Source organism: Anas platyrhynchos, chromosome 2 (genome assembly GCF_047663525.1).
Source record: "Anas platyrhynchos isolate ZD024472 breed Pekin duck chromosome 2, IASCAAS_PekinDuck_T2T, whole genome shotgun sequence".
In the NCBI taxonomy this organism is placed as follows: domain Eukaryota; kingdom Metazoa; phylum Chordata; class Aves; order Anseriformes; family Anatidae; genus Anas; species Anas platyrhynchos.
Window position 1 is genome coordinate 44,411,031 of NC_092588.1, and position 72,089 is coordinate 44,483,119.

The 72,089-nt window shown below is 36.2% G+C and overlaps 1 protein-coding gene across 1 annotated transcript; it reads right to left on the bottom strand.

Moving 5' to 3' along the window:
* Positions 1-491: 491 nt before the first annotated feature.
* B4GALT6 (beta-1,4-galactosyltransferase 6) lies at positions 492-24,847 on the bottom strand. Its single transcript, XM_072034636.1, has 9 exons — positions 24,338-24,847; positions 13,575-13,691; positions 13,097-13,210; positions 9,102-9,226; positions 8,517-8,633; positions 7,074-7,261; positions 6,320-6,442; positions 5,301-5,402; positions 492-4,127 (listed from the first exon to the last, which is right to left on the bottom strand). Exons 1-9 carry the CDS (start codon positions 24,450-24,452, stop codon positions 3,980-3,982), a joined length of 1,149 nt encoding a protein of 382 aa, XP_071890737.1. The 5' UTR covers positions 24,453-24,847; the 3' UTR covers positions 492-3,979.
* Between the last annotated feature and the right edge of the window lie 47,242 nt (positions 24,848-72,089).

The following is a 72,089-nucleotide window of genomic DNA, read 5'->3' on the forward strand; positions in this document are numbered from 1 at the left end:
TGCATACCTCTAACTTTCAGACACTTTTCTTATAACTGTAAGATAAAAAAGAAAAGGTATGAATGAAAATTGCAGGTTCCAGAGAAAATCGTGTCTCTCTTTAATGCCAAGAGAAATATTGATGAATCCTATTTCACATTCTTGTAATCCATATATAAGGAAAATTACTCCTATACAAGAGAAAAGTCATTACGAAATTGAACAAAATAGCAATGCTTTCTTGGAAAAGTATGTAAAAATGCTGAGTCATTTAGCCCAGGAAAACAAAAACAAAATCTGAAAGCTTATGAATACCAATAAAGGGAAAACAATCGGTTAGCCTAGGGCTCAATCCCACCACAGCCTGATTTATTTGATGGCCAAACTCCCTTTCATTTTGTTGTCCTTTTGAGTAATTATGTACAATTATGTACTAGAAAAACGAGCCCTTTGTCTGCAAAGAAATCACAAAAGATACCTTTCCACGGAACCTCAGAATAAACAAGCCAACACAATCTTTAGAACATTATATTTCATAAAAGACAATGATAAAAAAGTACAAACATTTTCATGAACAACAACAACAAAAAAATATGATAGTACACAGGAAATTCCCAGCATTTGTTTCAGTGCATTTTTCATTAAGCCTAGCTTACATACCTCTACAAATAAAATAATCTTAAGTACACTTCCTCTTGCTGATAAGCAATGGGTGCTTTTAATATTTTTAAGTAACTGTCTCATTAGTAACTCATTACAACATAGTCATTAGTAAACATAATAGAAAAATAGACTGGCAAGATCCAAGAAAAAGGACATTTTGCACTTTCTTTTCAATATATTCTCTAGTTTGAAATGGATTTTATATTTTATATTCTCCTATTTAAATTTAAAATACAGAAATGGGCTTAAGAGTATCATGTATATTGACCAGATTCCAGTGTTAATAGTTTTGTAATATTTTTACTTTTTAATTTGCAAAACTTTCAGAATCTTGTAAAAATACTTTCTCTTTCTTCTCCCTCTAACTCCTTGAAGAGAATACATCCTTAATTTGCCTGGTCAGCAAAACCATTAGCGAAAGCCAATGTGACCGGCTTCTCTCTATGTTTTACAAGAATTATGAAAATACTAAAAGGAATGTGCACAACTCTTAGTTCTGCACCACTTTTTTTTTTTTTTGAAGGCACTGTCTATGTTAAAATTCACTGAAGAATACTACTGAGTTCAAGCAGGTAGCATACAAACACTATTCTGATGTAATTTAAGATAGTGACTTTTAAAGTTTCCCAACAAAGTGATCAAAGTTATTTAGAGAGGAGTGTTAGTATTAATATTTCATAATATAACATCCATCACTTTGGGGCATCAAAATGTAAACATTTTAAGAACTCAGCTATATGTCATAATCCATTCACATCCTGGTTTAAAATCAAATTTTTCTTAAGACCAGACATGATTAACCACTTGTAGCTGCAAAGTTATATTAGTTTAGCCACAGCATATGTGTAATATAGTATGTATATATATATGTATCTATACATATATATGCATTAGAATTTTTTCAAAATTGCACATTAATTTCACAGAATGCCTAACAAATGGGCACCAAAACATGCTTCAGAAAATGGTAAAGACCTACAGTACCAAAGGATGTTTAATAATCACAATTGTTAAACTGTAAGTGAACTTGTACTGAAAAACAGATATCACTTCAAAATTATATGAAGGATTAAAAAATTTATTCAACAGTTCTTGAAGAATTGTGTTACTGTTATGAAATAAGACCAATTTTATTTTGAAGATGTAGTTGTTCATACATTATATTATCTCTAACCTTATCCATATTCTTCAGAATATTCTGTACACCCAGTTATAGAAAAATATACCAGGAGGTGATCAAAACACTTAAGCATGCTTCTGAAGGATGTTCTGTTCACTTTATACTTTTTGTTATTTTCATTACATCATTGCTAAATGATGCTATATTAACTGGCAGATTTTAGGGTAATTCCCATAAGGTTTAAAATATCCCTTTTCAATTGTTCTCAACTACTTCCATTATATCTTATATTTCTATAAAATATTTGGGATGTCTACAACTAAGATTGTAACTTTACTTAAAAATGACTAAGGGCAAAATTTGCTGCTGGGACATCAAAGAGATAAAAGATGTTTATGGCAAACAAATTCAAATATACACAGCACCACACTATCTGTGGCAGCAACACATAGAAATGAGTTAGCATTCTTTGTCAACGCTATTACAGAACACTCTATGGATAAACAATCCTTATTATATACTGCTTTCCATTTTTCATGGGAGCAGGAGTCAGTCTTTGGTTCCTAAAGAGTTGAATAACTGTCACAAACAAAACGGTTTAGGAGATCTTGGTCAGTATTCTTTGTATTAACATAAAAAATAAATGATTCAGTCCTTTTCCTTAGTATTAACAAGGAATGTAAAAAAAAAAAAAGAAATAGGAAAAGATAATACTTAGAAGTGAGATAGTTATAGGTAGCTTAACATTACAAGCAAACAGAAAATAAGAAGATATGTTTCTTGTTTCAAGCTAAGGAGAGGCTAGTTACTCATACATTTAACACCACAAAAATAGAGAAACAGACAGGACCAATCCTTACTGGGACTGTGCAACCTCAATCTCATTCGAAGTCATAGACTTGAGGATACTTAGTGCATCATAAAAGCATTCAGCACTGTACCAGAATAGGCCCTTAAATAGCTATATTGATATATTATGGGTGGAATTTTAAAAAGCACTTGGGACTGGCCTACTTTCAGTTCCACTTATGCCATTGTAAGTGGAACAATTTGGCCCACACTGTGCTTCTGAAAATCCCACACAGCAAGCATTAGAACTATGTTTTATTATTTTCTTAAGAATCTAACTTTAATATTCTTCCAATGAAGATACATTTTTGGCTCTTCTGATTTTGGAGGAATAAAAGTGCTGTTTACTAGGATTAAAAAAAAAAAAAAAAATACCAAAATACTGTATGCACCCAGACACATTGTTTTAGGCATTAAAATCCTTGACATTGACACTAGTGGCACACACGGAAACAGTTAAGAGTTCGTGTAGATCATAATACGCAACAACTGCAACATTTTCCATAATACACATGCAATATGTATATAAATATGATTTAGATGGCAGGCAGGGTATCATATAGTTTTGCTGGCAATAAATAAAATTAAAAGCTTTCTTTCAAGCAGGTTTATATATGAAATTGATTCTTCTATATAGATATGCAGGAGGCCTAGAGCTCAAAACTAGTATAACAGTTTACAGTCATAGCTGGCCAACAATTAATATTTCCTTCATTTCACATAAGGTATAACCTTTTTTTTAAGCATACTTACATTTTACACTTGTTCTTTCATGCTAATAAAAACATTCCAATAGAATTCAAACGAGAACGCACTCAAATACATAGTGAAGCATATTGAGCAATTTAAAAGCAATATACACACATTAATTTACATCACATATTTACAAAACACATTTTAAAAAGGAACAAAAGCATTCATTTAAATATGGAGAGGGAGGAGGGAAGAAGGGAGCGATTTAGTATTTTAAAAAAAAAAAAAAAAAAAAAAACTTGGAAGAAGGATCTGTCTTACTTCCAGTGAAGCTATAAGTCTATTTTCTGCAATTTATTTAGTTGTGTGGCTATTATAGAGAATATGAAGGAGGAAGGCTTGAACAGTTGTCTCATGCTGTAAACATCTGAGTGGTGGCTGCTGGCTTTTCTTTCAGAACAAAATGCAATAATTTTATTTCTCATCCCAAATATGCATCATATCATCCAATGGTCAAAATCCCTAATTCTAAGCTGCTGTTTGTTGTGAGGGTTTTTTTTGTTGTTGTTCTTGTTGTTTTTGTTTTGTTTTGTTTTACAATGTCTATACTGTCTATTAGTATCTTCCAGTGTTAAAAGTTTGCTCCAGTAGGGTTGCTTTGTCATTCCATTTCCATCAATAGTCTCTAACAGGAGCAAGTTCTGGTATGAGATTAACAGTTATATTTTTATACAATCTACTGACAAGTATTTTAGGAGTATATATTAAATTGTTCAACCCATCAATATACTGACGTTCTCTGGAATACCTCAGAAGTTTATATCTGTAGAGGGAGTTGGAAGAAGAAAACATGAGAAAGATTTGCAAGAAACCATTCCATTGATGTTAGGCATGACACTGTAACAGTTCATCTTGAAACGCTACATTTTTTAAACCCTGAAAGTACCTCTCAGTCACTTGAAATTACTAAATTACCTACCTTAACTTTAAAAGCCACCCACTTTCACCAGGTTTTTTAATACAATTACATACAATACAATTACATTGTATGTACATGTACCTAAGTTCATCTTAAGACTAGACAACAAGCTGGACAATTTATATATATTCTTCTTGTGGACCCAATTTTTAAAGAACATTCAATTTCTTCTTTTTTTTTTTTTTTTTTTTTTTTTTTTTCTTTTTCCCTATAAAACTCACTATAGAGATAAAAGATCTAGGTGCTTTTGCAGTGTATCACCACACATGCAAAATGTCTGGAATTCATTTCATCCTTGAGATAACTGCATTTGCGAACATCCAAATTGGACTTGATTAAAAAGCAGTTTTCCCTCATGGGTTACTAATATATATATTAGTTTCATATCACATATTTACTACTGTCTACAGTGCACATCAATTTTCTGCTTTATTCTTAACTGTTAAATAATGATGTTCTTCGCATTACATTACAACAGCAGCTCATCTGCTGCATTCTGGTTGCTATTCTACTCTAGGGCAATCAACATGTTTTGCATTTTTGTAGCAAAAGAAAGGCACCACAAAACTAAAATTTAGCTTAATATAACCAGGAAACAAGAAGACCTGTTTTCTCAGAAAATAATGAAATATGATGGAAGAATCAATCCTTGAGTAGTTCTAAAGTTGGTTTTCACAAAGGAGTCATTTTCCTCAGCTGTACTGCTTCCTTTTGCAAAATATTTAAGACTAGTGAAGCCCTCCCAGTGCTAATGCCCAAACTATTAAAGAATAGTAACTTTCTTCACCAAAGAGACCAAAGAGAATGACAACAATATCTTTTGACATACAAACCCTATCACTTTCATAATTAAAAAAAAAAATAAAGTATGTTTAAGAAAATACAGAGTTTAGCCCTAAAGAGGGAGTAACACTTAGAAGCACTGACAGCTCATTTTATGTGCAGAAGATATACATATAAATGAAAAATCTTTACATCTTTAGCTGTAGTGTTCGATTAGTTTTCAATTTTTCTTACCGTCCTAAAAACTGGACTTCACCTCTGTGATGATGAGGAATGGATTTGTACTTCCCTAAATCTCCCTCTGGTCTTGTTACATTGTATCCAGCATAATGAACCCTACAGTACAATAAACAAACAGTTTTATAAAGAATATAATAGAATTATAGAATCACTCATGTTGGAAAAGACCTTCAGGATCATCAAGCCCAATTGTTAAAATATGTTTTTATACGTTACAACAAAAATTAAAATTACACGGTAGATCTCTTAAAGCTAAATCTTTGCATTTACTGACATTATCTCCATTAAAAACAAAACTTCTAGCCTAATAACTAATAAAGCTGACAAAACCAATAAAATGGGAAATATAAATTGTTATTTATTTAGTATTTCCTGCTTTATTGCACAACGGGATAAAAAGAAAAACAATGAAAATAGCAAGGAAAACAAATAACTACTTTAAAACATCTCTATTTTTGAAGTCATGCAGAGATCTGTTTTAAGAACTCTACTGGAATGTTTTACAATTGTTTACTGTGTGCAGTTAGTAATACAACAAACATTGCCATCCGTTATCCAATTTGTGACTATCACTACAGTTACAAATCAAACTATCACTCAGACACTGCTCCTGTGATATTAAAGATTAAATAAATATATGCTTGCTCTACAATCTGTAAAATGCTGTTCTGTAATGCTAGCAGCAACAGAAATATAAATTAAAATTAAAAAGCAGCATACAGAGGACTAGAGGAATTAGACTAAATATGCTTAATACTGTTATCTGTTGTTATATCTGTTATTTTGTTAAGAGACCTCTCTCTTAAAAGACTGTTAACTCTCCCCAGGCCAAAAGAGGTGAAGGAAGAATGAATGTCGTACTTACTCTTTTACACAGCATTTTCTGATACTACTAAATTGAATTCTTTAGAAATGACAGAATTTGTTCATTTAAAACAAAAAACACCCAATTGCTCTCAAATGGTGGATATAAGAGAACAATAAGAAAGACATAATAAGCATTGAACACTCACCTGTTCCAAAGATCATCATCTTCTCCACCCCATCCCCAAAAGGCATTAGGAAATCCATTGATCTTCTTGAATTGTTCCACTGTCAGTCCACTTACCCCACCAAAGAACTCATTGTATGGAAGACTGAAAACAAAAGACAAATTTTGTATTATCTGGACTTAAGAAAGTAGCCTTCTCATTGAGCAACACCTTTCACTAAAACATAAAGAACTCTAAATGAAGGACAGATGTGGAATGTATCCATTAAGGGAAACTGGTTCGCAGATAACAGGCATTAAGTAATACAAATGGAAGTTGAATAAAATATTTGCAGTAGTGTCTCATTTGCATGAAAGGTACTCTTTAGACTGTAGCTCATGTTAGTATCATCGCATGAAACACGTCTACCACATATTTAAGATGGCTGATTTAGACTCAAAGCTGAAATAACTGTGAAGCAAAGCCTTCAAACTATTGTACTTTGACACTATTCAACTGGAAAATTTGCCCTTTATCCATTTGTAAAAAAAAAAAAAAAAAAAAAAAAAAAAAATCAACAATTAGTAATGCATCAATTAATGTATATATTTTTAAATACATCTAAAATCCTGAAAATTTTGACAGCTAATTGGTTGCCAACCTGAAGCACAAACACACAGTTGTGCTTTCAATGCATTGCTATTGATCTGTCCAGCAAAACTGCTAGAAAGTTATAAGCTGTTCAAGAATGTTTCTGAGTCTTTAAGAAACAATGTGGATAAAGTGAGTTACTTACATGTACATGTATTTGTCCAGCTTTGCTGCAAAATGACGTGGCATTTCTCCACACCCATAATAATTACGGTCATTTTCAGGTAAGTGATCTACATCATGAAATATAATACAGTCCCAGACAACATCCTTCATAGCCTCCTTGAAGCCAACATTAAAGAGCATTGCACGATTAAAAGGTTGTGTACCTGTCTTCAAACACAAAACAAAAAAGAAATTGTAAGAGTCAAGAAGAAAGAGACATAATTTCAACACTATGAGAAATACATCATCCTCCACATTAAAAAAGTATTGGCAAAGACGTCTGTTATTCCTCTAGTTAAGCAGAGCAATAGTTCTGATTAACACCAACCACATCAATTCTTATTTTGTGATTTAAAAGTCTAGGCAACCTTCTACCTTGCACAAAACTTAACAGCACTAGTAACTTACAGCACTAGATCAATACAGCATTATATTACCAGTTAAAGAAATACTGATACAAACTAAAAAGAAATATTTTGTTTCTTAAAACAGTTGACTGTTTAGTCAAGCTGTAATTGTTATGTTTTCATAACATTTACATATATACATTAATGACAACCATATATAAGAATTTCCAATTTCTTAGAAACTTTTATGAAGTTAAATTCAAATTATTTTTATTTCTAGCACAATTTAAATCTCCACATTTCAATTTTGAACAAACAAGACAGTACAACTTACAAGACCTTTTGATATAGCAAATGCAATTTAAATGACTTTTTCATGACAATTTAGTTGATCTTTTTATTTGTTTTCTGGTATTTTTCACTTATGTGAAAATATCATATAAGATAAACCATGAAAAGTAAGTCCAGCAATTTCTTTGGGAGGTTATCTACTACAGCCAACAATAGTGCAAATTCCTCTGTTAATCCGAACTATTTTGTTCCTTCACTGTGACTTGCAGACATTTCTGGTTAGCTGTTTTTGTGTTTTATGTTGTTTGGTTGGTTGCTTTTGTTTTTTGTTTTTGTTTTTCCTACATAATCATTCCTCTCTGTTTATGTAGAGTCTCTTAGTCTCTAGCTGGTACTGGTATTTTTTTAGGATCAACACCACCACTATATTTCATATATATTAACTGGATAGCACACACTTTAAAGTTATTGTCTTTGATTGGATTCCAGTGAACATGTGCTGTAAAATGTTTTTGCCTAAACAACCATTCCCAATTCTTATCCTTAAAATGTGTATTTGTTGTTGTTGTTGTTGTTTTACCTTGAAAACTTATAGACAACAGATTCAAAGAGGCCATGTTATCACCCATAAAATACCAGCCTGCATTTGGAAAAAGGCCATAGCGTAATCCTGGAAATGGAGCTGAACTTTCCTTTTTCGCTCAAAGGATTAGAAGAGCAGTGAAACAATTTTTAAATTTAAATTATAAATCCCAAAGAATCACTTTTCAAATAAGTGTTGTTACCTGTTCAACAACATAGAAGGCAAATTCCAGCCGCTGCTTCTGCAACATAGGTATCAGATGCCGGAAAAAAATTGGAAGATGCTCATGGCGATTCCGAAAAGGAATGAGGATTGCCACCTTCAAAAAATTATTTATAGCAAGCTATTATATTAACATTTTTAAATTGTAATGTTTTAATACAAATTAAGTCTTCTGTGGCTTATACAATCTTTTTAATTTTTACTTTAAAATTGGCTCAGTGTTCTACAACATGTCATTTTCACTGAGAAAGCAGCTTGGAATTTTGCTCAAGTAATTAAAAAAAAAGAAGAAAAAGTTCTTACGTAAAAGTTAAATATGATTTTCCTTTTATGATCATTTGTGTTGCATTAAGCAATACAAACATTGGAAAAGTTTATGTCTGCAAGGAAACCATTTCATGCTTTTCTACAAGCTCTAGTGTCTTCCTGAACACAGCACAATAGATACAATATAGTATACAAGATGTTATATAAATCTATAGCAGTAAAAGGTTGAATGCTTACAATTGTTAACTACTGTTGAATACAAATAGGGAAAAAAAAAAAAGGCAAAGAAATATCTCACCTTCCATCGTGGCTTACAGTCTTTTGGTTTCCAGTGTCCTCCTGGTTTAATGTCTAAGTCTTTTGAAAATAGCTGCTGAATTTCATCAAAACTAATTTCACTCATGTTGACATCAATAAGGCCTCCTAAATAGAGGAAAATTTTATATTGATTAATTCCAATTAAGATCTAACTCTGAAAGACTTATCACAGGCAAATAGAATCAGGAAATTTGATTTACATTACAATATAGATTAAAAAAAAAAAAGAGAGAAAAAAAAAAAACACAATTCATAGAATCCTTTAGGGTCACGTCCAAGTATCTCTTGAATACCTCCTGGGAAGGAGACTCCACCACTTCCCTGGACAGTTCATTTAAATGCTTGACCACCTCCTCTATGAAAAAATTCTTCCTAATATCGAACCCAAACCTCCCCTGGCACAACTGGAGACCATTTCCTTGCATCATATAACCTGTCACCTGAGAAAAGAGACCTCTCTTTGCACCCTCCTTGCTGCAATTTCCTTTCAGGTAGTTGTAGAGAGCAATGAGGTCTCCCCTCAGTCTCCTCTTCTCCAGACTAAATAACCCCAATTCCTCAGTCACTCTTCATAATTCTTGTTTTCTAGTCCTTTCACCAGCTTCATTGCTCTTCTCTGCACACACTGGAGCAACTCACCACACTTCTTCTAGTGAGGGGCCCAAAACTGAGCACACTGTCCAAGGCGTGTTCTCACCATTGCCACGAACAAGAGCACAATCACTTGCTGGTAGCCAGTTTATTTCTGATGCAGGTCAGGATGCCATTGGCCTTCCTGGCCCACTGGGCACACTGCCGGCTCATGTTCAGTCAGCTGTTGACCAGCAGCCCCCCTGGTCCTTTGCTGTTGGGCAACTCTCCAGCCACTCCTTCCCAAGCCTATACTACTCCTCTCCTTCCCTGCCTGTGTCTCCTGTAGAGCCTGTGACCATCTATCCCTGCACTCCAGGCATGCAGGTCATCTCACCATGTCTCACTAAGGCCAATGATATCATAGCCCTGATATTTAACCAGAATTTCCAGTTCCCCTTGTTTATTTCCCATGCTGCCTGCATTTGTGTAGAGGCGCTTAAGTTGAGACCCTAATGAAAGCGTTTTATTGGATGATATGGTTCAAATTTCTTTGTACTGTTCTTCAGGTGCTCTTCAACTGACCTCTGATCCTCTGGGTATAAAAATACCGCAGAACAAGCTAAACCTAAGTCTAAAAAAAAAAAAAAAAAGCCTAGATAATCATTAATTATCATTAATTATGGTTGTAACTGAAACTGTTCAATAAAAAGAAAAAGAAAGAAAAAGAGCAAGTAACAAAGGACCGATACAGAGTATAAACATGTACAAATTAAATATTAGAAAGATTAATAAATCAATTTTGATTATCAAGAGACAGCAAAGCATCAAGAACCATGCAACTGAGTTAAAGAATCTAACAGAAAAAATAAAAATAAATATCAATTGTTACACCACAAAAGGAATCAAACAATACACAAAATACACAATGTAAAGTATGAAGATGTGAAGTACTAAGATCTTAGTCTTAGATGTGACTACTGGATGATGAGAAATATTTAAATGTTAAAAAAAAATTAAAAATATAGGAGCCAGGACCAGTTAAATAATATTTAGATAAGGCAGACACTTTTAATTTTATGGAACATGACTAAATTCTCTCCAGATTACTTAAAAAGTATAGTAAACTATAGTAGATCCTGAAACACTGGTACTATCAAAGTACGCAGGAGAAGGGTGAACAGGTATCTGTTCATTTCATTGTCATTGTCATTGGTGGGGAGTGCAGAAGAAGGAAATATCTGCATTTAGTATTCACTACTTCCATTACTGCCAAGCTACAATAAAAAACAGATTTATTGATAAAACCTGAAAAGAAACAAAAAGAGAAAGCAAAGGAAGCAGAAAGCATTATGAAGAACAGAATCAGGAAAAAAAAATCAACAAATTAGGGATACGTATTGAAACCGAGTGAAATTAAATATATACATGTATATATGGATTGTTACTTTAGGAGAAATGAAACATGCACATACAAAATAGGATATACTTGGCCATGCTACAGTATGCATAAAGAGATTTTGAGGGTTTCTAATGGATTGCATATTAATATGAGACAATAAACTGTAATGCAATTGCACAAAAATGGCAAATCTCATTCTGGAATACATTAACAGCTGTTGTATGAAAGACAGAAAAGGTAATTACTGGTTTGTTTTGTTTCCTTAGTCCTACCAGGGCTTTAGCTGGGTATGATGTTTCAAAAGGAAATCAAATTAGAGAAAGTCTATGGTACAAAATCAAGAATTACAAGAGTTTTCGAACTACACAGTCTAGAAAGGCTGAAAGAATTGGTTTATCTACCAACAAGAAGATTGACAAAAACCTTGTCTCTTCCTAAACACAGTATTTTGTTATACAGACAGCAACCAACTCTTGTCCAAGCATCACGGAGAAGCCCAAGGAAAAATCCAACGATTTTTTTGGAGGTGGGGGGGTAGGTAGAAGGAGGCAGAGGGGAGTAAATGCAGATTGAATATTAAGGAAATCTCAACCATTCACCTGATGGAACACTAGAATCTATAAGTTCTGGAGAACTTCCACTGAAAATTATTTGTTAAATACTAATAGATTTTTCTAATATTTATTATAATGGTTAAGGTATATTTAATCCCAGGGTATTGAGGTGATCATACTAAAGATCTGTAAATTTCTTATAGCTCACTAAGAGCCACTACTTCTACTTGCAGTGACCTTTGCAAACTAGTATAAAATTGAGATGACCTTAATATAAGAGTTTTATTTCATATAGCTGAAGCATCTCATCCGCATTCCATTTACATGTCAAACCAGTATTAAAATTATGCTGATTCTGAATTACAGAAGATATGAAAAATTCTTTCATACTGCTTTTATGTTGAAGTAGAAGTATCTTGCTCCAGTTATGAAGTAGCGTAACAGTGCTCAACCACTGCATTGTAACCTGAAAGACTGAGTCATACAGAAGCCACTAGCTACTCATATTTTAAGAGCACATGTACTTGGGACAAAATATGATTTTACCATTCTCATTCCAGGATACAAATTTTGCAAATTGAATTTAGTCATGTGAAGAAATATAGTTGACTTCTGTAACAACCATAGATGACTGGGTAGGTCAAAATATATGTGATTCAAGAAGCTGTTTTCTTTGACCATCTCAGGACCATCTGCAACATTTCATTATATTAGATAACCTTGAAAGAAGTTCTATTTATAGAACTATACACAGATAGATATTAAAAAGTGACGCATGAAAACCAAAGGGTGGGATATATATCTCCTTGCTGAATGGTAACTTATCTAGTGAATTATTTTCTATTAAAACTATGATTTTTAATTAAATTCATCACAACACGGTAAGTACAAATGAAGAGATCACTCAAAAAAGATGAAAAAGAGAGCAGTAATATGAAGGCAAATTCTGGTAGATTTCCGTACAGCCAATGAGGTTTATAGGAAGGATGGCAAAGTAGAATGGATTCTGGCAACTCCAAATACACTTCAGTGCAAACACATTTGCATTAGCGATTTAAGATTATGTGATAAAATTAGACTCATCAACAACTGACTTGCCACTTCTGGACAGTAAACTAACACACAAGAGGAACAGTTTAGCAGAAGCCAGTACAGTTTTGAATTAACTAATTTGGCAGAATTCATCTGCCAGATTCCTTGAAAGTATCCCAAGAAATACTAATTTATACACATTTTTCAACTGGTACAATAACCATCCCTTTTCTTCAGTTACTGAGTTGATATTGTCAGAACTTTTTATTTGATTCCCAAAGCTGGGTAACTAAAATTCTTACTATTGAAATGATTTAGTTTTGTTACATACTTTTATTACTTTTTTAAAGTAATTACATTTTGTTTTAAGTACAATCCAATTTACCAGATAAACATTAAGGTCAATTTAAAACTTACTCATGTAAGGCAGCTTCTCTGGACAAGCCTGGTAAGGAGAGTAAGTGAAGTTTTCTGGAAGATACATTGTTGTTTGAGCAACACAGTCACTAGAATTGTTTCCTTCAGGATAATCTTAAAAAGAAGAATTGACTTTTGTAAAAAACAAAGTTATCCACTGATTTTGTAACATATCATCAGACAGGTGACAACGCTGAATTTGTAAGTAGCCAATTCCATGCAGCATGATTAAATAACTTTTTACCACATTAACAGTAATTCAATTAAGTGATCTTTGTTACAGCTATGACATTTTTCCTACTAAAGTGAACTGATATACAGTAACTCTTTGGTCTTCTCTCCAGTTACTGAAAAGTAGTGCTTGTGTCTAGGCTTTCATGATCAAGCTATGTCTTTAAGGTTTGTTTTGTGTATGTTTTCCCCCTGCACCCCAAAAAGCTCTTCTAAAATGAAATTAAAAAAATATATATATTCTTACCTGTTCCATTCAACGTAGTGTTTTTGTTTGTGTACAATCTGATCATGTGTCCTATTGTTTTTACATTTTCTTTCAACATGATACCACGAGCTTGCACCATAAAGAGATATGTGTTTGCTGATAAAACAAAAAGCAATTTAAAATTTGAATTAAAATAAGGTATTTCCAAATTATTCTAACATCCATTTATAACATGTTCAGTATTTACTACTTGGTCTGAATTCATGGCTAGTGAGCATTAATCCTCCAGGATGAAGAACCACAAAGAGTGAAATGTAACAGCAACAAAACGAGAATACTATAAGCTCAGACACAGGTCTATATAAAACTATAAAAAGTCAATATAAATTTTATATGACACCTTCATTTCTCTTTAGCTTACCAAAAGCATTTACCAGTACAGGGAATCAACTGAATTTACCAATAAAAATGTTCTCATATGGAGACGCTTATGCATCCATCTCTCGTACATGCATAAATACATACATCAGAGAAATACTGGATAGAAAAAAAAAATCCAGAAATTCCTTAGACCCAGAGAACTGTCTCCAAAGAACTGTTAACTCACTAGTTAACACAACTTTCAATCAAAATGCACTGCTTTTTATTCACCCCCCAACAGCTGTTTCCGTATACAACTGCTACAAATCACTGCCAGTCTTAAAGTATTAATGCTTTATAATGATGTGAAATATTTATTATAGGCATCAAGCGTGAGTAAATCAACATTCTGAGTAATTACAATACTCATAGCAACATTATGAAATATTCCTCTCTCTCAGCCCTTTATTCAAAGCTCCAAATCTGATCTCAAGACAACTCTCAGTCCTAAACAGAAAGAAAGTTGGAAGACTTTCTAACACTACAGAATAGCAGGTTTACAGAGACATAACATTAACTCCCATTTATCAGGTGTGGTGTGTTGACCTTGGTTGGCAGATAAGCCCCTACCAGGGGCTTGCTCATTAACCCCCAGTGGGATGGGGAAAAAAAATGGAAGGAGAAAAGCAAGGAAGGGGGAAAGCAAAACCTCATGGGTTAAGATTAAGACAGTTTAATAAAGTGAAGGGATTAAAAATAAAAAAATAAAAATAAAAAGTGATGCAAAACCAGTAACTCACCAATGTTCTGTCAGCAACCACTACTTCAGGGTGAGGGGGACACAATTTTGTTGCTGAGCATGACATCATATAGTATGGAACCTCTCTATGGTCACTAAGGGTTCTCTGTCCCAGCTACATCCCCTCCCAACTTTTTACCCATTCCAAACTCACTTGCCTGGCTAAAACACTGGTGTTCAGCAACATCGTTTTGGTCACAAATCCAAAAGACAGCACCATATGAGCTGCTATGAAACAAACTAACTCCACCCAAGCCAGACCCAGAACATCAGGATACATCCCACTTTGTTCTTTGCACAGTCTTAACCTGAATTAGAGTACAACCTGACCCACATCAGGGTGTATTTCTGCTATTAAGACACCAACGCTTCTAGACAAACCGCTTTTTGTTGCAAGTAGGAAACTATTCACTTAAATATATTTTGGGCAACAGGAAATTAAAATAAAACAAAACAAAATTAAAAAAAAAAAAAAAAAAAAATCAATATAAGCTAGATCTACACCTCTGATAGATACAAGAATAGACAAGTCAATACTCTTCAAGAGTTCAAGACATTCAAACTTTTATTGAGCTCTGCCTTCAGAAGTGTCCATTCCCAGAATTACTCCCCAAAGTCAAACTACAGTTTTTTTCCACAGCAGTTATTGTGCAACCTTATACATCTTTATACAATGAAACAGAGATTATGATTTTACAAGAGAAAAGATGTTTTCATACACCTATGACCACTGTCTGCATGGCAATGTAGCATTAACTGTGACACCCATTTACTAAGCTGTGACAAAATTAAGAGCCTTTTTATAGGTATATATTAGACTATTAGACTCCATATTTTGTGTCCCCAGAGTTCTATGCTTAGACCTCTTTCAGAGAGCCCATAAGTCATTTCACTAGCTTCTTCTTGACTTTTTTTTTTTTTTATTAGCACCACAATCTCTATCTTCAAACTTCCTAAGAATATCACCTTTCCTAACAGTAAGACTTCTACTTACATGTTCATTAGCCTTGGGATTTTTTTTTTTTTTTTTCTGGCTGCTATCAAACCCATCAAGCGCATGCACTTCAGCTGTTATACAGACAGATGTCACTTATTAGACACACAGTGACAGAAATTATGGACAATTTGTAGTCAGCAAGCATATTCTCCAGCATTGCTCCTGTTTGAAAGAAATATTTGCTCCAGAAGTCAATGGAAGGAATATTTTCCTAACAGACTACTGCTGTAGTTTTAGGAACCTGACACAGTACTAAGGACAGAACTAAGACTAAGACCTCAAAACAAGTCCACAGAAAAGTTAAGAAGGCTAATACTTGCCCTTAGTTCCTATAGAAACTTTATGCTAGACCAGATGAGAAGGCAGACATAAACCTTGACAAAACAGATTTTCTGCAAAATCACCTACATCTCCCCTTTTTGAAAGCCCTTTTGAAAGAAAACTTGCTGCTTCTGAGGAAAAGGAGAAAAATGAGAACAAACACATCAGACCTTTGTGACAGACAAAGCTAGAAAAGACATTTCTCTAAAAAATAGGCGTCACAAAAAAATAGGATCCAAAAAACAACCAGGCAAAGCCTGCTGCCACCTTGTCCTAAACTGCACTTGCTAATAGGAAGATCTAACCTTGCCATGTTTGACTCAAGCTATTCTTGGAGCCTATGCCAATTCAACACCTCATCTTCCTGGCCAATCCGTTTGCCAAATCACCATAAACTTCTACCCAAATACATAAACACAATGCAGTATCTTCTTTTCTATGCACTTACTCTACACATTTTGTAGTAGCTGCTTGAGAGACTACCGCAAATAAAGATAACACTTTACTTGAAAGATAATACTCCAGCAGTTGTTCTTTATACCAGAGAACTCCTTGCAACAAATCTGGGCAGGGCCCATAGTTTCCACTATCAAATTAATGATCACACTTAATCTTCCAGAACTGTAACTTCTCCCTCACACCCTCATGTGACAGGAGGTTCTTCTATTGAAAAATAAAGTTGTGTGTCAATATATCTTTCATAATTCAGTCCTCCTGATTGGCATAGCTGGTCTGCAACAGACAACAACACCTTATCTTAGCATAATATCCCAGCTGTCTCTCTTTTATGCTAATCTATTCATAGATGCACTAGAGCACAGAGCAAAAGAAAACCTACGCAGTATCCAGCCTCAAAACTGATAAAGCACTGCACCTTGCCACTGCCTGACTGACTTTATATTCTATTACTGTTCAACAGCTGCTCAAGTGATGGCAGATGCTTGAGTTGCCAATTAATTACTTTAGAAGCTAAGAGCATCATGTGAAATCAAAGATATTAACTTAGTCGTAAAAATAAATCTGCTCTATTAGCACAGGTTTGTCAGCAAAGGCCTGCGTAAAAGAGCATAGCATAAAAGAGCATTACGTGTCAGATCACACAGCTGTGACAGCAAAGCATTCCAGATAAACTACAACAGCAAGAAATGTCAGAGAAAATTAAGTCTTTCCTGCAAGCATGTTAAGAGAACAAGACCGAGAGCAGAATACCGAGGACTTCAGTTTGGGAACTTCCACAGCAATCCTCTTTTCAATTGCCAGTAGTACTTGAATATGGGTTATCTCCCTGAGCTTGGCACAGGCTTCCAGAAACACTGCCTTTGTTGTCATGAAGATTTCCTTCAGCCTGTTACAATGAAATATGAGGCACATAACAGGAAGTAAAATTTTCAGTTTTAATCAAACAAAACACTTCACAATATAACCACTCACAACTAATTTTCTTCACTGCACAAGGTCCATAGTAAGCAAGAAACTGCACTCCTAACTCAAGAAATGTATAGAACCCAGGCTGTCACATAATGTGCATGGTTATGAGAAGTGCAGTACCCATATAGGATGCCTTGGAATAAATACTATACAAAATGCTCCACCTAATCCAACTGCAGTGTGAGCAAGAACTCATACCTAGTTCAGATAAAGATTTCACTGACAATTGATCCAGATCTACATCAGAGATGCACCTCCACAGGTCAGTCATCAGAAGTCCTGGACTAATGAGTGACATTCTGAAGAACAGAAGGAGGAAGATAGCGCTGTGATTATTTCAGCAAGACAGTCAGAAAAGCATTAATGAGACCACAGACTGTGACTTTTAAGATACCAAAGAATAAAAGATGAGCAGACTTGGAGATTACACATTTCATTTTGAAATCATAAACTTTATCATAAAATAATAAAAAAGCCTTATTTCAAGTACAATTCCACAGTAATCAGAAAAAAAGTTAACACTCAATACTTAAAATACAAGAAGGTTACGAATAGAGCAACCCCAACAACATTATACACTCATCTTCAGGGAAAAAAAAAATATATTGAAAAGCTCAGATAGGGATACTTTATAGAGAATCCAGGAACACTGCAAAAATTAAAATGTTATAGACCTGTTTATGGAAACAGGTCTTGCCAAATGGCCTTTTCCTCCAAAGTTACACATTTGCTAGTCAACACCTGTTTTCATAGGGCTTCCAAAAAGCATATTCAATACACTGAAAAAAAAAAAAAAAAAAAAAAAGTTGGATTCAAATTGGTTAACAGAAAGATCTCAACTAGTAACGGTAAATGGGAAATCATTTCACAGCTTTCTAGAACAAGTCTCATGTGGATCTCTTCTCATCTCAAGGTTCAGATTAAATTCTCAACAGTAATCTAAATATATAGTAAGGAGAATTCAATTTAAGATAGCTACTAAAACATCACAGTCAAGAATTGAGGTGCTAGGAATATTTTTTACAAATAGAGACTTTAAAGCAGATTTAATAAATAACTAAGCAGATTTAATAAATAACTTTGCAGTAAAGGAGGATAACCAAAGCAAGCTAAGACTGATGGAAACTAGTTCCTGTCTGCAAACTGAAATCTACAGAGGGCATAGGTAAATTCTAAAGAAGTGTTCAACTTAGACTAAATAATTCATAAGATTTTATTTATTGTTATGTTTGTCGCTAATCAGAAGTTTTTGAAGCACATGAAACAATCGGAAAAATGCAAAAATGTGTATGCTTTGAAACCGTTTTTTGACTTGATTTATTGCTGAATTTTTAAAACCAATTTTGCATAATTTGCAGTTTAACAATAAATCCAAACTTATTTCATGGGCATGGGGAGACTGCTTTTGAGTCTGTGTATGAATACCTCCTTGTAGGGAACACGTATTAGAAAGGTGCAGATCACTTCAATCTGTTGGAAATATGAATAACTACAGATGTGTCTGGAGGTTAATAGGGATCATTCAGACAGCGCAGATGGACAAATCTGTATCGGCTATAACAGAGAGGCTTCAAATTATTTTTAGTGGCAGTGTTTTTTCAATACTCCAGACAATGTCTGCATACTCACTGCCACAAAGAATATGCCTAATTGGTGAGTCCTCTGGCTGTGAGGGATTGAATAGCTGTCAGTTTAACCACTAATCAGAGCCAGTAAGAGGAAATCTCATTGGTCAAGTCTCCACTTATGGATGAAGTACAAACAATAACTAAGCTTTCTGTAGCAATATTTTAAGTGTGACACCTGATATAATCTTCAACACAACTTCTAACATATTTTCTATAGAGTTGGACTCAATGATCCTCGTGGTTCCCTTCCAACTCAGGATACTCTGTTCTGTTGTACTACCTACTCTCCAATCTCATCCTATTACCAATTATGCAGCAAGTCAAAAATAATTCAATAGCTACTTCTGAAATAATTTATTCCAGATGAAGCCTTTGATAACAGATGGACCTAAATAAAGCCAAAAATAGCTTCCAACCACGTTTGTAGCACAGGCATTTTCCTGCAGAAAGAATGAAACAAAGGGATAGAAAAGTTTCATTCAAGAAACTTGTAAGAGACCCACAAGAAGGATTTCCTAGAAAGTAGTAAAAGGAACCAGAAGTAAAAAAAAAAAAAAAAAAGGAAATGTGCACATCTACCACATCCTGCAACACCCACCATCCATTTATCAGATGACACGTTCACACAGCATAGAGAAGACAAACAAAGGATTTATTCCGTTTTAAACAGACTAGCTGTATTATTCCTGTTTCAGTGCAGCCCTTGAGCTGTATTAAACTTACTGCCTTGAAGACACATGCTCTATGAAAAAAGTCAGACTCATCTGTGCATCATTGTAGCAAACACAATCAACAGCACTGCCCTGTATTAGAAACAACAGCATAGCCCCAAGTTCAAGAGCAGCAATTCTCCTCTATCCAGCTACTTGTGAAACCATATTTAGGTATTCCAGCTACTTTGGGGATTCCAGTAAAAGAAAGATATTAACATACCCGAGCAAGTCCAGGGGAAAGCACGTGATTTACAAGTAGAAAATGAAAGAAATAGGTTTGTTCAGTTGTAAGTAGAAATGGCTATGGGAAGGGTGATTTTTTTGCTGTCTTAAGCTCTGTAGCGGAAATGCATACAGAAGATGAAACTGAACACTTCTTGGAGCTACACAGAGAAGAGAGACAAGACAATGAACACAAGATACAAGATGAGAAATTCCAGTTATGTGTTACAATTTTCTCTGAGTTTTCAAACATGGGAACAAGTTGCCCAGAGGTAGTGCAGAATCTCCATTCCTAGAGATATGCAAAACTCAACTGGACATGGTCCTGAGCAACCTGATATAATAGGATCTGCTTTCAGCAGGAGGTTGGATCAGATGACTTCCAGAGGACCCTGCTGATCTAAATTGTTCTGTGATCAAACAGAAAGAAATAGAAAGCCTTTGGAAACATTTAAAAAAAAAAAAAAAAAAAAAAAAGGATGTCAGGAAAAAGAACATTAGCACAGAGGCTGTACCCATATCTATGGGCTGTGTGTGCACCTGGAAGCACCGGCTACTAATTATCTTGCGGAAAGCATTTTCAGCTCTTTCCTCCATTTCTGCTTAAGTTCAGAAGGAGTGATATAATCCTTTCCTACTAGAAAAATGATTTCCTAATACAGAATAGGAGAAAAAAAATGATATCAAATGTGATATTAATTTCACAATATCAAATTTGTGAGCTGAAACTGATGGAGATGTTTTGAAGTTTCACCTAGCCAGCACAGCTGCCCCTCGGTTAGGATTGCCAGAGAAGGCATAAGGTTTCAATAAGATAAGCAGAAGACCAGGAAAGAGAAAACAGTAGCTGTTTTTTTATCCTCAGTCTCATTCCATTGTGCAAGATTTCTGGTTACTGATGCCAAAACCAGACTGCATCTTCCCTGATCCCTGCACTGCTCCCAAACCAGTCCTCACAAGCACTACCATGTGCATTTGGCCAAGCAAGACTGCAGTTCACTACCATATTGAGAGCTGTGAGATGCTGGTAAAAGTCCTCTACTGGAACCAGATAGAAAAAATAACCCAGATTGTTTTCTGAAACCAGTTATATTGTCCAGCATGATTTCAGTTATGATGCTGATAGAAATATTGAAAAGCCTACTAAGAAAAAAAAGTCTCTGGGAATTCTCAGATGGCCTTGGCAGCGAAATAAGATCAGTAAATGCTCTCTCTTAATGCTCTTACCACAGCCTTCCAACTTTGTCCAGTTCTCCTCATCTTTGGGGACACTCCATGATGTAAATGTGAAGCTAAATGTGTTTTGAATAGCTGTCAGCACCACCACACAGTGACTATTAAAGATGCTTTTATCTGTATTGGTATCTGCAACACTGAATAAGAATCGATTGCTGCCAAAGATTCCTGCTCTCAGCTAGGTTCCTCAGACTCTACTTGCAATATGTAGAGATAATTGGAACTTCCAAGGAAGTTTCAGAATCACATGCCATCTTCATTAATTAATTCAAAATCAGTGTCTTCAGCTTGTATCTTCTATTTCAAGTACTGGAGAAGGAGCACCAGATGAACACTGTCAGAAAAATGGTCCTTCAGTTGAAGCGATGCTTCCTTCCATCAGATACATGAGACTAACGCACAGAAGTCTCATTTACACATTAAAATGAAATTTTTAAACATTTAGATTTTTTTCTACCATTTCATTTTGCTACCTAATCCTTCTAGTTGTTTGTTTGTTTTTAAACATCCATTCAGAAAAAGTAGTTTTCTTCTCTAATCAGCACTCACAGATCAATCTGCATTAGTGTTCAAGCTCCTCTGACTACCAAAACCAGAGGGGCAGTGCTGAGGTAAGGTTGCAGCCATCTCTGCCCCACCCTATCTTCTGTTCTTGGGGAAGAGGGGAAAGGAGGTGCAGGAAAAACATAGCACATGAATTCTTCTCAACCACGTAAGCCCTGTATTATATTATGTGGAATATTATATGCCTTAGTCTCAAAACCAATACCCTGAACTTTGAATGCTTTTCCTCCCCCATATTCTGAAATACATAGGATAACAGACGTTTCTATTTCCCAAAGAACTAATGTTCTGTGAACCTTCTACCCAAAAAAAGGGAAGTGACATACATATAATTACTGTGCAAATATTTACAATTTAGAAATAATTAAAAACATTAAAATAAGCAGTTGAGATTTTTCCCTCTAAACAAATTAGCAGTATTTCAAATTCACAAAACCTGCAGTTTCGTTACAAAATGCAGCAATACTGTCTTCTAATGGGTATGAAAGACAGAGACAATGTGCTAGCCTCTCTGAAAACTCTCATAGTGCTAAGGACTTCCTTGTGCAGACATCTCTCTCTTTGATAAACCAAGAACTGCATGCTAGGAGGGAATTTCACCCCACCAACCCGGTAAGAATTCAAATTTTTACTCCATTTTGGCATTTCAGGAAGCCATTCTGCTCCATAACCCACTTATAATTCTTCTCCCACTTTCCAGCACACTGCTGACCTACACAATTCCCCTCCAAGAAAATTGCCAGGGTGGCTGTTGGGTTTTATTTTAGGACAGTATTTGATCTTCTTTCTCTCTATTGTACACAGTAACATTTCCAGGAACAAATTCCTGGGAAACCATCACGTCTGCAAGTTGACACACTTAGATTAGCAGCGTAAGATTTCCTATTGCCCTTTCCTTTACCATTTTATGTGTTCACTACCCCAGTAAGACCGGCACAGGACAGCAGCATTCTGAACTGTATTTGAGAAGTATCAGAGACAAAATGTTGTAGAGTTTTTATTTGTTTAAGCTGGATTAGTTCACAACAACTGCATACACAGGGCAGCACGCCATTGAACAGGAGCTGGAACGAGCTGTAATCTCACAAACTTATCTAACTACTGAAGGTTTTTGGATTGTAAAACTACAGCTTGAAAGGGCTGACTGCAGTATATACATCTCAGATAGCAAGAAAGACCAGTTTAGGTGATCATGGTGTGTTTTGTTTTTAAATGTTCGTCAGGCCCAAGTAACCGACCCCAAGAATTCTGTTGGTGCATTCTGTTGTTTTCATTTCTCTGCTGGTACAAAGAAAACTGAACAAACATCTAACTCAATAGCAAAATGAAGTCAGTTAAGAGAGTCTAGTTATTAGAGGCTCTGACTCTGAACAAGGTACAGTGCAAATGCTGCTAAGACAATATCCAGTGAAGAAGAAACATTTAAATGATTCTGCAGTAAAACTCCAGCTACACCTATTATGTGTGTTAATAGTTCTATTATAAAAACGTGGAAATGGCACTTTGCTTTCTAAACCATAAGCCAAGTGGTTGTATTTACAGTCTATTATGATATTACACAAGTGTCTTGGAGAACTAAGATGTCTAAATGGACCCTAGCAGCATCATTCCATCACAGGAATGAATTAGGTAAGTATGGGTGAAGTAGCTGCACCCTGAAGTGGTTTAAAAGCTACACAGATTATGAACATGAGGAAGCTCAACAGCAGCCAGCAGGAAACAATTACTGCAGGGATTCAGCCACCTAAGCAGCGTGGACATTTCGTTGCAATGACTGCAGATAGGAGTTTTAAGCACTGAGGAAATACAGTGAGATGGCTACACAGATACTTTGGGAGTCAGGAGAAAGTGTCAACATTCCTTGGGAAAAAGGGCAAGCACAGCCTGGCCAACAGACACACAACACAGTGAAATACGGAGCACCACACAGATTATCTCAGGGCTAACGCTGACTTGTCCTGAAAGGCTCATTCAGCGAGAAGAAGCCCGATGCCCTCCCAGAAACAACATCAGAGCGACCTAAGCAAACAGCACGTTGACTAGCGCTTTGTGATGTGTGTTTGTTAAAGCCCGGCCCAGGCTCGCAGTTGCCCTATGCAGCATTTCTCACGCAGCTCGCCTCCCCGCTGCAGCAGCGCTTTCAGCAGCGGCAGCCAAGCGACCGCCCAGCCTGCGGGGAGAGTCCCGGTGACAGACGAACATGACGGGTATTGTAACCCACTCCCCAGCTGCCATTCACGCCTGCTTTATCACCGCAGCACCGACCTACCTCTGGCCGCCGGCTGAACCTTCTAGAGCGCTGGCAGCCGGCGGAACAAAGATGCCAGGCGAACACCGGCCGGCAGCGCCCCGCTGGCCGCTCGCAGCCCTCAGGAGCCGGGGAGGGGCTGGGGGGTGCCTGGGGGTGCCTGGGGGTGCCTGGGGGTGCCCAGGGGGTGCTGAGGGGATGCTGAGGGGTCGCGGATCCCCCCCCCCCCTCCCCGCCTCATCCCCTCAGAGGGGACCACCCCACTCCCCCCCTGCCCAGGACTCACCGATGCCGGGGGCCACATAGATGAAGTAGAGGCAGGAGGAGGAGAAGGAGAAGAAGAAGATGAAGGCGAGCATGGAGCGATTGGAGACCCGCAGCGCCTTGCGGAGCACGGGCATCCTTCCTCCCTGCCTTCCTCCCTGCCTCCCTGGGGCACAGCCGGCTCCCCCCCTCCGCCTCTCCCCGCCAGCGGGGGACGGTGCCCAGGAGGAGGAGGAGGAGGAAGAGGAGGAAGAGGAGGAAGGGCAGCGGCGCTTCACGGCCGGCCCGGCCGCCCCCGCCTTGGCGCTGCGCCTCCGCTGCCGAGCAGGTGGCGGCCGGAGCCGCCGCCGTCTCCTCCCTCCCCCCCTCCCCTCTTTTACCCCGGCCCTAGCGCTGCCAAGGGGCTCGGGGGCCGCTCACGCCGCCGGGCGCCGCGGCCGCCCGCTGTCCCCTGACGGGCAGCGGCGGCAGCAGCATCCCCGCTGCGGGACGGGCACCGCGCCCCGCCCCGCCCCGCCCCGCGGAGCCGCGGCTACTGCGGCGGTTGGAGCGTGCGCGAGCCCCGGCGCGGCAGCGGCAGCAGCAGCGGCAGCAGCAGACTGCAGAGCGGAGGGGGGCCGGGAGGGCGCCGGCACTGCTGCTGCTGCTGCTGCTGCTGCTGCTGCGGCTGCGGCCCAATGGGGAGGCAGGGAGATGCTAAACCCGCCCTCCCCATTGGCTGGCGCGGGAGCTGGGGGGGGCGCGGGGCTGCTGGATGGGGGCCGCCAGGGTACCCCCACACACACACGCACCGGGCGTCACGTGGCGGCGCGGCGGGAAAAGCCGTTGGGGCTTGAGGGGGCTGTGAGGGGTCTGTGAGGGGATGGCGGCGGCGGTGGTGGAGGGGGTGCCCGGCGAGGCGGGCGGCACCTTCGCCCTGCCCCTCCGGCTCGGCCCGGCGTGCCCGAGCGCCCCTGAGGCGGCAGCAGCAGCGTCGGGTTCCACGGGAATCCGTCTCTGTGTCGTTAAAATATGTTCCGTTTCTTCAGGCAAAAAGCACAGAAATAGGGAATTACCCCCCTTCCAAGTACAATTTTGCCTCAGTCACTGTACTCCCAGTATGGTTTTTATGCAACAGCCCTTGCTGATAACTTCATTTTGTTTCAGACGTATCAAGACAGTCATGTTGTTCACCCACCACCTCTCATGGGCACCTGGATTTTATCCTTCGGACTGTAGGGACAGCCTTATCGCTTCCTCCATTTCAGTCACAAGCAAACTTCTTCCAAACAATTTGCAGGCTTCCGTATGAGTATTTTTGTATCATATGTATAAAAACCCAAAGTCAAGACGTGAACATCAGCACTAGACATACGAAGTTATTGGTTAATCAGTGAAATAATGATGCAGATAGGTGATAGTAATAAGAAACCAAATATTGACGTAAAACACCTTTATTATACAGCCAAAAGATGCTACTCTATCCTCCAGCATTGCTAGATGTCGAAAGGGGACATTTCTCTGTGCAGTAGGATACAGTATGCACAGTAACAATTTGTAGCCACAGAGGAATTTCCTGGTTGTCCCTCTGATGCAGAGCAGAGACACAGGAATTTCCCAGTAAGTGTTTCCATAAGAGAGAGAGGAATCTGCTCCATCAGCCCTGGAACAGACTTGTCAGTAATATTCTGATGAATGTTATTGTGATGGGTATTGGATAGATGGATGGATTGGGTGATTCATTTTGTCACTAAATTGTTTCTGAAATGTCAGTAGCAGCTGTGCAATTGATTTATGCCATTGTTTTATTGAGCAGGGTATAAAACAACACTGTACTATATATGCATGGTTTAAATTTGAAGCTTCAGCTGGCTGTAATATAGAGGGTCCCTGTGGGCATGAACTCAGTTTTATGAAGAAAAAACATATTGTATCTTTATGTGTTGTTACTGTCTCACATTAAAGTAGAATCTATTTTAGACGCATTATTACTTGTCATGCTTCTCTGTTATTGTACTTCTGTGTTTTATTTTTTATATATATATATTGATTTAGAAGATCTTTTTCCATTCTGTAAACATAGAGAAGGGCAATAGAATATCAGTACAATGAGTCTTGCAGAATCCCAAATCTTGTCAGAGACAAGAGTGAGTTTTATACTACTTGAAATATTAAGATTAACCCTAACTTTTGTGTGGAGGAACATCAAGTGGTGCTGTGCGAATCATTGGCTTTGCATAACTAAAAGCAAGTGGCATGTCTTCAGCTCAACTGTATTACTGGTGTTTTAACTGTTTAGACCACTAAGAACAATTTACAAGACTTTAAATGCAACTGTAATGAGCTTGAGAAAACCTGTGGAATAATAACTTAAATGTGTAGAGATATATGTGGAAGAATGTCAAAATGGAAGTTCAGGAGATGGATGTATCACGTTTAATTGAATCTCCAGCAGCAGAACACTGCAGGAGCAGCAGCATGACTCATACACAGTAATAGGAGGTGGCTAGGCCCAGGTACCAGCTCTGAAAAGAATACTTACAGCACTCTCCATCTTCTTTGAATATTAATTTCTTCATTGAAGAAAGCACTCCCCAATAATTTGACCACTTCTTTGAATAAGCCACAACACTGGAATTTAAGAAGGAGAAACAATATTAAGAAGGAGAAATTCCATTGAATATATATTGGTCTTTGCTGTGTCTCATCCTGCAATTGAATGTTCACAGAAAAGTTCTTAAAGAATTTTAGCTTACTCTGGAAGAAGATTTAAAAAAAAAACAAACAAACAAACAAACAAAAAAAAACTTGCTTATTCCTGTTTGCTTATTCCTGTTTTCAATCTAACAATCTAAAAGTGAATTTTCTATGGATCGGCAAACATGAAATCAAACAAGATCTCACTATGGCAACAACTGCAATAGCATCAACAGCACCAAAGACACAATAATCAAGGTTCTTCTCAACACATCCCTCAATCATTCCAAAAGGTCATATTATATATAAAAGGTCATATTTATCCAATCCAACAAGTGATCCCACAGGAAGTATGAGTGAAACTGAACTAAGCAATGTACAGCAGAATGGACTCACACTATCAAAAAATATATAAATGCCCAGTTCTTTTGGAAAGAACATCCTTTATGTCAAATATTTCAGCCCCTTTCCTATGGAGGAGGATACAAAGTACCTTCAAATTCCAAGTGCAAAATCATGGTAAACAATAACAACTCAAAACTTACCTTACATGTTAAGGCTCACACCTTTTTCTTTGTTTGTTTGTTTATTTTTTTGTTTGTTTTGTTTTTAGTTTGTTTGGTTTAGTTTGTTTTTGTTATTAACCCTGTTATTATTTTTTTTCTCTTTGGTTAGTAAAATTAGGTCAAACTCAAGAAATTGTATTGTGTAGGTTTGACGTTGCTCCTCTGTACTCGTCATACATGTTCGGTTTTGGACCCCTCACTACAAGAAAGACATTGAGGTGCTGGAGCATGTCCAAAGGAGGGCAACAAAGCTGGTAAAGGATCTAGAGAACAGGCCTTATGAGGAGCAACTGATTATGAGGAGCAAATGAGGGAGCTGGGGTTGTTTAGTCTGGAGGAGAGGAAGCTTAAGAGAGACCTTATTGCTCCCTACAACTACCTCAGGAGAGGTTGCAGTGGGGTGGGGGACGGTCTCTTCTCCTAAGCAAAAAGTGATGGGACAAGAGGAAGTAGCTTCAAGGGGAGGTTTAAGTTGGATATTAGGAAACATTTCTTCACTCAAAGGGTTCTGAAGCATTGTAACCTGACACATTCTGAAGCATTGAGCCTGACATAAGCATCAAGGGAGTTGTGGCAGAGGTTCCACTGGATGAGGAGGAAGAAGGTAGTATTCTGCTTAAATAATTTGTTAGAGCTGGGGGTTCAAACAATAGATGTATGAATATGCTGTCCATATAACATCCAGTTTTGCATTCTGCAGTACTAATTTAAAGTCTTTTTTTTTTTTTTTTTTTTTCCTCCAGGTCATTTACTGCTGTATGTTTGTGTCATATCCAGTCTTTGAATCAGCTGTAGTCTTGTTATGAACTATTAACTAGCTATTTTTATTTTGCAGTGTAATGATTCTGTCTTTAGTCTGTCTTCCCACTCCTATACTCATTGCCAATTTCTTTTACCTGGCCACTTCCATGTTGTATATTGTTGAGACAGAAAGATCGTGTGACTGCCATATTTTTTTCTTATCATTTATCCATTTAAAGAACTTTTTTTTTATTATTATTATTAACAATAGAATATTAATGTACCACATAAATCTTGCAGCTTTTGCATTGTCATCTCTGTTTCTGCAAATTTAGTCATTAACACCAACACCATTGTCTCTTCCTTACACCCTACCTTTACATTTTAATAATCACGTTTATTTGCTTTCTGGTGACTGACACTTTCTCTTCATTTTCAGCTGAGCCATTCCAACTGACTTATTTAGGTTGTAGTTAATAGCCCATCAAGAAGAATGGTGCTTTCTCACACATTTCTAAGATTCTTTTTCCACTCAGCAGTGATTCCCCAAACAAGCCAGGTATACTGCAGCCAAGCCACAAGCTCCGAACAACCCCCCGATCCACATGAAAAACACACAGTTAGCTATCACCTCACCACAGGGGATTCCATGGAGTCTTCCGCATGGCTTGGCTTCTTAAACCTTTTGCCATTGAGGCTTTAGTTTTCTTCCTTGCCTTTTCTGCTTTCCTAAATGGTAGCAATAAAAAATGATAAATGGAGCGTAACATGATTTCACTATTAATACTAATAGTTACTTTGTTAGTATTGTTCATAAGTACTTGTGTGTGTGTGTGTGTGTTTTATTTACTTACACTTAGCAGCCTGATTTTTTAAAATAATTTTTTTGTTGTGTAGGCCAGCAGTATTTCAAGATCTTGTGCAATAATTGAGGTGTAATCCTTATTGCAAGGTCAACAGGCAGTTAAAATGTTTTGGGTTAAAAGCTCAGAATAAGAAGCACAAGAAACTTTCTGACAGTTCCAAGAAAATTCACAGGCTGTGTGAGGTTATGGTAATTAAGATTTTTAAAGATTAAATCAAATTGTTTCAGGGTGACCTAGCAAGGAAAGTTAGTTGGCCCCTTTGTGGCACACAAACACATTAATCTCACACCAATACATACTGAGAACTAGAGTAATGTACACGTGTTTGGGATCATGTGACCTTAATTTTCTTAAATCAGTTATAATCCCATTATTAAATCAAATGTCAGATTGGAAATATTATAAGAATGTGTTGGATTTTTTCTGTTAGTATAACTTTGTACATGAAACTTATTTCTTAATAATCACCATTTCTGAGTTCTCTATTCAAAAATCAATTTGTAAGTATGTTGTAACTGATACCATAAGAAAGTATTACCCAGCAAGAGGGTCTTATGAACAAACCTATTTTCTCTCACAGATGCAACGAAAAAATGAAATATCAGGTATAACCTTGTATTCTTTACTTCAACATTCCTTCCTCTTTTATCTTCAATTATAGTAATAGATAATAACAACTAAGTTCATATTTCACTCATATTTAGTTTTTTAGTTGATATTGCTTTTTTGGTTTGAAGTAGATCCACATGCCATTTCCTATGAAAAGCCTCAATTCAGGAAAGAGTACGAAAGACAACTTTTTCTCATGTTATTAATCTTGAGTCTATAGGTCACAAACATTGTCCATTCTAGAGCTAACCCATTTGACTCTTTATACAAGCACATACAGATGTGGCATGACAATTGTCAATTTTCATTAAGAGATTCACTAGGATCACATGCTGTTTTAACACTGCTGGTAACCCAAACTAAAATAATTTCAGTGATAGTTAAGAATAGCTAAGAATGAAGTTAAAATATTCCTATGTAAGAATTCATAAAGAATTTTCTATCAACAGAAGATCAGTTGATCAACAGAAAAGCATTGGAATATACTAGCTTTGGTAAAACTTTTATTGGAAAATGTGTCTGAAGTTGAGGATGTCATTTCAGAGGATTTCAATTCTTAGTTCACTAATTTTGCAGGCGAGTATCCAACAGTAAACATCTGGCAACAATTTGACAGTAATAGAATTTCAGAAAAAGACATCTGTTTGCATGGATGTGCATCCATTCCACTACAGAACGAGAGTGTTTTGCAGACTCTTGTTATTGCAGGGCTGAAGTTTGGTGTCCCCTAACTTTTGTCATGTTTATACTTTGATAGTGATAAGGAAGTCTTCCCTGTCTTATCTTTCCAATGATAGAGCAGTTGTGTTCAGTTTCTCAGAGTCATTTCAGAGCTGGTAGTTTTTATCACTAACAAACTTTTGTGGTATTGAAAGGGGCAAATAAAGGAAGACAAGGTAAATAAAAGAATTAATTGTTGCCTTTGGATTTACAGATAAGTCTTTTAACCAAATCATTAGGAACAGGTAGACATTTCAGGGTAGCATATGATCAAATAAGTAATCGTATCTTTACACATCAGCTAACTCTGTGGCTGTACATGCCTAACATTTGTACCCATAGCAAAAAAAAAAAACAGAGGAACCACAGAACATTTAATCCTGTGCAGTCCTTTATTATTATAGACTTCTGCAATTATATAAAGGGTATAATTCCACCAAATAATCTTAGACTTTCTCACCTAACCACAGAGAGAAAGAAGTGCATAATCTACCTGCTATAGGTTTAAGGAACCTCAGTTATCTAGACTGTATTATGACAGTATATAAAATACCCAGAATCACAAATAATAATCTTCATAGATAATGTGTAATTAAAAATATTTTCATTGCTGTAAAAGTACAGTATGAAGAGAGATGGATAAACAAGTAGGCTTGCTATTCAGGTGTCATGTGAATTATTTCACTGTAATTTACTGAGGACAAAAAAAAAAAAAAAAAGAAAAAGAAAAAAGAAAAGAGTCATAATCGCCACTCAACAACTTCAAATACTACTTTTACAGAGATCAGAATTTATAAATGGCCTGAATTACTGAAATCTGAATTAGTCTGAAACTTAATTGTGTACATTTGGAGTAACGTTCCTTGAAACATTTTGAAAAAGGAGTGTGACTAAGGAATCCCAAGAGAAGATTGCAGGCTAAGTTTACGCTCTCGGACTGCTTCCCTAACCTCACTTTTAAAGATGTCATTTACGTCTTAAAAGTCAGAGTGCAAAACTGCATCATGCAGTTTGGCTGTTAATCACTGCAGTGGTGAAATAATAGAAGATTTTGTGGAAGGCTTGAGGACTCTGCTTTGTTTTTCATGACTAAAATCTTATCCTCAGAGATGCAATTCCTTTGCACATATAAATAGAAACAATCTGGTCCCACTCTTTCCATTGCAATTAGGAAAAAAGCAATCAGAATTTGTTAAACAGACTTCAGGGACAGCAGAGTCTTACATCTTAGAAGACAGATGTTTTGTGATTAAGCTTTCTATTGCAGTCTCATTTAGAAATTGCACAAGTCACAGATAAGTTTAGCAAAGTTTACCACTGGTGCAATTTTACCGCTTTTTTCAGATCTTAATACCAGCTTTATCTAGTCTGTGAGATACAGTTTAAACAGTTAGCACCCTCCTAAGACCTAAAATAATGCTTTTGTCCACAGAAAAAAATTTTGGTATTCTCCAAACCTAAATAATAGAGTCTAAAGTTTTCCTTAAAGGTCATCTTGCTATTTTTCTACTTCTACTACGTGAAAAGGAAGTGCTAAAAATGAATAAATACATTCTTACTAATGCAGTCTCATTTACATAGAAGGTCACTTATTAACAGTTGTGTAGAGATGATGATGTTGACCATTATTCTTCCCACTACAAAATCTCCATCTATTTGCTTATAATTTAAGTAACCATTAATCTGTTAAAATTAAAAAATAAATTTAATAATAATAATAATAATAATAATAAATAATAATAATAAATAATAATAAATAATAATAATAATAATAAATAGTATAATATAATATGTAAAATATATAATATAAAAATAATATTAAAAATAAAACTAATAAAAGCTTAGCCTGCCTTTAAAAGTTTAGCCAGGCTAAACTTTTCCCAAACCTAGGTAAAAATTATTTATGTAAAAAAAAAAAAAAAGGAAGCAAAAGACAATCCCCTCCCCCAGCTCTTCAACTCTCTAACCCCCCAAGAGAAAAACAAAGACACCATTTGATCATAATTTATATGATCTATATTCTGAAAGAGAAATAGTGGTGTTTTATGTTGTCTTTTTCCTTAGTTTTGTTCATGAACATCTTCCCAAATGTTGCCAAATAGTAAGCATTTGATAAAAGTGCAGTCAATTTCTTAGAAAAATGAAATTAGAAAGATTATGCACCCTTAGAGTGTGCAAACCTCTGAGAGTTTCAAGAACTGATCATAAACATATTCTTCATAAAAATATCAACAATTCTTACAGTATTACAGTTACTTCTTGGTGAAATGAGACATTCTAGGAAGAAAGGATACTTATTATATTATACCTGATACAACAAACACACAGTCATTGAACTTTTATAAGTAGCTGCAAATTCCAATGAATGTTCCAGACACCTTCAGAAGAAAGCTAAACTGGAAGAGCCTTTTTTTTTTTTTTTTTTTTTTTTTTTTTTTTTTTATCATACGTAAGTCTAGATTTAGAATAGATTTTGAACCACAATTCTGTCATACCTTTGCTAGAGTTATCTAAAACTCCTTACCTCTGCAGATAACTTTCCTTGCAATTGGTTTTTAAGCGTGTCTTACTGCTTATAGATTAGTGGAGATCTGCTGCTATGAGAACTTTCCAGGCTGTAGGCCATTGCATCAGTAAAATAAATAAGGCTAAAGAAGTCTAAAATAGCCTTTGGCATTGCCTGCAGCAATTTTGTCCACTTACCAATTTACCACAATATTCTTTGACAAGTGGTATGTTTTCTATTCCAAAGACGAAGAAGAGCACGCATCCTTCACAACTCTAAGGCAGTCTTAGGATAGCTGTCTATTCCCATTATTTATTGGTCTTGCAATGGTGCCTGAAAGTCCCAGTCACAGAAGAGAACCCTAGGATTGTTCTGTGGTCTGTATAAACAAAAAATTAAAATAAGCCCAACATCAGGAATTTACACCTGTCCTATGTTCAGCATCTGGTTCTTCCATTATACACACTCACATTTACAACTTGTAAAAATAGGTCTTTCAAATACTTCTCAGAGACAGTAATTTAACTTGATCTGAAATGCAATGATAAAATGGAAGCTCAGGGAGCTCCATATGCTTAAGACCACTATGTCTGCCAAAAGCCAATTAGAATTTGTAGTTGTCTAAAGATGTTCAGAGAGTTTTTTCACAAGTGAAACTTAGTGAGCTGAACTTTTCAGAGAGTTTTTTCACAAGTGAAACTTAGTGAGCTGAACTTTCCCAACTTCCTGTAGTAAGAGCAGTAAGAAATACTGAATTTTTATGAACTTAAGTTATTTTTTATGTTCTCAGATATAACCACCAACAATAAGGTTTTAAATATTTAAAATTATTTTTATTAAAGAATAAAAATTAAGAAAAATAAAAATAAAGCAAGAACTAAACAGCATCTTAGAGACATTTTTGAATCTGAGCATCTTTTGAGCCACTCTTTTCCCTAAGATCTTATGGCAGAATGACATTGCAAGAATTTAAATATAAACTGAAAAGAAGAGAAAATAAAAGGATACAAGGGAAAAAAGGTTCTGCATTTCAGAACAGAATTAGAGATAATCAGACAGACTAAAGCATGAGGATGAAGTTGTTTGAATTTGAAAACTAGTGACGTAGCACCAAGATTGGCAAGTCTGAGCACACATCCAAATATAATCTGGAATGTTTTGTTATACTGAGAGAAGATATTTTCATTCACAATGGGAATGTGGATGTGTTTTCTAGTTTATTTATCATCTAGTTTACATGGCTAACACACTTTTTTGAAGATAATTTTGAGGTTTAGTGCTGGTAGGTATTTTTTTTTTTCTTTCTTTCTGGCATGGGGGAGATACCTCCCCCATGGATAACTTAGGATAACTTAGGCATTTGATTTACTTTGAAGTTAGCACTTTCTCCATTTGTCTTGAGGTTTTCTGCAGCTACCCTTTTTATACTACTGAATGCCCTCCCCATTGTTTCCAGTTGATTGCCCCAAAGAAGTATCCAATTAAGTATTCCAAAATGAAACAAAAAAATGCAACTTCTGGTGAAAGCACACAAAGAGTCATAGGAACAACTTTGCTTTGGAGAAACCATCCACAAAGCAACCAACCAATACTGAAATGATTACACAACATCTATGTGGTCTGTTAATTAAAATTTCTAGTTATTTCTTTTCCTTTTAGTTATTTAGATATTTTTCAGTGGGCTTGATATGATATTTGTGCTTTCAGTAATTGTCTTTTCATTGCCTTACTTCTTTCCAAGTTCTCTGCTTTCTTCATTTTCTGTTTCTTTTTCCTGTGTTGTCTTCAATAAATGTAAAAGTTAGCAAATAAATATTTATGGGAACAAAAGAGGCACTTGAAAATAATCCCGTAACAAAATAGAAAATTATTAATTTGTAATATTTGTGGTTAAGCAGAAAATAGCTTCTAGCTTTAATTTCCTGAAAATCATGCTTTCATCTTAGTTATTTCTGTATTCAGAATGGCTTAGTTCAAAATCCTTAGCTGATGATTTTAGAGCTCCTTATGTTCAGCTAAGTTTAGAAAGAGTTTAGATGACCCAAATGCTCTAAGAGGGGACACCCTTTCAAATTTCCAGGGCTGTTTTCATTATCCTAGATGCACAGGGGATTTGCAGAAAGGTGGAGATGAAAACATCCAGAAAATATGCTCTTGCAGTCCTACAGTGAACTTTTTGGTGTTTGCATTTGCACAGGTTTCATTGACAGATCAGGAATTAAGTAGGAAATAAATATTTTTATGTGTAGTATAAAAAACTTCTAATTTTTAATGGGTAAATTCATGGTTGCAGTTCATTGTGCCTCCAAAAATAATTTAAGATCATTCTTTAATAAAAGAATTAAGTTAAAAAAGACAGGTACATCTGTGGGTGGCTTTCATACAAATGAAACTGAATGGGACTCTTCAGTCTCTAACCTTAGAGAGCTAGAGCAAGGAAATAAGTGAATGATATATATATATATATATATATTTTTTTTTTTTTTTTCCTCTGACACAGAAACAGAATCCTCCAACTAAATGACCAGGTTACAAGTTTAAAGCATACAAAAACTGTGTATTTTCATATAATGCAAAACTAAATGTCAGAGGTCACTGCCACAGTGGGTCACGGGGCAAATGTGTTTTAAGAAAAAATTGAGTTAAACGCATAGGAGATAAGTCTAATAATTACTGATGGACTCAATGGTTCTGTCTGAATTTCTGTTTACAGCAGTCCCCAGCCTCCTGACCCCAGAATAGGAGAGGTTTCTGTGTCTTGGAGAAGCAAACGTAGCCATGCTTTTTTTGAAATAGTCCTTCAGTCTGGGACAGCAGAATGAGCTAAATGAATCCCAAATATTATAAGCATTTAAAAAAATTGAAGTATAAACAATCACAACAGGTTAATAAAGCAAATAAACATTCTGTTAACGGAACATGATAAAATAGCATTTTAACTCTGAACTTAAGTTTGTGAACTATTTACTGCTTTTAACATAGTAGACATATTTCACACATACAAGAGCCACATTAAGAAGTTGCTGAGCTACAGAAATCTGTAAAAACAAAACTATTATAGCTTTACTTAGTATAGTAGTGATTAAAGATTACAGTTCTTATCCAACCATTATGTTCTGCATGCACATGAAAAAAAAATACAAAAGGTAATCACTTTAAATGATGAAATCACTTTTTTAAAAAAGCTTAAAAAGATGATGTAGGTCTAAAGTTCTGCTTTATAATCCACATTAATGAATTTGTAACTGTCTGGACATTATGATGGCTTACAGTAACTGAATACATATGCAGTACTGGTCCCAGCAAATGCAAAATGATAGGGAAGGCTAAGCCAAGGCATAATAACTTGCAGTTGCCTGTTCTTACTCTGTGTTCTCTGCAGCTGATTAGAAACAGCAACATCAGTGCCATTTTATTGTTCATAAATCTTATTAGGTGTCAAAGCTCAGGTTCATGATTTCCGCCTTCTGGGTGATCTTTGTGTCTAGAGGCAGATCTGTCTACTACTTCATTGGTAAACATAAGTGTGTATGTCCGAATTAGGATGATAGAAGAAAGAAAGGTGACTTCTCTTTTCTTCAGAACAGGGATCAGAAGAAAGCCCTTCAAGTTCCTGTCACAGAAGAGTTTTTACCTCCCCACTTTAAATTGTCTCCTTTTGTCTCCTATGGAAAAAGGTGTTTAGACTTGCCTCATCCGTTCACTGAAGGCAGTAGGTCTTTACTCTGGTTCTTTACTCTAGGCTTGCAGGCCTGCTCCACCACCTTGCTGAAGGCTGCACACAGAAACAGGATACAAGTACCCATAGCATCTGAGTATCCATGCTGTTCTTAGATTCTTTTTTAGCTAAGCTGCCAAGGTTATAATGATCTTTTGGTTTAAGATGAGAAAGCAAAATAACCAAAGTGACACTTTTTAAAATACTATTGTAATTGTTTTTCCAAACTTTCATGAAATAAGACAGAAGCTTCCCATACCTGAGCACAGAAATGGTGGCTGCACAATATAGAATAACAGCTTTCAAATGCTTGCTTTTTATTCCAGAAGGATCTACTGACTCTTCTGAGAATATATATTTTTTTTTGTTTGCTCTTAGGATCTATGTGCTCTGAGGAATAGTGTGGTCTAAGGTGATAAGCTGCACCAGCGTATCAGACCAGGAACAGACAGGAAAGACACTGGCATACTATCATTTTCCTCCCCCTTTCCCCTTTACTCCCCATTCTGCTTGTTCATTAGTCATGACTTTGTTTCTAAACCTTTATTCAGGTATCTACTGCCATAAAAACTGACTGCTATAAACAACTATTATATATTGCTATACATATCTATTAAATCAGCCTTGCACTACACTGATGGACAAACGAAAAGTGGAAGTGTTGTCATTGAAATAAAGTGACAATAAAGGCTTTTTTATTATTTTGGAACTGTCAGCTCTCAAGTTTCACTTGCAATGCATTCAGATTTTCTTATCAGGGTGCAAACTGAGTACGTCAGACTTGCTGGTGATTCAAGTCTCATTTCCTCTGTTCCAGATGGCCTGTCCAGGCAAGGACAGATAGCTTCAGATGTTTTGATGGTAGGAGCTAACAGGGGATCAGATTTTCTCTTGCATTTGCTTTGCTTTCCTTATTTTTTTTTACTAATAACATTTTATTATTATTATTATTATTATTTTATTTTCTGCAAGACCAATTAGGTGACATTAAGTGTTCTTTTAGTTCATTGCCCTTGTAATGGACAGACTTTAGGTCTGAAACAACAGCTGAAATGTCTGTAACAGTCTTTCAGATTCTGTTTTGTTATTGCTCTCTGTTATGGTTATATTCCAGTCACAAAGAGGAACACATGAGAAAATTAAAAACAAAATATTGATCTCAAAATTTAAGCTATCATATATTTGTATATATTGTGTGTGTGTGTGTATATATATATATATATATATATATATATATATATATATATACATATTAAATCCTACCTAATCAACTTGTTTATTCCAGGAATGTAAACTTATTTGTGGCACTACCTTCAGCTGGTGTTAGCAAAGAGTACTTATTCATAAAAACTTGCAGAACTAATAAAAGCTTAAGGATTTCTCTTTACTAATTTCACTATAGCCCAATTCAAAAAAAAAAAATGAAATAAAAAAAAAAAATCCAGCCATAAATGAACAGTGATTTTTGGGGGGGAGAAACAACTGAAATCTGGACTTGTGTTCATTATAAGCAAATGTTCTGAAAATTCACATCAAACTGAGTTACAACTGTCATATCTTCATAATCCAACAAACTTTTAAATATGTTCCACAGACACTAATTTTAGGCCAATTAATTGATCCTTGGGTCAGTACTTAAGCCTTCAGTGGCTCCTTTGGTGGTCTGTCACCTTCTGGCCTGAAAAATGAACATCACAGCACTTCTGTAATGGAGATCTTCAGAATAAAAGGCATGTTATTAACTTATATTTCTACACGTTTTATTGGATGATAGTTAGCTGTTACTCCCTATATTAAAAGTATGTCTCAAGTTACTTTCTGCAAAATACTATATTTTGGGACATTTCCTAGACATATGGTGTTAGCTTTTCTGACAGGATACCAGAAATCATACTCAAGACTCTCTGAGCTGCTATAAAGAGTCACAACTCCAGTAAGCCAGAGGTTGATTAGCCTCATCAGAATGTTATAGAAAACAAACAGATATTCACTGATGGCAAGGGTCAGTGTTTGTTGTTTACTCACTTTATAAAACAATAAAATGTCATTGTCTGAATAGAAGGGAATAGCCTTTAATAATAAAAAGAGAGAAGAGAGAGAAAATTGATCATCTTGGTTATGGAAGGCTTCCCAGAAGGAAAGAAAACACCTGTGATAGAGGCAATATGCAAATGTAGGAAGAAAAAATATATGTTTTAATGCAAACAGAGAATGTATTCTGAAATAACATCATTGTGCATATACTGTTGTAGTTTCTAACAGAGATAAATATGTGTTTTTTCTGCAAAGCATTAGGATAAAGAAGATATCTGTCTCTCAATCTATGGGAATAGACTAAGTACTTATTTTAAATATTGCATGAATAACATAATTTTTAAAAAAATAAAAAAATAGAGGATTGGTTACTGAAGAGATGAAGAGATGGATGAAATAGAAAATCATTTTATTTCTCCACAATGCTAAAAGCTAGAAATGATTTAGTGTTAAATAACCAGTGTGAAAACAGCATTTTTAGTCTATTACCTTATGCCATCCAGGTCAACAGGAGAGCCAAAAACACCGAGACAAGTTTTCATTTTAAAGATTATTTTCATTCAGCTGGAATAAATGCAAATCATACTTCTGTGACTTGCCTCTTCCAGAAGCAAGGCAATGAAATTTCACATTTCTGGTTTTAGACACTTGAAATAACTTAAATACCTTCATTAGAATAAGATAACCAGTCTTCAGGTAATACACATTTTATTTCTGTCTTTTCCTAAACTCACTTTAGAGCCTGGACAATTTTACCAACTTAATCCCGTCTTTGCTTCCTACATGTCATTCTTGGGTTTTTCTAATAGATTACCAGGGAATATCATACTCTTTGAAAAGACTGAGATGAGAATGAAAAGTGAAAACAGGCCAAAATAAATTGTACATCTGATCACTATATGTTGACTGAAGCATATTCTAGGGCCATTCCTATCAATAGAATGAGGACTTCCTTATGATCACAGCGTCTTTATCTGATCTTATCATATACATCAATTGTTTTAAGTCAGCCTTTCTCACCTGCCATTAGCATAATGCACTACAAGTTCTGTAACTGTATTTTATTTGCCGCATATATTTTGTTGCATTTAATTTCTGTGTTGCAGATTTTCTGTGAAAGTACTTCGAATTCATGGTCACAGGTCACACTTCATAACCTCAAGATACTGTAATAGACTACAAGGTGACTAAAGCATAAAAGACCTAAGAGTACTTTATGGGAGTTATTTGCAGCAAGCACCAGTTGTTAATGACCCAATACAAAATGTCATTTAAATTCCACATATCAATGATCTCTTGTAACCTAGGTAACTCATTTTAATTACATCTGCAAGAGCAGAAATGTCATGTCTTTAAAATGAACCAGAAAGATATTCTTCTTAGCATTAAAGCAGCCTAACAATTAGCTATAAACTTCAACAACAGAAATCTGACCTGAAAATTTGGAGCACTTACTGCAGGTGTCTGTCAAATATCCTTCTATATCTTCTATCTTTTCTTATTATAGCTTTATTTTTTTTTTTCATTAAAATAAAACTCTCAAAATAAAAATATAAAAATATTAAAAGATACATGGATACATCATCATTAAAAATAGTAGGAATTCTTTTTTTTTTTTTTCTTCAAGTGTGGCTTATATCTGAAGACTAGAAGTCTGAAGACTTATATAGAAGACTAGAGTCCTTTGAATTCTTATAATATAATAAGACAAGAGGCTGAACTGAATTAGAAAGGAATAATGTAGATTTTCTCATAAACTGACCAAGACATTAACTCTTATCAGCATTTATTAGAATCCTGTTTGTAATCCTATCTCTCTCCATGAGTCTGCATGACACTCTTGGAATACTTCATGGATTTGTCATTTAGATGTTATGTTTAAATATGTTTATACATACATCTGCATGTACGTTTGCTTTTAGTAAAAAAACAAGTAGCTAGAGACACTGAGGAGGAAGCAAGTAGATTCACCAGATTTGCCATAGATCTATGTTTTTTCTCCTGCTGTATAGTGTTAAGGAAGTAAATGACAGATTTCTCAAGTTTATCATATTCAGTACAAAAATATCAAGCAGAAATGGAAATCTCTTTGCAGTAGTCATTTTTACAAGCAATGTAGGATATAGAATTTGACTTGAATTTTTTTTTGTGTTTAATAGGAAGGACCTTATTACTGTCTTCAAATCTAAAAAGAGAATAAATCAAATGCCAAATATTCTAGACCACTTTTACCCTTTAAAAAATAAAATTAAATTAAATTGCAATGCATTTTTGTGTCTATTTTTTGATTAAAAAACAAACAAACAAACAAACTTTTTTGCATCATTCAGAGGGAAAAAATTGTTTCTTTTCTTTTCTTTTCTTTTCTTTTCTTTTCTTTTCTTTTCTTTTCTTTTCTTTTCTTTTCTTTTCTTTTCTTTTCTTTTCTTTTCTTTTCTTTTCTTTTCTAGTAAAGTCATGTAACAAAGAAAATACAACATTGAAAAGCTGAAAAGCAGGTAAAGGACTATTATCACTATTTCATAGAAAGAAAAATCAGAGCAGAATTAAAAAGTATACTAAATATTCCAAAACCAGAATAAAAACGTGTTAGTACATTTGTTCTTTTTCTAACTTTTTTTTTCTTTTAAGTTTAAGTGTTATCTGCTGACAAATTAGATTGCTTTCAACACATATACAAACACATTTATTTATTTATTTTAAAAGGTGGTGGGTTTGTTTTTGCTTTTTTCCAAATATATTGGAGCAAATTCTCAAAATAGAGGTAACATAACTATCTGTTGATCTATTTCTAGATTTAATTACTCTATGTTGTGTCTGAGTTACTTAAAAGTAAAGTCAGTAACATTGAAAATCAACCCTCTACTTCTCACATATTTGTAATATTTCTCTTCAAGAGAAGACTTTTTTTTTTTTTTCCTAGAAAAAAATGCTGTGAGATTCAGTTTGGCAAGAATGATTTACTTAAGCTCCAAAGAAGACACAAGTAATGTGATAATTCAAAAATGAATAAACTTTTGGTGAAACACTCTGAACATGTTCATTGGCAAATTAATTCTGTGGAAATATTTAAATGGTTGTCTTGGGACTTGAAATGGAGCAAAACAATGATCCAGGCAACTACGTTTTTGTGGACTTTGGTTGTTAAATGAAGTTTATGAAAGGTAGTTAGGGAACAACGTTTAATTTAAGCCCTAGCACTTCTGAAAAGTATAACCAAATGGGTATAATAGAGGACTGCATAAAGAAGAATTGGCACATAAACTTTGATAGCCAAGTTAATGAACGGACACTGGTTATTATATGAAAGTAGAAGATGCAATTAATGTTCCAATGGCAAAGAACAATTCCAACAATTAAGGAAATAACTCTGTGTTCTTGTGCCAAATACGCTAATGTGTTTTTGTCTAGGAAGTTTATCTATGATTCTGCTTGTGTGTTATTGAGCACTGAAAAACTTATGATTTAGACAACCTGTGTTCCCCAGGCTTATAATTTTGAGTGTTGCTTATACTGAAGGTGGAGAATTTGTCCAGAGCCAACAATCCAGTAAATTCTTCCATATTCAAGCTCCACAAAATTTCCCCACACAATAGTGTGGGTAAATATGTGAATAATTCATAAGATTTCTAAGGTCAATGGACCTGTTTCTCACTCAGTTAAACCAGGCTATCTCTGTAAAGAAAAGAAAAGACTAGCATTTCCCAAACAAAAGGTCAGCTCACTTTTCCCTAGCTATCCATGAAAACTCTGAAAAGACCATTTCTTAATCACGAGTTTAATTTTGTTATCCTTTCTGGAAATTAATACAGAACAAAAATAATTCTGTCTACTAAGACTAAATGTTTTTCATAAGGGACCTTCACAGCTAAGACTTCAAAATATTTTTACAGAGTTATTGTACATAATAAATGATGACACATTGGTTATATAACTGGAATAATAGGAAAATTAAGTTTTGTTCAATATGTTTGCTTGAACATATTTTCAAAACTGCTGAAATAAGCATAAAACTAGGCTCTCCTAAAAGATGTATTTGTTTTCTTTTCTTAGGGCCTTCCTCATTTCCAAATGTAAATCAACAAAAGGAAACGCAAAGGAGCAATAAATACTCTACCCAAATGAAGTGGATATATATAACAACTGTAGCAAAGTCCCTTTCAGATGACTTTGGAAAGGGAATAAGGTTCTGCTACCATGCTTGAGCCACAGGCACAGAGAAGTGGAAGTATTGTACAAGCTGACTGCTATATGAACAAGCATATGCTCATATATGATGTATTATGAAAAAGAAAAATCAAGTCAAGTTAAATACTATTCAACTGTGGCCTTGAAATAAAACAGGAAATAAGTTGTATGGTGTTTTGTTTGTTTGTTTGTTTGTTTTGTCTGACAAAAGGTATATCCCATATTTTAAAACAGTCACATATCACAAGCTCTTAGAAGTGATGATATATGCACATCTGTTTATAGGGAGTTTGAAACTTCAGTGTCTCTTGAGCATACCATTCCTACATGTATGAGCAGCCATTTGGCTCATTTCAGAGCCTAGAAGAGTATATCTTCTAGGAATCAACTAGCAATGTAGGAGTACAGGAGAAAAGATGAACCTCAACTACAAATATCCAACTGAAACATGAGCCACTCTTCACTTTTGAAGGATAGCAGTAGTTCACTATCAGAAACAATTTTTAATAAAATTGAGTTCCAGCTAAAGAAGCTTTCAAATTATCAGTATTTTTCTTCATCTTTCAAGGTTTATACAACCCCTTACCATCTCAACACTGCTCCAGCAAAAAACAGCACCATGCACTTACTTTAAAGCAGACAAGAGAAGCAGGCAAGAAAGAAAAAAAAAAAAAAGAAAAAAAATACCACTTTTAAAGAAAAAGTGGTATTTTTTGCAAGTGTCCCTTTTCTCCATTCAGCTACTTCTTCTTTGTTCTCATCAGCCTCACTCTTTCCAACTTTTTATATTTTTTTGTTAAGGAGTGGCTTGCACTATTTTTACAAACACTGATACACAGCCTCTTATGCTTCCCTATTCCTTTAAGGCTGAGATGAGTGCTGAGTTGTTAGTTGACTACAACATCTGTCATATACTACAACACAATCAGAGCATCACCTGAAATTGCCTAAGGAATTTGACAAAATGAACAGAAGATATTTAGTTACAATGTTTCTTTTTCATAAGTTAGATTTATGATTCAGAACTTATTTTAAATAAGTATTAAGTTAATTCTTTCTTTCCAGGTCCAGGAATATTATAATTTATGTTTGAGGGGTCTCTCAATAACTTGCATGAAGAAGGAGATCAGATCTGTTAGTTTTGTCAATAACGTCTACCATTGTGAGAACAGTAGAAGAAGGAGAGACAGAAAGAAGCACTGAAGCAGAAGTTATTTCTTAGTCTGCAGTATTCATTAATATTTTGATTCATTTTTGTTCTCAGCCAGTCAAGCAGAATACATTTTATTTTTATATAGCTTCTTACTGCACAAATTTCTCTCTGTCTCTCTAAATTTCATTTACATTTAATTTATAACCTGTGGGCCAGGCTTTTTCTTTCACATTCATCTTGTGCTGGGGAGCTCCATTAATTTCTGTGAAATTACTTCCAATTTCAAATGAAAGAAGAATGCATCCTCCTTTCATTCCCTCTCCGTTAGAGCAGAGAGTGGGCAGCAGCTGTGCAGCTGCTCATGTTTTGTGGGCTCTTAGGGAAACACCTTCTAATTCTGTCTGACATAGTGAGGTAGTTGTGAGATAACAGCAATACTGTTACTCAGTTTAAATAGGAATCACGGCACTACTAAAAATATACATCTGTGCAAGGTATAGTTTGTTTCAGTAATTGTAGACTCCTTTTTGTCAGGGAAAGCAGGAACATCACATGAAGAGCAGTTCAGCCCACTTACCAGAGCAGAAAGATCTAGCCTCCTCTCTCTTGCATACGTAGTACACAAGAGAATCAATACTCCTCAATTTGCGTTTGTTCATTTGCTCCCCATCACCAGTCAAAGGCAGTACTAAAGCTAATTTGCTACCAGATGTAAAGGAATCCCACCAGATCCCATGCTTGTCTTCAAGTAGTTGGTTTACTGATCTTGATCTGAGTGTTCCAATTTTGCACAAGGATTGATTTTTATCATCATACTAGAATACAACATGTTCATTATCAGTCACTCTGGGTCCCATTATTATTCAATAAAGCCAGTCTGACTTAAAAATCAGATTTGGAGAACTGAACTCTATTTATGGGGATTGAAATGTTTTTTGTTTGTATTTCAGTTAAGAAATGCCACAGCATTATACCTGCACAGATGGAAAGAGAACAAAATCCTGTAATACCTGTAAAATTTTTCAGATGGCTCCCACCTGAGTTAAGAAGATGGGAAGTCATGATTTAAGACAACTGCAGCAAGGCAGTTTATCTGCCTATCAGGCAGAATAGGTTTACAGTACCGCAGTGGTAAGGAACTGATCTTGTTCTTGGTTTCAAAAGATGAACAATATGCAAATGTCTTTAATAATATATGATAAGCCCAGTATACTGGGCTTTACTATAGCATTAAGTTCTTGCAGTATGTGTGTTCCATAGCCAGTGAATAAAAATGGTCCAGGCCATTAATTTCTTTTCAGGTTAATAAAAATAGCTGGAAATGCACGAAGATCAAAATATGCAATAAAGCAATGCTTGACCTGAACTGCCAGAAAGTGTTCAGATAGGACATTAGGTTTACCCTGGATCCTGAATAAATTAAATAATTGCACAACACCAACTACCCAGAAGTAACTCAGAAAAAGTCACTCTCTCATTTGCCCTTTGTAGCAGTCAAAAAATGTAATTTTATCTTTATACACTCACATGTAGTCTAGATGATTTCAGTGGGGCACTACAAAGAACAGCGACTGACCTACTGTCATGTCAGCACTATACTATCAAGTTAGTGTTTATTAACACGAAGCTTCTGGACATACTCTGTTCCCTGCAGATCTCAGTAACTCAGTGATGTGTGTCCATCAGAGGAAAGCAAATAAACATAAAAACAAAACTGGTAGATTCAGAATAATTAAGGAAAATAGCCTGAGAGATTATCTTCTAAAATATGAGTTACATTCTTGTGTGTAACTAGTATCAAAAATGTTTTGTTTTGTTTTTTAAACATTTAATAATTGCATCATCATTTCCTAAATACAGGATCATAACTGAAATAAAGAGCAAGAGTCTATTCTGTCTGGATGCCAAAGACCCATCAGTCTTCACACATTTAAAGAGAGATTCAGTACTCTCTTTACATTCTTATATTTTCCACCACGTCTGCCTCTTACCCTTTGTGCTGGGGTACAAAGGGGTAAGCATAAAGCAGGGTTGCAGCCTGTCTGCTGCTTTCACACAGCAAGATGCCAGCTGCCCTTTGGAGTGGTCTGAAACTGACTGTTGCCTAACTTCAGGCAGCTTCTGGACTCTCTCATTGAGGCCTCCCCTGCAGCCCTTCCCCTCCCCAAACCTTGCCATATAAGCCTAATACAGCAGCAATCTGTGATCTATCCATACAATTGTGCCTGCTATAGTGATGAGGTCACTGCTCAATCATAACTATAGGATGTACCCAACCAATGCATTGCAGAAAAGCTCTTCACTCAAACAGGCCTTACTACCCTGCACACTCCCTGTATTGTGACCTCTACCACAGATGCTTCCTCCTCTCATTTCAGTGCCCTCATCACATGATTCAAATTGGGTATAAAACATAAGATGAGCCAGTATGAGGCTTACATTTTGGGATACAAATATGTTAAGAAATCTGGAAATATCTGGAGGCTTGGAAATAAGGTTTGCATGTTTATGAGAGCTTCTTCATATGCTCTTCTCTATAGTTCAGACAAATTAGATAAGGAACCAGAAAAACTTATGGAATTATTCCATAAAAAGTAACAACATAAAACATTTTTGTAATTACACTTATCATAGATGATTAGCCAGAGATTAATTCTTCAAAAGGCATTATACATTTAAATCCAAATTTAAACTTTTACTTAAAATATTTATTACTGTAAAATAGTTTGCTACCATATTTGGTTAACAGCACAATGTTGAACACTGCAATGAGCTGAAGTGCCAGCCTATCCAGCAATTAGGTAGGTAACTGAACAAAAAGTCATGTTCAGTAGCAGTTCCATGTTGGTTTGCCATTGTTTTCATAGCCTTACTTTAGATCATTTCTTTGTGCTTTGTTACCCAAATGAAACCCCTAGAGAAGCTATTGAGTGCATGCAAATACCCACCTGAACATGTATTTTAAAATTTGTGTAGACAAATTAGGTATAAGTAGAGAAAAAATGTTTGTAAACAGCATGCAGTAATCATTAGAAAGAGCTTTAAGAAAACTCTTGATTCCCTGTCAGTACCCATATAATCAAATTTTAATATGCTGTGGGAAACCGTTTCCATATCTGTTTCAGTGAAGTTCAGTTTTAGACCTGCAGAACAGAAACTTATCCCAGAATGTTTTTACTGAAAATTTAAGGGATTTTTCTGCCCCCACCCTTAACACAGAACACTATTTTTTCTCCAAAAGCCTGTCAGATCAGACACATACTATCTGACACTGACATTTTCTGACCTTTTCTGTGACTGGTTCTCTTGTAAGCAATGCCCACACAGAGTGAATCAAACCAAACATTAAGATACAGACAATCCCAATATATTCCTTCCAGACTTTCAGTTCACATCTCATTTTCTCTGTTTCTGTCTATTCATTTGTAAATTCTTTGTCTCTCGTACATTGCAGAGTTCATTGCTGTCACTTAGGAAATGAATGAGGGTGAAATATGTTGTGTGCACTGACTATACAAAACATCTCCTATCTGAAGAACATACTGTTTCTCTAACCTTGCTGTATGGAAGTGTATCATATTGAACATATTTATCCTTAATATCCCTGAAATTCAGAATCTGAATACTTTTTTTTTCCAAGTATTTGATATGACTGGTTTTCACAAAATCTTACTAGATAAATCTAACCAGAAAGTGCTGACCACCAGTGATGGTGGTCTTTGATCACTGAGCCATCCCAGACCTCAAGCCATAGGAATCCCAGTAGCAGTGCCACTGTTAGTGATTAATATCTCCACATGTTAAATAACAGGAAATAGTGAGATTTAGCTTTTATTTTTAAATGAAGCTGAGCTTCAGGAGAATCATTTTCACCTCTGTGTAGGCATCCTACCCTATAAAGGAAGTATTCTTGTTTAGGAACTGGTGTATGTTCAGAGGAAGAAATGTGACTGGAAAAAAATATTTAATGCAATGAAGGTTCTTGCAGTTTTCAGTGAGAAAAGCATAGTTGGATCTTTTTCAGTTATATGTGTACTTAATGGAAATAATATGAATCTTCGGTTTAAAAATAACATTTGTCTCTATCTTCCCACATAAAAATGACTTTTTATTTCTATATCATCTATATCATTTCTCTCTCAAATTTCTATTCTCAACAGCTTGTAATTCAGTCTCCAGTATTAGATATGTAAAAAAATGTTTGCACATTGTTAAGATTAACATATTCTATGACAAAGTGACGTGCTTAGCAGATGAGGGAAAGGCCGTGGATGTGGTGTACCTTGACTTCAGTAAGGCTTTTGATACTGTTTCCCACAACATTCTCCTCAAGAAACTGTCTGCTTGTGGCTTGGACTGGCGTAAGCTTCGTTGGGTTAAAAACTGGCTGGATAGCCAGGCACAAAGAGTTGTGGTGAATGGAGTCAAATCCAGTTGGAGGCTGGTCACTAGTGGCGTCCCCCAGGGCTCGGTGCTGGGGCCAGTCCTCTTTAATATCTGTATCAATGATCTGTATGAGGGGATCAAGTGCACCCTCAGTAAGTTTGCAGATGACACCAAGTTAGGTGCGTGTGTCGATCTACTTGAGGGTAGGAAGGCTCTGCAGGAGGATCTGGATAGGCTGCACCGATGGGCTGAGGTCAGCTGTATGAAGTTCAACAAGGCCAAGTGCTGGGTCCTGCACCTGGGGTGCAATAACCTCAAGCAGAGCTACAGGCTGGGAGATGAGTGCTTGGAAAGCTGCCTGGCAGAGAAGGACCTGGGAGTATTGGTTGATAGTCAGCTGAATATGAGCCAGCAGTGTGCTCAGGTGGCCAAGAAGGCCAACGGCATCTTGGCTTGCATAAGAAACAGTGCGGCCAGCAGGGCTAGGGAAGTGATTGTCTCCCTGTACTCGGCTCTGGTGAGGTCTCACCTCGAGTACTGTGTTCAGTTTTGGGCCCCTCGTTACAAGAAGGACATGAAGGTGCTTGAATCACAGAATCACAGAATTTCTAAGTTGGAAGAGACCTCAAGATCATCGAGTCCAACCTCTAACTTAACACTAGCAGTCCCCACTAAACCATATCCCTAAGCTCTACATCTAACCGTCTTTTAAAGACTTCCAGGGATGGTGACTCCATGAGCGAGTCTAGAGAAGGATGATGAAGCTGGTGAGGGGTCTGGAGAACAAGTCCTACGAGGAGTGGCTGAGGGAGTTGAGTTTGTTCAGCCTGGAGAAGAGGAGGCTCGGGGTGACCTTATTGCTCTCTATAAGTACATTAGAGGAGGCTGTAGAGAGTTGGGAGTTGGTTTATTCTCCCACATGTCTGGTGACAGGATGAGGGGGAACGGGCTAAAGTTGCACCAGGGGTGTTTTAGGTTGGATCTTAGGAAGAACTTCTTTACCGAGAGGGTTGTGAGGCATTGGAATAGGCTGCCCAGGGAAGTGGTGGAGTCACCATCCCTGGAGGTCTTTAAAAGACGTTTAGATGTAGACCGTAGTGAAATGGTTTAGTGGAGGACTTCTTAGTGTTAGGTCAGAGGTTGGACTCGGTGATCTTGAGGTCCCTTCCAACCTAGACAATTCTGTGATTCAGTAAAATTACAAATATTTTCCTGTTAAACATATGTGAGATACCATATGAACTCTTTCCTTGTTGCACCCTGTCCTGTGAATCAATATAATGACTATGCCACATACGAGAGGACCTCTGGTTATCACTCAAAAGTGAAGCTTTGGGCCTCAGTCAAACCATGTTTTCACAACATAGGTGAGTTTCTGATCAGAAACCTATTTCAAAAGGCTTTTAACCTTTTTTCCTTTAGCATATTCCATATAAAAGAGAAATGATAAGCTATTTCCTGAATAATAAAACCATATTAAAGAGTTAGAATTAAGGAATTAGGGATGCAACCCTAATTTTGAATTCCCAGAGTCTCAGAAACATGAGGTATTTTACTGCTTTTTCCCCTGCCACTCATGCAATGTTTGTTTTTAACCCTAATTCAGTGATTTTCCTTCCAGTTTCATTCTTATTTGGCTTGTTGTTCTTTACATACATGTATATGTCTTCCATTATATTACGTCATTATTTAGGGAGAGCAAAGAAAGAATCAGAAGCAGGTTTTTTTTTTGTTGTTTTTTTTTTCCCCCCCCTATTAGAACTCAATGTTAAAACCTGAAGTAGTCACTAGATGTCATTCTAACACACCAAATATTTTCTTTGAAATTAGGCGGGTTTGTACCATAAACACTATTCACCTGTTGTTTGAGTTTCCATTTATAAATACTTACTCTACTACAATCTGTAGTAGAAGAGAACATCCAGTTTTAACTCACTGGACAAGGATTCTCTCCTTGCTATCTCTTCTCTGTGATTCTGTAATACCTTGTGCATTTTGATCTCTAGTTTTCTTCCTGTGCTTGCTGATATCTTGATTTGGGTACAATGGCCTAAAACATCCACCCAACATTAGTAGCTCAACACATACCCCAATTCAAGAACCAAAAAGATGAAAACAGAGACAAGAACAGTCAGCCCACTGTTATCATCATTTCCTTTTTTTCTGTTTCTTCTTCCCCATACATTCATTCTACATTCATTTCCATTTAAAGTTTCTCTGATGTAATACATCTGTTTTCTGGTTAGATCTATACAATATTGCATTTATTAAATTCCTCAGATTTTCCTCCCACTGAAATGTTACCTTAAGCTCCTGCATGTAACTAGATACTCTCTTCACAGAACAGTAGCTGGAACATTTGCTGAAGAAATCTCCACCCTTATAGATTCTTGACTCCTTACTAGAAATTTTTCCCTACTACTAGAAATTTTTCCCTACTACCCCATTCAGTAGAAGGAACCATGAATCCTCAATCCATAATGATCAAAATCAGTTAGCTGAAGTCAACTAACCAATGAAAAAAGTCTATGCTCACCAAGTTGATTTTGATTGAAATAAACTAGGCTGGAATCCCAGGAGCTCTTTAGTAGAGCATGGGAAAGTGAAGAGCAGCTGAGGACAGTAAAGGCTCTGTTTGATATAGAACAAGAAGGAAACAGCTGACCATAGCAAATCTGAAGGAAAAAATATCTTTTAGAGGAAATATTAATGTGGTTTTTTTTTTTTTTTTTTTAAGTGTATAAAATACAATTTCATCTAGAGAAAAAAAAAAAAAACAGTGTTGTTACATAAACCAAAAATTTACTTAATGAAGCAATGTGAAAAATTCAGACATTGACAGCTTGCTCTTCCCTTCATATTTAACTTCTGTCCAGTCTTATGAAAGATTAAACATTCTTTCTGGCAATGCATGACTTATTGTGGCAAGAAAGAGTGGTAGAAAACTGTGGATAGAGTCCCATAAATGATTGTGACCATAAAATGAATTTCACAGCAATTTAAAAGAATGCCTAATAAGGGGAACTAAGCTTATGCTGGTCTATATAATATCTCTAAATCAGTCTGATTTTTAATAGAAAACTCATGTAGGTCCATATAGATACATGTAAACACACAATTGTAAAACTTTGCAAACCTACAGTGTGACACCCAATGACTTACAGCCACCTAGAAGATTCATGAAGTCAGTTTGCTGTAGAACAATTTCTACACTGCAAGATACTTTTAATTAATTTATTTATTTTTAAATGGGAGATATAGCAGAAACCTAAAAGCTTTGCATTTCTATCCAGTTCTTAATTTGTGTGACCACCCTTTTCCAAATGAGAATTATGTTGTTAACAAGGATATATAAAATAAAGGTGGGGAAGGGGAAAATTCTGTTACAGTAATGGAAGGTTAATTTCTAGGCTACTCATATTTCAAACAGAAACTCACTACTTGTTCTTCAAGCATTATTTTTACAACTAAAATTAGTACAAATTTAGTATTGATAAATGAGCTCAAGTCTGTGAAAACAGTATTATAGGATTTTATTTATTTTAATGTCAGATAACTCATATGTGCAACTTTTTTAGAACTTGTAGATTTGTCTTAAACTAGTGTGGGGCAAAGAAAAAGTGGAACAGTCCTTTGTGTGGGGGAAGTATAGAACAATCCTAAAAGCTTCATTATGATTTTTGCTGTGTATTTCAGAAAGCAAACTGGCAAGGAATAGTCCACATTCAGTGCTGCATTCAATATTCTCAGTTGAGCCACAGAAATATTTCAGGGTTGCAGATGGAAAAGGACCTCAAAATTACAGATGTGACATACCGTTATATAAATACATTTCTCATGCTGTTTGTAAAGGGGACAAAGGAACAGAAAGTCTGAATGCAAGAACTGCAAATAGATCCATGTCCTTCAAATACAGTGAAATGTTTTTATCTCCAACCTCTTAGTAAGACAGTACAGAGCCATTGTCCTAACCTGATTGACTCATAGCAATATAATCTGAAACCAGGAAATTTAAATATATTAAATTATTCTTTTTTAAGTCATAGCTTCTGTTTTGTAAAGCATCGATAACATTATTGAAAAATTCCTGGGATGAAATTATCCTCTTAAAGGCAGTTATCAGAAGCTAAATAAGAATCAGTGAGATTCATTACATAATTTTCCTGTGAAAGATAGTAAAATTGTTGCATCATTTTACATTTCTATCTGCCATCTTTTGTCATTTTAATGTTGGCAACAACATGATTGCAGCCTGGACACTTCAATCTCAGCAATTTATAAAAAGTATTGCAGAAATATCATGTGTTGAACTGACAAAATGCACCAGTGTGGAGCCATTTAAAAAGATGATTATCATTTTAAGCAATAATTGTGACCAACTGGCAGAAAAAAAGCTTCATTCTTTGTGGAAGAGAAACTCTCTGTTAATGTAATTAAGGACTTCAGCTAGCAATTGTAGAAGTGTAAAAAATATTTTTTCTCGGTCCACCTACACACAGTTAAAGCTAACTAAGGGTTTAATTGAATTTATGGCATACACATGGGATTCTTCAACATGTCCAGGTTTCTCTGCTTTAAGTCATTCTTAAATCCTTTTAGACAGATGCTTCTGGAATAGCTGTATTAACACAATTGTGTTCGGCAGATGCAATTGTGGGGGAAAAAGAAAAAAAAAAAAAAAAGAGATAGAGAGAGACTTTCCACCCGTTTAGCCATTCTACCTCACTCAGGTCTATAAGCAGCTCAGCCTTGCTATAAACACAGCAGGTAATGACGTTATTTTGCTGGCCAGCTAGGAAGTCTAGGCTTTAGACCAACACCACACAGTTTGAGAAAGAAGTGAATTTTCTTTCCACTCCTGGCAGACATATTTGTGTCACGAGAAACCTCATCCTGAGAACAGAATTTCCAGCCTTTAACATAAACAAGACTTTCCCAAATTATCAGTGTTTATTTGTGACAAGACAAGTTTATTTGTGCAAGGTGATTTGAAGGCTTGGACAGGGCTTGAGGGAGATTTCATGAAATTATAAATCAATTTTAACTCATTTATTTTTCATAAAGTATGCCTCAGTGCACGTACATGAAAGCTTTAGGACTTCTGAGGTTCCTGCTATGCATATGGGACCCAGTCAGCCTCTTGGGTTACATGCATAATTGCCAAAATTATTATTACTCCTCATTAATGAACACATGAAAAGATAGCTGGTTATAATAGCTCACCTTGGAGTATCTTGTTCTGTTGCTAAATTACCTTTAGCCTTGTTGATAATAATCATTACATAATTGCTGCAGCCCAAGGGACTGGGGCATGCTTGAGTATCAGGAACCTGAACCACGCTTCATTTCATTGATTTACAGCGGTATATGCAACCTAGTTGAACATGAGGAGATTGAAATAAATGCATCTAAGAGGAAATTTCAAGACAGCACAAAATGCCAAGGACAGGGAGAAAGCTTACCCCATACTTTGTCTTGAGTCCTAATATATTTTCATGAAATTGCTAGTTTTCCTGAACTATCTGAACAGACATACACTTTTTTTTTGTTTGTTTTTGTTTTTATTTTATTTTATACAAAAATAAACTCCACAGTTCATTCCACTCCTTTGCACCTTCCTGGAAGTCCCTTATCTCATCCTTCCACCACTAACCTGCATCCTACCTCAACTTATTCCTCATGTGAGGAGCTTTGAGTGTCCCATGTCTTTAATAATCGTCCATCTCCTCAGCTCCACCTGATTGATAGGTCCCACAAACACACATTAGACGGAAGCTGTCCATACACCCTGTCTACCACGCTTTCTTCCCCAGTTCCATGCTTTACTTGCATATGCTTCCAGCTGTTTCTGGAAGGTAAACTGTAGGTTCATCTGCTCATTTGCAAGTGATTATTTGTAGCAACTCAGGGAAAGAAAGTATAGAATAGCTATGGAGTGTCTTTTCCCTTTCGTATATTATCAGAAACAAACAAACAAAAAAGTATAAATTACTCCTAACTAAGGTATGGTTACTGTGCAAGGTTATGCAGACATCAAAATTTTCAGGCTGGTTTGCTTAGACATGCAAGCAGCTTTTCCCAAAAATTGGGGAAATTCTTTGGCTTAAGCTAAACACAAAGTATGCTAGGAAAAATCTTGCCACAACAAAACAGGGCAGCAATTAGATAGAGAAATTCACTCCAGGAGCATGCTGGTACAGGTCTCCTGTCATAGTACAGGCTATATGACAAATAGAGGAGGAATCATAGGAAGAATTGCAACACTTATTAAGAAGGCAAAGAAAAAATTATTTGATAGCTGGGGAAGTACCTTTTAAACCAATTATCATACACTTGGCTTCTGTGTATGTAAAAATGTCCCTATCACAACAAATAGAAATTAAGACCTGTTATAGTGCAGGTATGTTCCTTTGAAAAGTAGATGTTTTCTAACTTCATAGAAACTTGCGTGTGGAACCTGCCTGACCACTGACAGATGTAAAAGGATGGAAGCGTTTTCCCCTACAGCAGTCTTTGGTCACATAAAGACAACTTCAGTTGCTCCCACCCAGCACTAAATCAGCTCTGACACCAGAGACAAAAATCAGTCCTATTTATCTTAAAAGCATAGCTTTTCACTGTTGCAGCTGGAGGAGAGGGTTTGCTGTGTCTCTACACTGTGAGGCACAGCTGAGCAACCTGATCTCACCCAGCTGACGGCAAAGCTCTGCATGCACACAGCCTAACTCACTGCGTAGGCTTCCAGGCTGCACAGGCTATCAACACTGCAACTATAATGAATTTCTTCAGTCTGTTGGTGTCCACAGAGCACCAAATTGTTCAACTACATCAGCTGAAAGTGCTTTAAACTCATCCCTTGGATTTTGCACTGAAATTGACTCAAGGTACTTACACAGTCAGATATGGCTGAATGGTTCCACAGTTTCCCAGCTAAGAGCAATACCTAACCAGAGGCAGACTTCCCATGTCCAAACAGCCTTATGTGGTGGATTAAGAGGCTACATCTAAATGAAGACTCCACTGTCTCCCCAGATCTTGTGGGGTCTCTTTACAGACAGGTAGAAAGGATGATTAAAGAGCTAAGCCTGGAGCAAAGTACCTGACTGCAAATGCCATGCTTTAAACATCAAGCCAGTTGTCTTTTCTTCGACTGAGTGGAAGAAGAGTGAAAATATACATTTATTCTGTAAAAACTGATTTGAATTTTTAAAAATCCAGAAAGCTGAAAACTAAAGGCTTTGGTTCAGGGGTCTGTAGCTCAAAATTAATTGCTAAAACTGCTACCACAATAAGATCAGTTAATTAGGGCTCTTTGGTTCCATGAGCACTAGAGGACACGATCATGTGAATTTGCTGTTTGAATACTGCAATGTACTGAAAACAGAAAATAAAAGTTACACATGACAAAGTATTGATTAATTGTCTCCAAAAGACAAAAAGACAAAATAGCATTAGCCAATTATACAAATCTCTAAAAGACAAACTCAGAGAAACATTTCCTTCTGTTGCAATTTCACTTGGAACAGCAGGCTGTGCTCCTGATTTAATTTTACAGCTGAGACGGCTAATCCACACATAAGTCTGTTACAGTTGGTGGGCATAACAAAAGAAATGCTTGCCAATAGGCACACATGACATCTGGAGCTTGAAGACATTTTCATGAGGAAAAATATGTTTGGTAATACATTAAAACTTCGTGACTAAGTCCCACACAAAAATGTATCCACTAAAAAATCCATAACCAGTGTAGACCTTTGTGAAAAGCACATGCTCAGAGGGTATCTGCAAATATGAAAAAAAGATATTTTTATGATTCCCATTGACATGACATTGTGTATTAAAAAATAAAGACTCACATTTTTCTGATTGTTTAAGTGAATTCCTTCTACAGAGGACTAAAGTGGAGGTAATAATAGGTTAATTTTTATTTTAAAGTGCTAATACTGAAATCTATTTTCAACAGTTGGAACATTCAAGTATAGAAGTCTTTCAGTTTGAAAAGAACTGTATGTAGAAGAGGTGAGATTGTGGCACTTTTGAAGTCATTAACCTATCTCCCACTATTTGTAGGAACACCAGAATGTGATCCTACATATGCATATTCAGGTTTTTGTTAAACCTAGAAAGGACAGATGAAAGAAGAATTAACTCTGCAGCACTTAAAATTGTTTAATTTCCAAGAAATAAGTGAAGTTTCACATCTGAAAAAGGAGAAGTAGGTTCCCCAGGGCTCAATTCTAGAGCCAGTTCAGTTCAACATTTTTATCAGTGACCTGGATGCAAAAGATGACTGCATCTTTAGCTAGTTCACTGATTATATTAAACTGGGAGTTGCTGGATGATGAAGCGTCATAGAGGGATCTAGATATCTTGGAGAATTGGACAATCATCGATGACATGAATTTCAACAAAGGAAAATTCGATGGCCAGATGGTCAAAAGAGGCAATTCTCCCGCTACATTTAGTGTTGTTGTGGCCTCGCCTTGAATATTGTGTGCAGTTCTGGGCGCCATGATATAAAAAGGTTGCTAAGGTCCTTAAGAGTGTCCAAGGGAGGGCAACAAAGCTGGTAAAAGGACCAGAAGGCATGTTTTGTGAGGAGAGGCTAAGGACACTTGGGTTGTCTGATTTGGAGAAAAGAAGGCTGAGAGGTGACCCCACTGCTCTCTGCAGCTTCCTAAGGAGGGGGAGTGGAGAGGGAGGTGCCAGCCTCAGTTCCCTGGTAAGCAATGACAGGACATGAGAACAGCACAAAGCTGCATCAGAGGAGGATCAGGGTAAATGTCCTTATCGTGAGGGAGGTCAGACACTGGCTTTCTAGAGAGGTGCTCCATACCTGTTAGTGTTCAAGACGCTTTTGGATAATTACTTCAATTATATGCTTTAACTTTTGGTTAGCCCTGAAGTGGTCAGACAGCTGGACTAGATGATCTTTGTAGGTCCCTTTCAACTCTCCCCTTCCTTCCTCTTCTCTCCCCTTCTCTCCCCTTCCCTCCTTTCTGCATCAGTGTCGTCACTATTACACTCAGGCAATGTCAGATGTTTTAAAGATCCATGCGCTAATTCTATGTCCTGTCCTTAGTGTGGAAATGAGGAAGAAACGAGGAGCTAGCAGCAAGGAAATCTACATCTGTCACCCAACTCTTGTATATACCACTCTCCTAAATAAAATGTCATTCAGATAAACACTGGAGCATATGCTAAGTTAGGTGATGACTTTAATAGAATGATTCTCATTCTTAAACATTATATTCCAAATGAAGCACTCTGAGAAGTAAATCTAGCACTCAAAGAAGTATGAAGTGATGTTAAAAAGTCAGTGGCTATTAGATCTTCAAGGAAAATAGATTTATGGTCAAACTATGCAGTTATACATGTACATCCATAGAAGAGATTCATTCTCAGTATGTATGACTAAATTCAATATATGTAAGAATGGCTAATTATAGTCCTGTTAAAACTATGTTCCACATCATTTAAGGAAAAATATAAAAGGATACCAGTGACATGAAATTTAATGACAAGAAGGAAATTCCTATCTTACATGAGAATGAATTGCTAATACCTGGCTGTAATAACGGTTTTAATGTGAATAAATTGACAGCTTAATGCTAATTACCATGTGTAGTGTTAACCCTGACTGTGTGAAAGTAAGCAGCATTTTAGAAATGTACTGACCTTTGATCAGTACTCTGCAAATTACAACACACTGCCTAGATGAAATCATGACCCAACTGTGTAAAATATTTTGATATTGCATCATGGAACACACTGTATGGGTATTATTAAAAACAATGTAAGTAGCTGGACTCACTATCATTTTTGTGTTGTTTTGACCATGTTAGCTGTACAATCCAGAAAAGGACATAAATTATGGGCAGGATTTATTCTGTGGACTTAACTGTGCATCACTGTATGCCTGCTTGAACCTGATAGAGCCACACAAGTGTAGAGGGAAGCAAATGAGGAACACAGACCTTAACATTACACAAGTGAGAACAAAGGGGGGGGGGGAAGGAGAGAAGGGAGAATGAGACAGAAAGAAAGGGAAAGAGAGAAAATGAGACAGCAAACAAGAAACAAAAAGAAAAAACAACTTTTCACCCAGATTTTCCTCTGCTTGACCTCATTATTGCAAGTTAAGGGGCAGGAAAAGGTTTATAAAAGAGCATGAAAAGTCTTCCTAGTTGTTGAATGAATGATAAAGCCAGTACTAATGAAAGAATACAGACCATGGGAGACAGTAAGGGAAGAGGTCAGGAGCACTGGCAGAAGCCATCTGAATGTGAGAGGTGTCCACAAAGTCAATTTTCATTGAAAATGAGGTAAGACAAAGATCAAAATCACTGATTCTTCTCAAAGAAATTCTCTTGCAGAGTTTTAGAATTAGAATATGCTATCAAGGTTTATTTATTCAGAATTAGTGCCAACTAATATCATATTCCCATCTAGTTTAATATGGATCCAAATCTTCAGCTGGAGATTCTAGCATCATTAGATTTTTGTATAGTGCACAAAAATACACGATTGTAGATTTTATCTCAGAAAGCCTACTAGTTACTTATTTGTTCTATTTCTCCATTCAGTTTTTATATTTGTTTTCAGTTTTTATATTTGTTTTGTTTAACTTTTGCTGCTTTAAATTGTTAGCCACTATATTTTACCATGTTTTTTCATGCTGAAGTGATGACCCTTTTGCTTTCTAACACTATTCAGCAAATCCTTCAGAAGCTGTCAACAAGTAGACCAAAAAGCAGTGATGTGCTTATGATTATTGTTATCCTACTGTTTTAAACAGCTGGGGAGATTGACCCATAATCTTAAACAAAATCATATACATGTTAACAACTGTTTATTGGAGTAAAAAGAAATAAAACAGAACATGATAATTATCTTTCCAAAAATACATTGACTAATCAGATAGATCTTTTATCAGATAGAAGAGTTTTCTACAAAAGGGAAAATATGTTGATAAAAATCAATGGTAAAATAAATAGTAAACCATAAAAGATTCAAACAAACGAGGCCAATTTACAATTTAACACATGCCTGGGGCAGCATATATATTTAGTAAATATATCTGAATAGGAGAATGTGGCAGAAATATCTCAGACACTGAATTCTTAATATAGGAAAAGAAGCAGAAAAAAAAATTGCCATTGTGAGGCTGAAATCTCTGTTTTTTCTTATTCTGTTTTGGCTGATTTCTTCAATGCTTTATGCATACTGTGATGAGATCATGGATGGTCTTGACCCGTCTCTTTTACCATAAGTAAAACTCAGACTGGATTTTTGGCATCTTCTGTCCAGTATATACATAAATATGCATATAAATATGGCTGTATTTACAGCAGTTTTGACCACATTATCATAACACTTGCACTGTATTAAGTCAAATCTGAGGGCTCTTTGGTGGTGAAGTTGTGTGTCTTTAGACTTAAGGACATTTAATATCTCTTTCAACTGCCTCTCTCAAGTGTTATATCATCCTGCTCCTTTCCCAAAAGAAAGTGAAGTACTTGAGTGACTCAGTTAGTAATAATGAGAAAAGGCATTTTACCTTCTTCAGCTGATAGTGTACCATTTCTTGATTTACTTTTAATCCTAGTATACTTCAAAAATAAATCACCAAACAAAAAGGCCCATGTGATCCATGCTGATCCAAGAGTTCATGGTCTATCCCCTGCTTTTCTTATATTCAAGAATAAGTTTCCTACACTCCATACTTTCATGTTCTGCAGTCTACTTTTTACATCCCTTTATATCCCTTTTCTTCACCACTTATTTTAAATGTTTATTTCTAATTGCTGCATCCCCTTGCCACAGAAAAAGAATAGGATTGAAGTTACTTTTTCTTATTCAGAAAGTTGCTTTTTCATGATAATTTGCAATACTTTAACAATAACTCAATTTGAAATCACATTTTGTTTGAATATGTGACCATGATAACTGTGTCCATCAGCTTTGAGGAATTAACTCCTCTGAAACAGCCCAGTGCTTGCTTCACACTGTGTTATCTAAATGGATTCAGCTCAGCTTGGTCACACTAAATGCAATTGCTGCTTCCTAGGCAACCACCAGCTTCCACTTCCACTACTAATTCGGGTTATTTTATGCTGTGTACAATCCCTGTATTAGGAAAATGGCACGTTAGTCCAAAATTATCATCCTCCTGTTGTGTCCTTATTGCAAACAAGTTAGTGCAGCCTAAGGAACAAATAGTGGTCTGTTGAGCAAATGCTGACACCCTAAACCATGCTATTACATCCAGACCTGAAGCAAGAACAGCCTAATTTGTGAGTGTTAGCAAATGTCTCGCAGACAGTTTCGTATAAGGGAGTTCCAGAGCTGGCACAACTCTTTTTTGTAATTCCTCTTTTTGCATGTATTAGATGAACAAACAATTTTCTGGGAGAAGTCTGGGACTCAGATGTCTGCTGTGTTATTCTAGTGCTTCTCCAGTCTTGTTAGCCCAGGTAGCTCTAGTCCTGTTAGCACAGCTGAAACTGCATCTACATGTATATAACTTACATTAGGTGGAAGAGGAAAAGATCCAAAGAGTGTAACTGGTTTATCTACCACACATAATAGTGAAAGGAAACCATACAGTCCTATTAGGGAAAGACAAAGTCCTCCTATCTGTGGGGACCAACTGCTCATCTTGATTATAGCCAAAGAAAACAGTTATATATTTGCACAGAGAGACTAATGCCTGAACAACTATTAGCATTGTGAGAAGAAGAAGATATGTGAAGCAGTTTATCTTTGTATCAGCTTCAAGTTCTCCTTCTTCTATGCCCTAGGTACAATAGAGCAGTCCCATTTATTATTTTACTGTACAGCTCAAAATGTTGTGATGTAGCAGGAGGATCAAGGTCATTTTTTTCTTCCCTAGTTTATTTCCCTGAGGGTTAGGGTGGTAGTCTGCTCTCATACTGTAACAAAACATAGATATGTTACCAACACAAACAAATTTCTAACAGATAAAGACAGAAGAAGAGGAAATGTATGTAATATATAAGATGTATCCCATTCTCACTGATGGTGTGCTTTTCTAGGAGCAGACACCCAGAAGTCATACCTGAGATTGGAACTGCAAATTACACTGAATGCCTTCACCAGCAGGCTGCCAGTTCATGCCTTGTGCTCTATCTTCACTGCTCCAAAAGCATTCTGTTCACTGGCAAAATATTGGATAGTCTCTGCTAATACAACCAGGGGGTACATGCAGATAGATAGAAAACTGTCTTCAAGGGGAAAAATAGTTTTCCGCCAGTTCAGTGAGTTTGGTTTGTTCAAGATGTGGCCAGATGAGTTTCAGAGCAGGTATGAAGAGGGATGGTGCTGTACAAAAGATCCCCATTTCGGCATCAGTAAGCTGTTACTGGTCCTCATCCAAATTTGCTCTGGGTCTAAGGAGGGTTAAAGAGACAAAGAGAGAGAAGCAGAGGGAGAGACAAAAGACCCAGACTACCCACCCCTCCTAACATTGGGCAACTTCAAACACAGTCTGATTTGCATGTTGTGGGAAGGCAGATCTGTATCAGACTTGTCTCTGAAGAAGTCTCTGGCCTACAAATTTCCCCTTCCCTGCAGCATCACAAGACCTTTGGGTTTCACCAGGCAACCCAAAAGTGCTTAAAAGAGGAAGCAAAAGAACTGATCCTGAAGGACTCACAAGTGACAGATTTTCCCCAAGAGCTCCTCTGTCACTGCTTCCGACAGTGGTGATTGTGGCCTGAACATAAGTTTTCAACAAAAAGGAAGTGAGAAGCTGGTTAAAATAACTCCTTGTCCAAAAAAATGCCTGTAGCAGGAAGAGGAGGTCAAATCTATGCCATTTTGTTACAGGCTGTAATATTCATCTAGTGACTGCATGAAGCGAGGGACAAGTAAAGAATACACACCCCCACCTCATGTGGGCAGCTGGTAGAAACATATTATAAATGAATAGCAGTAATTTAGGTGCCTTTCTGTAATTCCACTGACAAAACAAGACAGCTTTCCTCGGAGAGAAAAGCAACATTCACTTTTACAACTCAGAGTATATGACTATCTTATTCTTCAATCAATTTTCCCTTCCCTACCAGAGGGCTGTCTGCTATATGAGCATCATATTTTCCATTTGACGACTGACATTTTTGGACATGCAGTATTCCCCAACCTTTGGGTTTACAGCTATGTTCGGGAGCTGGATCATGCCTCTGGTTGACCATTGTTGTGCTTTATTGCTCTATTTCCTCCAGCACAAGCACTGAAACTCTATTCAGAGGGCTAAAAACTGTCCTTTGTGTGGCAGCTTTAAGCAGCATGCTGGTCTTCCACCATTTTTCTTTGTGAAAGAAACAAGAGGACATCTCATGGAAAGATGAGATTAATGCCATTCCCAAATAGCCATCAATTTATTCTTTCATATCTGTCAGCTCAGGTAAAAATCCCAGCATTTGGAAGACACCGGAGATTGAGTTAGAATTAAAATAAAATCTAGATTAAGATTAAATCATATTGACAATATGGAATAATACAGGAAGGAATTGAGAGACATATACTCCCTTGTTTGAAGATATAACCTGATTATTAACCCTTAGGTAGGATTTTTTGCTGGTTTTGATAGTCTTGTACAGAAAAATAATTATTTTTGTCTCAGATGAGACTAGTGCCTTCTCTCTAGTTACGCTTTGCCATCTCAAGAGTATTTTAAGTAGAGCTTGAAGAAGGAGCAATATCAAACGCGGCCATTTGTTCCACGTAGCAAGCACTGTACATTGCAGTAGAAGTCTGCAGCCTACACTGGTCACTCACAGTAACCTAAAAGGTTTGATACCAAACACAAAATCCCTAGCTATTTTGTGACTTGATTTGCTAAAAAGACCAATTCCCTTTCCCTGGAGAGCATTCAGTACTTGTGGTCAAAACCCATTGGTATTAAATTTCAGAAGGATATTCTGTAAAAGGAATAATCCTTTCCACTATGGTTGGAAGTGGCTGAACTCTCCTTCTTGGACATGGATCCCTAAATTGCAGGTTGGTTGCAATCATATCAGAAAACATTACCCAAAAATCATTCAGTAAATGCTAATATGTGCTTCTTCTTACAGGCACAAGAACCAGATATTCTATAATTTTATTTTAAGAGCTCTATGATGGGGTGGTTTAAAAACAGTTCAAGATATTTGAAAACCAGGCTTATGAAATAGTGTTTTTGAAATAACACTTTACAAATTCTAGAATTTTATAAGCAAATCTAATCAATTCAGTTATTTTGGCAGTAGAAAACCTTGATCTGAGGAGAAAATTCTGATCTCTAAATGAGTTTTAGGCATTTCTATGCACTAACCTAGAACTATCTTATCTGCTTCCTAGCCGATGAACCCTTATCTTCCAGGTGAATAAATCACAATTTTCTGGTTAATTTGAAGTTACTGGTTAACTCACTGGAGATTTTCTTTGGCAGAAACTCAGAGTAAAAAATATTATATTAATAACCATTGTTCTATTCATACTCTACAAGGAACATCCAAATATCTAAGTGCCTCATCAAGGAAACTAAAAAATGTTAGATTCATCCACATTTAAGTCATTGAATGACTTTTGATTCTTGTTCCTCTGGTTTCTATTGTTGCATAAGGTAGAATGTTTTTGCTATTCTCATTTACTGATCTCTTTTTCAGATGTCAGCAGTGCTGACTCCTTTTGCTACCTCAGGAACCTTTAACTATGATTCTATCAGGACCAGTGCCGTTCATTTTTTTCAAGGAAATTGAAAAAAAAAAAAAAGTAAAAGAACAGGGCCTTCAGCATCTAGTCAATAAAAAGTCTTATCAACAGAGCATTTGCTAGATAACTGTCAAAAGACATTGGTATACATCTTCCAATTTCTCAGCTTTAAACAGCAAATTGAAGTGGTTTATTAAAATTTTTGCTTTTTGCTACCAAAGGGAACACTGAAACCTTCTAGTCATCCAGGGTTGGATGTGCAGTAGGAGACCTCCAAAACACTGGTCATAAAAGAATATTTGGAAAATATCTAAAATCTTGGGAGAAAAATGTTGTGAATTTGTCATATCTAGATTACTAGGCTGTCAGGTTGTTATCAGTTAACTCTGTTCAAAGAAGCTGTAAGATATAAAAGAGAATAAATCAAGGTAAACCAAGATGTAAGAATCATAAAATCATAAACCCTTCCTCTGTTTTCTGTCTCGCTTTGTCTCAAAGCAACTCGCAGTTCGCATAGGCAGCTGTGCCACAAACTTCACTCTCAGGAACTTCAAAATGTATTTACTTATTTTCCTTTTCAAGTAAAGTGTGGCTTGTAAAGCACAGACAATATTGCTAGAGGTCATAGAGTTTCTCCCCTGAGGATATCAAGTGCTTCTGCTTGTATTGCATAGGTATCTCAAAAAAACTGTCTTTTTACAATTGACAATTGTAAAAGTGATAATTATAAAGTGATAATGTACACCAGACTCAACTCTATAGATTTGTAAGAACTCAGAACTTAGAGGAAGATTTAGACTTCCAGAATAGTTCACTGCATATTTTCAGAGTAAACATCAGACATCTCATTTTCTGCTTATCCCTATTACAGGTAAAATTCATCACAGCAGCCAACGCCTCTATTTATAGTCATGAAATTCAATAGTATGCAAATACTGAGGGAAAAAGCATAGTGAAGGCAGCTAGAATGACTTTTGATATTTTTTTTTTTGAAGAATTACATAGGCCAAATTTCAAATGAAGAAGGTAAGTACATAAATTGTGTTTTTCTAAGTCAAAACTAAGAATCACATTCTTTTCAGGAAAGCAGTTGTAGGATTATGGATGTCTCCAAAAACATAGATTTAAAGACAGAACTCTGTTTGCTATTCATTATGTTAATTCTTCAGTTTTCTTTAAGTTCATATTCAGAATCTTATTCCTGTCAACATGATTTGGGTGTTCATTGTATAAGTAAAAAGACAATTCATTAAAATTATTTGCATATCAGAATTGTAGAGTGGGTGCAAAACTCAAATACTGATTTTTAATCTAGATGAACATAAAACATACAAGCAGAGACTGGGCAAAATCCAAGTTTAGCTTTGGCCACCACTGAGAAATATTTGTAAGCAATGAATGTATAATTATTTGTCTGCAAGAAATGTTACTTCCAACTAGTCAGAGTATAGCAAGTGCTCTTCAACAAAATAGTTTATTTTCATTCCAGATCCCTGGATCTTGTTTTATTTAGGATTATTACACAGTTTGCTATTTAATTTTGTATCTTTCCACCTGTTAAAAGTGAACTATGTAAGAGGTCCAAGAAAAAGTGTAGGATCAACATTTCACTTTCTGTTCAACCATATTATCGCTGCCTGTGAACATACCCACAATAGGGTTTCCTTGTTTTAAAATAACTTGCAGTTGTACATCACATTAAATTAATTAGCATAAACTCCAGTAAGTCAAACAACTGTAACAGGTAATTATGCAATTACACATAATTACTTCACTGAAATGAGTTGTAATGCAAGCATTCTTATGAAATTCAGAAGGAATACAGCGTGTACAAGCACTGACCTGGTCCTATATAGCCATAAGATGTCATAATATGATTGTGTTGCAGCCATACACAAAGACTGAGACAAGCAACTTAGTAGTAGTTTAAAAGCATGTTTAGAAAAATGATCTCAAGTTCTCAGAGGCACAATGGAATTTTTAGACTCGTATTGGCCATTTCTGTCTGTTAGAGTAGAGACTCAAAAGGAGAACAGAAATGGTCCACAGGTTGGCGGCTAATTTCATGAAAGAATGGAAGTATAAAGAATCAATACCACCTTCTGTCAATAGAAAGTCTATCTAATGCTGAGTTCAAGCATTTCTCTCAAGTATAAGTGATCTGAGGCTTGCATAATTGTTCTCATTCCAGAAACCTCTAAAATCTAACAAGAAATTTTGAAAATCCCAGCATTTTAAGAGAATGCATTAAATTACATTAAGGCAATATCAGGTTACAAGTGGTAACCAGAGAAAGAGCTGAGAGTGGGGAACAGTAACTTCTTCAGTTCTCTTAAACCAATTTGGGAGAACTTACTAAAGTTCTTAACTTGCATCTCACTGTGAATATGAGAAAGCAGAAAGTTAGTGATTTTTCTCTTCATTTTCCACACCAAATTAGAATTCAATACAGCATAAAGTCTGTAAATGCAGTGTCTCAAAGTCCTTTTAAAATATGCTTGTCAGATTACTTTGGCTTAATCTATTTTACATCCACACAGAGTGCTTATTTACAATCCTGGCATATTAAAAAATGCATGTAAAAGTTATAAAAGCCCACTGAAAGGTGCAGATTTTGAATTGCATCAGTTGCTTAATATAACATCGTGTAATAGCATAGCACAGCCACTGGGAAGAGACATAAACCACTCAGAAGCACAGAGGCAAGATGTTTTCTTGGATCAGATCCAAGCCAACTCCAAGAGTCCAGCCCAGGAAAAGATTGAAGCCTTTAACTAGATCAGTAATAAAACAAGTGCAGGACTTGATACCTTTCTGGGAATTTGAGTTTACCACTACAGACCACAATTTCGTGGTTTGTAGCAGAACAGGAACTTATACAATCACATATCCAAATTTTATTATCCGTGGGATCTACTGCTGCTTCTCTTTATTTCCCTTTCACAACTACCTCCTTACCTCCCTCCTCCCTTCCCTTATGTAACTAAATAAGATTTCTTGCAAGGTAAGCCAACAGCATCTAATGCAGTTTATAAAATATGTGTTGTAAATGACAAACATCCTAAAAAGAAAACATTTTGCATGGAAAGATAGCAAGAAAAAAATGTTACTTAGAAATTAATGTAGCTGTGCTCCAATTCTCTTTATTGTGCTTATTGTCTGACGTTGTGTTGGGTCTGTCTGAGCTGGAGTCACCTTTTCCCTGCAGCAGCCCGCACAGTGCTGTGCTCTGCACTCGTAGCTGGAACAGCACTGATATCACTCCAGTGTTGTGTCTATTGCTGCGTAGTGCTGGCACAGCATCAGAACTCCTTCCAAGCCCCCAAGAGCCAGCAGGCTGGGGGTGGGCAAGTGATGGGGAGGGGACATTGCCAGGGCAGCTGACCAAAACCAATCAAAGGGATATTCCATAACACCTGATGTCACACTCAACAGTAAAAAGGAGGGCTCTCATGGGGGAGGGGGCTGTTCCTCCTGAACAACCACTATGCGTTGGAGGCCCTGCTTCCCAGGACTTGGCCGAACGTTGCTCATTGATGGGAAGTAGAGAATAATTTTTTTCCCTTCTCTTTGTGCTTCCGCGCGGACTTACTGTTTCTGTGGTTTCTTTTTCTCCCAATTCCCTTTCCCTTTAATTAAACCTTTCTCATCTCAAACCTCAAGTTCTCTGTGTTGTATTTTCTCTCCCTTCCTCTTTGAGGAGAGGGGGAGTGGGAGAGCGGTTGTTGTGGAGCTCGGCTGCCCACCACAGATGTTTTATTGATAATGATCAGTTAAGTTGGCAGGAAAAAGAAGGTTATTTCAGATGAGGAAGACTCATAAGACTATTAGATAAATGTTTCTTGGCTGACTTTGTGAAAAGTCCATTGAAATCAATGTAAATATTCATACTGACTTTTGGATAACGTCTGTCTGAGATCTTAATAAATTTGTTCATTTTAATATGACAGAGTTTTAGATAAAAGTCCTTTATCTTGTTGACAACAGAATAGCAGACTCAGATTAATCCTTGGCTTTAGATGAAACTGAAGAACATACTGATTTGTGGTTTGAGCCCTGTTCTCATCATATATTTTGCTATTGACTAAAGACAAGCATAGATAAATAATTTTCATCTGTGATCCTTTGGATAAGATGCAACCTCTTAATAGCATTTGCTTTCCATCTGAGCACAAGGCAAATATCACCAGTTGTAGCACAAGAAGTACAGTCATGAGTTAATTAGTCTAAATATACCTCTCTCAGGACCTGTGATATTCTCTCCATATGGTCTTGTACAGCATGGTTATTCCAGCACACTCAAGCTCTTGGAGCTAGCTGCATGAATTCTACACTGCACAAAACAAATGTTGTTGCCTCCAAACACAGAACACAAAATTTTTCTTCATTAACTTGGATTTAAATTAGAAGTTTTACAGGAAGATTAAATTTAAAGGGCAGAATTTGACGTCTCTGTTTATTTGTCTTCTGTTCACTTTCTGCATGGGTCTCCAGTTCTTTTTCATAAGTATGTTGATGCAGGCCACAGTTTCTGCACTAAAATACCAACAGACTTGCACATAACAATGACAAGGAAAAAGGGACACAGAAATAAATGAATATTTATTATTCTATGTAATTAATGTTTGGAGAAAGCAAGATGGGTCTTTTCAGATCTGAAAAGAGATTGCTCAAAGCTCATTACAAGTAATGGTTAAAACGTGTTCCTCTAAAAGAGGAGCACAGAGCATTTGTATACATCCACATCTTTTTCTGTGTGTATATGTTTATAGAGATGTTTTATGCTGATTGAAATGTAATCATAGCTGGTGATATACTTAGAGGAAGAATATATAACATTAGATTACAATCTGAAATCTTTATTGGTGTTAGTCTAGGATGAGAAAGTGTTTCAGGCCATTTCAGGCATGTTTATCCTGCCAGAGAAAAGCAATTATTGTTTAAATTTTGACCATTCAGGTAAGATACAGGGAAAGTCCCACTCTGCTCACAGAGGTACGCAGGTTCTATTAAAAAATAAAATAAAATAAATATAAATATAAATATAAATATAAATATAATAATAATAATAATAATAATAATAATAATAATAATAATAATAATAAAAAGCTTAGACAAAGATTTTCAACCATGGGGATTTTCTCTGCACATTGATAAAGTCCAGGGAAGTGGTGGAGTCACCATCCCTGGAGGTCTTTAAAAGATGTTTAGATGTAGAGCTTAGGGATATGGTTTGTGGGGACTGTTAGTGTTAGATCAGAGGTTGGACTCGATGATCTTGAGGTCTCTTCCAACCTAGAAATTCTGTGATTCTGTGAAGTAATGGAGTCACATACCTAGCAAGAGGGTTTTTCACAGTCAAAAGCTTTTTGGGAATATCCTCTGTGTAAAATAAGAAATTTCCAAAGATACGGGCTTAGTATTAGACCAATTCACTCTTCATCCCATCCAAGTTTTAAAATTCTTTGGGACAGATGCAACATTTCAGTACTTGTGAGACACCTACAGGAGTTATTTTCTGTGATATCATCAACCAGCTTGTTGGATGAAGCTCATATGTGTCATATTGCAGTGAAATCATTGTCACAGTAGTAAATTAACCAACTGAAGGGGGATGGAAGTGAAATTAAAAAAAAAAAAAAAGAGAGAGATAGAGAAAAGATAGAAAGGAATTATTTTCACAGTATGCTGATGAAGGCAGAGCAAAAGAAGTCAAGCATGATTGAGAGATAAAAATGGCTCCAAGAAATCTAAATATGCTTATTGGAAAAAGTGGATCTGTGCACTGAAAGGGATACCACTTACTTTCAAGGATTTATCTTCACTACCAGCCAGTGCTCTAATGCTACAGGCGGTACCCAAAGTCTTCGTTGAGAGTTCAAAACCAAGAACTGGTACACTGCAGAAATACAGATAGACTTCCTAAAAGATGCAGATACACTTCCTAAAGATGCAAAGGTGGGTGGTTCATATTGTTCAAACATATTGTATTTGAGGTATCAAGATCAACATTGCGTTCATCAGTGATTTTGCCATTCTGAAAACTGTCTAGGACCAAGCATCAAGTAAAATGCATATTCTTCACCACTCCCAGATTGCAAAGGCTTTGAGACACGACTGCTGTGTTAGTTAATTTATTGTTACAGTACGGATATATAAAAAGTCTCAAGACAAAAAGAACTGGAAGTCAGATTAGTTTTATTCTCTTAGGTGAATGGAAATGACAGTGCCAAATATTGACATAATTCTTTAAAATGCCAAATGAATCACAGAATTCATAGGTCTGTATCCAAAACACTGAGATTAAATGAAGTCTTGCCATTAATTGCTCTGGCTCTGGCTCTATAAAGGACCAATGTCTTCTGACAATGGCTAAATATCAATTTGGCAAGTAAAACATCAGTAACCATTGTACTTGGCTGCCCCTGCTTCCCCTGGGAGCATGCTTATACATTCATTATTTTAGTCTATGGAAATCAGTATACATTAGTCGTTGTAAATTATGACTGCATTATTTTTGGTTGATAAATTTCTGACCCTCATTCCAAAATCATGAAAGAACATGATTATTAATATATTTTATTTTACTGTATTTTTGTACATCAGAAAACAAAGCCCCAGACTCTCAGAAGTTTTTGACCCATAACACTCTCTGACCTTTATCATCTCTTAAAAAAATAATTAATTAAATAAAACAGGCTTGCTTTCATCATGAGGTCCTTGATTTTTGAACCTGTATTGACAAAGGTAAAGGGATTTCTAAATCACCAACTCGTGAATAGGTTTCTGTATCTCTTTTTTCATTGCAGTCAGCTGACATTGTATGTACAAAAAGTGTCCATAAAGGTTCAGATAAGAACAAAAACTGTAGACTGTTTCAATTTCAGATGTTGAAGTCATTGAGAAAAACAAATAGCTAACAAAAATTTAAGCAAAAATAACAACTACGGAAAAAAAAAAAATTCCTATGATTCCTCTTAACGCTTTTATAGTACTTGTCAAAAACATTAACTTTTTTGCCTCCTTTGTGAAGCTTCTTTTCTCTGTTTCTACAAGATGTTTTGTCAGTAGTTCTGGGAATAAGTGACATACAATACATAGTTATTTTAAAAATTGAATGCTTTTTGTTGAAAAAAAAATAATAATTAAAAAAAAAAAAAAAAGAATATCCTGTCTAGTCAGATATTAATAATGTCTGGTCAGACATTATTTAAGATGAGCAGCATTCTCTAACACATTTTGGGTAAAGCAGAGCAACATCTTTGATGACCCTCACCCTCTCATCACTCTTCTCTTTTAGGTCTTCAAAGAGGATGACAGTGCTCCACTGCATTTCACTTCCTGCCTTTTGTGACCCTCATGCAAGTTAGATACTAAAGCAAGAGATGATGCTTTGCAAGCCTTAGATCTTAAAAAGATCTACTATGAATCTTTGTAACACTAGAGAAAATAAAGAGCCTGTTACTATTATTATGGATCTGTATTCATGTTGCTGCTGGATTCCCCTTGCTTTAGGAAAAGGCCAAACGAGCACATAATAAAAAGTCCCTGATCAAACACCTTACAAGTACTCTGTGTTCTAAAAAAAATCTGTTATAAATGAGAAGAAAATATATGAGCTCATCTTCCTTGAAGAGAAAGGTCAATGCACTATAAAATACTGAAACTGATGTGACAAGAGTACCTTGACAATATTACAGAACAAGTTTCTGCTTGCCAAGGAGACTAGCTAGCTTTTGCTGTTGCTGAAGTAAAGGGTTATCATTGCTGCAGGACAAAACAGATAGCATCCTACTTGACTTGTAATTGTTACTAATACAAGCAATTGAACAGGACATGTAACTCCTCACCTTTCATTCAGCAGATTTAGTCTAACTTTAAAATTTCAGTAGCA

What these genes read in the sequence shown, in the direction of transcription:
- B4GALT6 (XM_072034636.1), bottom strand. Translation starts at nt 24,452, where the DNA reads ATGCCCGTGCTCCGCAAGGCGCTGCGGGTCTCCAATCGCTCCATGCTC. An exon ending in CCTTCTATGTTGTTGAACAG is followed by an intron (nt 7,262 to 8,516) that starts GTAACAACACTT and finishes TTGTGTTTGAAG; the next exon opens with ACAGGTACACAACCTTTTAA. An exon ending in CTGGACAAATACATGTACAT is followed by an intron (nt 6,443 to 7,073) that starts GTAAGTAACTCA and finishes TTTTGTTTTCAG; the next exon opens with TCTTCCATACAATGAGTTCT.